The sequence below is a fragment of the Azolla caroliniana genome, unplaced genomic scaffold (assembly GCF_043228905.1).
Source record: "Azolla caroliniana isolate FFs.n. ecotype wild unplaced genomic scaffold, voAzoCaro1.0.p SCAF_1, whole genome shotgun sequence".
In the NCBI taxonomy this organism is placed as follows: Eukaryota; Viridiplantae; Streptophyta; class Polypodiopsida; order Salviniales; family Salviniaceae; genus Azolla; species Azolla caroliniana.
The window spans coordinates 296,315-367,112 of record NW_028230436.1 but is presented as its reverse complement, the minus strand read 5'-3'; the positions used below and the strand labels follow the sequence as shown (position 1 = coordinate 367,112).

General features: G+C 39.2%; 5 protein-coding genes and 1 non-coding gene across 10 annotated transcripts; 5 read left to right on the top strand and 1 right to left on the bottom strand.

The window, feature by feature from the left end:
- The first annotated feature begins 21,309 nt into the window (after positions 1 to 21,309).
- On the top strand, positions 21,310 to 24,370 carry LOC147868077 (uncharacterized). The gene is made up of 5 exons (XM_087315017.1): positions 21,310 to 21,900; positions 22,511 to 22,617; positions 22,708 to 22,840; positions 22,945 to 23,139; positions 23,477 to 24,370. The coding sequence occupies exons 1-5, from the start codon at positions 21,619 to 21,621 to the stop codon at positions 23,804 to 23,806; spliced, it is 1,047 nt and encodes a 348-aa protein (XP_087171143.1). The 5' UTR covers positions 21,310 to 21,618; the 3' UTR covers positions 23,807 to 24,370.
- Positions 24,371 to 31,916: 7,546 nt separating this feature from the next.
- LOC147868075 (putative pentatricopeptide repeat-containing protein At5g09950) lies at positions 31,917 to 40,623 on the top strand. Its single transcript, XM_087314994.1, has 2 exons — positions 31,917 to 31,945; positions 37,349 to 40,623. The coding sequence occupies exon 2, from the start codon at positions 37,365 to 37,367 to the stop codon at positions 40,128 to 40,130; it is 2,766 nt and encodes a 921-aa protein (XP_087171120.1). The 5' UTR covers positions 31,917 to 31,945; positions 37,349 to 37,364; the 3' UTR covers positions 40,131 to 40,623.
- Positions 32,727 to 35,886, bottom strand: LOC147868076 (aluminum-activated malate transporter 12-like). Its single transcript, XM_087315005.1, has 7 exons — positions 35,796 to 35,886; positions 35,144 to 35,555; positions 34,651 to 34,791; positions 34,189 to 34,461; positions 33,805 to 33,953; positions 33,467 to 33,610; positions 32,727 to 33,373 (listed from the first exon to the last, which is right to left on the bottom strand). Exons 2-7 carry the CDS (start codon positions 35,385 to 35,387, stop codon positions 32,819 to 32,821), a joined length of 1,506 nt encoding a protein of 501 aa, XP_087171131.1. The 5' UTR covers positions 35,388 to 35,555; positions 35,796 to 35,886; the 3' UTR covers positions 32,727 to 32,818.
- Positions 40,624 to 41,615: 992 nt separating the features above from the next.
- On the top strand, positions 41,616 to 41,698 carry LOC147868074 (small nucleolar RNA U30). Its single transcript, XR_015532386.1, has one exon. It is a non-coding gene; the product is annotated as a small nucleolar RNA U30 (small nucleolar RNA).
- Positions 41,699 to 46,557: 4,859 nt separating this feature from the next.
- On the top strand, positions 46,558 to 51,674 carry LOC147868073 (TLR4 regulator/MIR-interacting MSAP protein). Of its 2 annotated transcripts, none has more exons than XR_015529322.1 (9): positions 46,558 to 46,761; positions 48,778 to 48,804; positions 49,307 to 49,386; positions 50,386 to 50,458; positions 50,677 to 50,760; positions 50,830 to 50,881; positions 50,970 to 50,994; positions 51,125 to 51,216; positions 51,394 to 51,427. XR_015529322.1 is itself a non-coding variant. In XM_087314982.1 (9 exons), the coding sequence occupies exons 1-9, from the start codon at positions 46,618 to 46,620 to the stop codon at positions 51,440 to 51,442; spliced, it is 597 nt and encodes a 198-aa protein (XP_087171108.1). In that variant the 5' UTR covers positions 46,558 to 46,617; the 3' UTR covers positions 51,443 to 51,674. The 2 variants fall into 2 exon arrangements, 1 of the variants encoding a protein (XP_087171108.1); XM_087314982.1 differs by having other exon boundaries at positions 50,677 to 50,731; positions 51,394 to 51,674.
- Positions 51,675 to 54,051: 2,377 nt separating this feature from the next.
- On the top strand, positions 54,052 to 70,468 carry RST1 (ARM repeat superfamily protein). 4 transcript variants are annotated; one of them, XM_087314954.1, is made up of 25 exons: positions 54,052 to 54,539; positions 55,223 to 55,495; positions 56,661 to 56,744; positions 56,851 to 57,118; positions 57,913 to 58,184; positions 59,148 to 59,304; positions 59,696 to 59,886; positions 61,239 to 61,339; positions 61,810 to 61,885; positions 61,991 to 62,122; positions 62,199 to 62,280; positions 63,155 to 63,227; positions 64,041 to 64,197; positions 64,688 to 64,818; positions 64,893 to 64,984; positions 65,147 to 65,250; positions 65,346 to 65,543; positions 66,289 to 66,366; positions 66,465 to 66,647; positions 67,235 to 68,104; positions 68,465 to 68,770; positions 68,880 to 69,521; positions 69,600 to 69,753; positions 69,840 to 69,958; positions 70,052 to 70,468. In XM_087314954.1, exons 1-25 carry the CDS (start codon positions 54,069 to 54,071, stop codon positions 70,346 to 70,348), a joined length of 5,511 nt encoding a protein of 1,836 aa, XP_087171080.1. In that variant the 5' UTR covers positions 54,052 to 54,068; the 3' UTR covers positions 70,349 to 70,468. The 4 variants fall into 4 exon arrangements, with proteins under 4 accessions (XP_087171080.1, XP_087171096.1, XP_087171087.1 ...); XM_087314970.1 differs by having other exon boundaries at positions 57,919 to 58,184; positions 70,052 to 70,467; XM_087314961.1 differs by having other exon boundaries at positions 57,919 to 58,184; positions 68,465 to 68,774; positions 68,884 to 69,521; positions 70,052 to 70,467.
- Positions 70,469 to 70,798: the final 330 nt, after the last annotated feature.

Genomic DNA, 70,798 nt, shown 5'->3' with positions numbered 1-70,798 from the left:
AGACGATGAGCGAGCCGAGAAGGCTAAGTGGAAGACGCGCGACGGCGTGCCATCACAGCGGGACTAGGCTGAACGGCAAAGGGAGTTGGCAAGGGTCGGCGTTGGGGCCAAGGTGGCGATGCTCGAGGAAGAGGGAAGATCGAGGCCCCAAGCTAAGACCGAGGAGACGGTCTTGCCCCACGAGATGGCGGAAGATCGATACGATGGTACCACGGGAGAAGGTGCGGAACAAAACGCCCTCTCGACTTGCGGAGAATTGCCGACTGAGGACAAGGTCAGGAGCGGAGAAGAGCGCTCCACGGGGATTCCGGAGACTCCAGTGATCGTGCCCGTGTGCCGACATGAGACCGGAGAGAAGGGAGGCGCCGGCGAGGAGTCCTGGCACGATGCCATCGAAGATGGATGGGAAACGGCTTGCGAGGAGGCCGAGGACGGAAGAGGCACAAGAAGATCGGCATTCCGATTCGGAAGAAGCATAATCCGGTCGTGGATTGTTCGACCAAGGCCGGATTCGGCATGAAGGTGCCGATACGGAAGAGGGTGCGGGACGAGCCACCCTCTTTTACATGGGGAGAAAGACCGATCGGGCGATGGTCGAGAATTCGAAGGAAGGTGATCAAAGGTTCGGAACGAGTCTGGCAAGGTCGGCATCGGAGCCGAAACTCTGGACATTGGAGAATCAAGCTCAGGCGGGGCTTGATTGATCACAGAGCGTATGCTATCCACCGACACCACTAAAAGGGGCGGTGGTCCGGATGAGTCACCGAAAGACGTTGCAAAAATCGGTTACCCCACGTCCTATCCGGATACTTCGGCAGTTCGGTCGACGTGGCAACGTGAGACCGAAAGAGATGGAGGATGGAGGCGAGAACGCGAAGAGGAGAGAAACGACAAGTTCAGGAGAAGTACAAGGGATGAAGAGAACAAAGACCGGTCCCATGAGATCTTCGCACCAATCCGGCGGTTGGCCCGAGTGCCGGCGTGAGTCCTATAGGAGAGGTCAATGGCGACAGGAAAACGGGACCCGGCAATCCGGAGAATGACGAACGGACCCGGACGAGAACCGGGCGGAGCGGACTCCCAGATAACCATTCCGGGAGGGAGGAAGAGAGCAGGCCTACGAAGAGGCCGGGAACAACCCTTCGTTTCATGCTCGGTGTTGTGGCCGCCGACAATTTGGAGCTGATTCAGCTAGATGTGAAAACGGCATTCCTCCACGGTGATCTAAAGGAGGAAATCTACATGGAGCAGCCGAAAGGCTTTGTGGCCACCGGTCAGGAACATCTAGTCTGCCGACTCAGGAAGAGTCTTTACAGCCTAAAACAGGCACCCCGACAGCGGTACAAGAAGTTTGACGATTTCATCCAGTCGGTCGGCTTCTCCAAGAGCGATGAGGACCACTGCCTCTTCACCAAAACTGCTCAAGACGGTTCTCCCGTCTTCCTCATCATCTACGTGGACGACATGCTACTCTCCAGTCGACATACCGGAGAGCTCACCGAACTCGTACGGAAACTGCGATTGAAGTTTGCCATGAAGGACCTCGGTCCAGCAAGACACATACTCGGAATGAAGATTAGTCGAAATCGCGCCAAAAGACAGCTTTTTCTGTCTCAAACCAACTACATCAGACGTGTCTTGGAGCGCTTCAACATGCAATCGGCCAAGTCTGCTTCGACCCCGCTCCCCATTCATCTTCGGCTTTCTCAACGAGACTGCCCGACATCCGGTCTGGAGGGGGAAGACATGAAGTTGGTACCGTATGCACTGGCAGTAGGCTCTCTAATGTACGCGATGGTCGCGACACGGCCTGATATTTCTCACGTCGTAGGAGTCATCAGCAGATTTATGCACAATCCCGGCCGATCTCACTGGAACACAGTTAAGCATGTGTTCAGATATTTAGTTGGCACAAAAGACCACGGCATCCTTTTCGGTCCGAACTCAACTTCAGGCGTAGTCGGTTACACCGACTCGAACTTCGCCGGCTGTGTGGACAGTCACAAGTCAACAACCGGATATTGCTTTAAATTCAGCAATGGAGCAATCTCGTGGAAGTCGAAACTCAAGGAGTGCACAGCCACCTCAACGACCGAAGCAAAATATGTAGCTGCCTCCGACGCAACGAAAGAAGCTTTATGGCTCGGTCGGTTGGCGCACACGTTTCGGCAAGTCAACTCCGACTCGGCTCCAGTTGTCTACAGCAACAGTCAGAGTGTTGTTGCTTTGTCGAAAAATCCGGTTCATCACAATGCCTCCAAGCATATCGAAGTTCGATATCACTTCTTTCGGGACTGCGTCATTTCCGGGAAAATTGGTTTAGAGAAGATATCCACAACCGATAATGTCGCAACTCTTCGGCAACAGATGGGCGTAACAACATATCGGTCCGGTTGAAGCCGGACATAGCGCAGGACGGTTTCGGACAACAGACATCGGTTCACTGACGATCGGTTTCAGCTTTTCCGACCCGACCAGTTCGGTCTTCTGTCTACGGATCATGCCGATTTGAACAAAACCGACCCGTTTGAGAACCTATGCCTATACCTGTATTTTTTAGACAACCTATGTATACGCCCATTACGGGGGAGTGTCGAATACAAATGTATAATGGACGTATTCACACTATCCTCTTAGAGAGCCCAAGTTCGGGCTATTTCTGTAAATAACATAAAGGGCAGTTGCCCTAAGTGAGTCACTATATAAAGTGACTTTGTAACCTTTTGTAAAGGTTGGTTGTTCATTGTTGTAACGGTTGCCCCTTTAAGAATATAGATATATTCTTTGTGCCTCTCTCTCTCTCTCTCTCTCTCTCTCTCTCTCTCTCTGTGTGTGTGTACATAATTTGTTCTTGCCTCTCTCATACGCAAGTATTTTCTTCCTCATAGATTCATACTGTGTGATCTCTTCCGCACTGACGGCCTTGTTCATCCCCTACAAGGATGACATGCAAAACTCATGCTCAACGTAGTTTCTAGCTTCTTAAAGACCTGAGTCCAAAAGTCACTAGTAAACTTGGAATCTCTGTCACTAATAATATCAATCAGTAATCCATAAAAGCAAAATAACTCATCAACAAATTGATAAGCCAATTCTTGAGCGGTTACCGTGGTTTTGGTAGGAATAAATCTAGGCAAATTTGTTAGTCGGTCAATGACAACCCAAATGACATCATGACCCCTCTATGTACGAGGTAAACTAACAATAAAATCCATCAGATACTTTCCCATTTGATGTTGGGAATATCTAAGGGATACAAAAGACCAACAACTTTAAATCATTCTAACTTATTAATCTAACATTGTAAGCATTGAGTTACGTATTTATGCACGTCAAAGCACATCGTAGGCCAGAAAAAAGTACTCGAGATGAACATGAGTTTGCGTTGTATTCCAGAATGACCAGAAGATGGTGCATCATGACATTGATGAATAATTTTCTATTTCACGTTTGGTAAATCTGGAACACAAACCTTTCCACTACAGTAGAGCAAACCATTTGTAATGTGAAAGGTCGCCTTCGAGGATAGGGTGCTAGTAACGACATCTAAACTAGATTTGGCTTTCGTCCAATATTTCGAGAAATAACTGTCATCAAGGTATTTCCCTCGAAAGTGATCTAAAAGATCAAATTTTATTTTCGTGAAACTAAGCATGTTAACTTCTTTAATGCATCTAAGAGCATCCGCAAAGGTGTTCATAGAACCCTTGCGATACCATATGGAAAAATCAAAATCTTCCATAAGGTCAACCCAAAGAACTGATCACATAAGAACTGGCTGGTCACATAAATACTTCAATGATTGATGGTCCATTGTAACACAAATTGATTTCCATAGAGACAGTGCCTCCATGTTTTTAGTGCATGTGTTACCATGAACAAATATTTCTTTTGAACCGAATATCGCGATTGAGTAATGTCAAGCTTCTTACTTTCAAAAGAAATAAGGGGACTGCCATGATAAAGTACGACACCAATAGCATAATCACTAGCATTGTTTTCGATTGCGAAAGTTTTGGAAGGGTCCAATAATAGAAGAGTTGGAGCTTGACACACATATTCTTTGAGTGTCTTAAATTATGTGTCAAGTAGTTCATTCCATGAAATTGGTTTGACAAACTTACGTGGATGACCTTTTAAAAGGTTAGTTCATGGCATATCATTTTGGAATAGTTACAAATTGATTTACGTTGTTGCGTTGTTACGCGCGTGCATGTGGAAGGGGCAGGACCACGGGGATCTTGGACTAGGGAGAAGAGGAGAAAGGTTAAGACAACGAATGGAAGATTAGCTCATAGCTCAAGAGGAGAAGAGAACGAATATGACATTATGATAGAAGAAGATGAAGAAGATGGAGTCAAGATACTCAACAAGAAGTTCGATTAAGAAAACATAAACGCTTTACAATGGTGGCCGCCATGGCCGCACCAAACGACTGTAAGAAAACCCTAAAGGAAAACCCAAGAAGAAAACCCTAACCGAACCCTAACGCTCGACCTATGTGGTATACCTCGCACACTCAAAATAGGCAACCCCCACAATGGTGCCTTCTCTCTCCTTTTATAGCACAAGGAGGGAACACCGTTTACAAAAGTGAGACTAAAATATCCCCTTTCATTCAAAGGGGATATTTGCCTTGATTTGGGGGAGGGTGAGATTGATGGCCCCTTAACTCCCACCTCCTCACAAACAACTAGGTACCTATGTACCGCATAGTGCCTCTCTCTCTCTCTCTCGCGTGGATGTGCGTACAACCACATCACCTTTATACCTTTATTACTATTACAAATACATTATGTACGTGTGCAACGTTGCACATCGCTCTTTGGCTCTCGTTGCTCGGGTTTCCGCTTGTGGACGAAAATCTTCACGATAACGTAAAAATCCAACAAATCCTAAGAATGAGCGAAGTTCACGAATATTACGGGGAATGGGCCAAAGTTTAACCTTTTCAATACGAGAAGGTTCAATTTCAACGACATTTTTCGTAATTAAACGACCTAGGTACACAATTATAGAATTTTGGAAAAAATACATTTTGAATGTTTTGCATAGAAAGAGTTGTCCCGCAACTTTTGCAAAACAAATCGTACATGTTGAACATGATCTTGCAAGGTACGACTATAAATGAGAATATCATCCAAGAAGACGACAACAAAATCATCGAGTTCATCTCAGAAAACATCATTCATCGCTTTGTTGGAATGTGGATGGAGCATTAGTCAACCCGAAATGCATTACTAAAAACTCATAATGGCCATAACATATACGTAAAACGGTTTTAGGAATATCATCTTCGGCAATGCGAATTTGATGATACCTGTTCATAAGTCAATTTTCGTAAAATATCGGGCCCCATGCAAACGATCAATCATATCATCGACACGAGGTAATGGATATGCATTTTTAATTGTCATCTTATCCAAACAACGATAGTTAATACACATTTGCCATGAACCTTCCTTCTTCTTAACTAAAAGAACCGGTGCACCCCATGTTGATTTACTATACCTAATGTGGCCCATACTCAAGTATTCCTTAACTTGTTTAGCGATCTCATCCTCTTCTAATCAACTAAGTCGATAAGGTGGAATGCTCAAAGGAGCAGCACCCGGAATTAGCTCAATCCGATGGTCCACATTATGTTGTCGTAGTGTAATTCGCACACTACGTGAAAAATTACATTTTTGGTCTCTCCGGATAGGACATGGAGTACCCGGTGAGAACCGGAAGAAGGAACCGGTAAGGACCGAAACCGATAAGGAGACCCAGCAAGAGCCGGATGAAGAAGGCCGGTGAGAGTCTCTCACCGGATGAAGAGACATATTTGTAAATAGAAGAAAGTATAAAAATATATATATTACATGCATAGGGCAAGATTCGGACCTTGCACCTCCATGTTAATAATGTTAAGCCTTATCATTATACTAGCATATTATGAATTTTAAAGTTATACTAAACTTTATCCCATGTAAAATTTCTAGACATGCATGGTACAAAAAGTTATTCATGCATAGACACTCGAGTTAAAAGAAAAGATGAGATAGAAAGCTAATCATGCACATGCAGTGTGCATGAAAACTAAAGATAGAAAAAGCATGATGCTTGCATGTGATAAACTTAGACTCTTCCAACACTATATAAGGAAGAGAGAAAGAGGTTGTTGATTATTTTTACAAGGGTTGATTAATATAATATAATCGTGGGATCCACGAGTTTGCTAACTATTTTCCTCTCTTAATTTGAGTACTCACTAATACGCTATACTCGTGGGATTCACAAGTTTTTCATATCTTTCTTTCTTACAATATATTTCATATTCTTAATTGCCTTAGAATTTTCTTTCCTCCTAATCCAAAACCCCAACGGTTCCCACCCGACTCACGCGACGATCCGGAGTCGCAAGGCACGACAACGTTGTAGTGGTAAAGCGGCAATTCATTAGGACACATGTCTTGAAAATTTTCTAAAATAGAGTCGAGTAATTGACGTTCATAATGTGGTAATTTTGTAGTACAAGATTAAAATAATAAAATTGAAGCTCAAGATCAATTACACACGTATAAATTGATGAACTGGAATACTCACTTAAAGATTTATAAGAGAAGGAAGTTTGGAACATTGAATAAAATGTTTACAATTATTAAGTTCCAATGTGATTGAGTGATTAACCCAATCAATAGACAAATAAGGGTTTTTATTAAAAAACCAAGGGTATCCTAAAATGACATCTACGGATTGTAGTTTCATAACATGAAAATCAAGCTTCTCTATATAGGTATCTATTTGAATTGGCAGTTGACAAACAATGCCATTGATGTATTGGACGCCTCCATTTGCCAAGTGAACTTGATAGATATGATCACTTGCTTTTATGTGGAGTTGCATTTGTTGCACCAATTGATCATAAAGAAAATTGTGAGAACTACCAGAATCAAACAAGAAATGTGCTTGTATTCCATTGATATACCCGAGTGCTTGGAGTAAATCATTAGGTCTAAGTAAATGTGAAGGAAAAGTGCATTCACATGAGCTTAAGTGGTTGGTATGAACTTCAACAACATCAACAGACTCAACTATGTGACTCGTAGATTTGTCTTGAGGAGGGGTGTGTTGGGAACTGAGACCGTCAATGCGGAAACATCAACAACACCTTGAGGTGCACGTCACCAAGTGCACAAAAAAAGGCAATATCAAAGAACAGAATGAGAGAGAGAGAGAGAGAGAGAGAGACAAAGAGGCACATAATATGTAACTATATTATTCAAGCTCCAAGTTACAAATGAATGGCGGCATTAACCAAGATGAACAACAACTTCTTGAACTAGGTTACAGAGCACGTTATATACTAACTAGACTAGGGCAACTGCCCTTTGACATATTTACAAAGATGTCCTAAACCTAGATTGTCCAAAGGGACAGTGTGAATACGGCCATTAGAGACTCGTATTCGACACTCCCTCGTAATGGGCGTATACACAAAAAATCCGTAAAAAGAAAATATAAGAATTACAGATTATCGAACATATCGGTTTTGTAGAATTACCAAAATCCGAGAACAGAAGGCTAAGTCGGCCGGGGTCGGAAAATATGAAGTCGAGCTTCGAACCGTCGATGTTGATTGTCTGAGAATGTCCGACTCAATCAGACTGATTTTTCCTGATGCCCATCTAGTGCCGAAGGGATCGAAATCGATCCACCGAAAGACACTTGGTCATCCCATCTACGACATTATCAAATGTAGGTATCTTTTCGAGGTCGATTTTCCTTGAAATGACACAATCCCAAACAAAGTGACCTATCGAACGTCGATATGCTTGGAGGCGTTGTGATGAACCAAATTTTTCGATAAAGCAACAATACCCTGACTGTCACTATAGACAACCGGAGCCTAGTCGGAGTCAACGTCGAAACATGCGAGCCAGGCGACCGAGCCATAAGGCCTCTTTCGCCGCCTCAGATGTGGCTATGTACTCAGCCTCGGTCGTTGGCAGTGCACTCCTGAAGTTTCGATTTCCACGAAATCGCTCCATTGCCGAATTTGAAACAGTATCTGGTTGTTGATTTTCGATTGTCCACATAACCGACAAAGTCTGAGTTGGTGTATCCAACTACACCTAAAGTGTCATTTGGGCCGAATAGGATGCCATAATCTTTTGTGCCCACTAGATTATCTGAACACATGCTTGATTGTGTTCCAGTGCAATCGAACGAGATTATGCATAAATCTGCTCATGACCCCAACAACGTGAGCAATGTCAAGCCGTGGTGTGACGTACATCAAGGAGTCGATTGTCGGTGTATACGGTACCGACTTCATGATTTGCCTCTGCAGACCGAATGTCGGGCACTCTCGCAAAGACAACCGAAGACTAATTGGGAGCGGGGTCGAAGCAGATTTGCCTAATTGCATGTTGAAGCGTTCCAAGACACGTCCAATATAATTGGATTGAGACAAAAACAGTCGTCGTCGATTTCGATTCCGACTTATCTTCATCTCGAGAATGTGTCTTGCCCAACCGATGTCCTTCATGACAAACTTCAACCGCAATTTATGAACATGTTTGGCGAGTTCTCCGACATGGCGACCACAAAGTAGCATGTCGTCCATGTAGATAATGAGGAAGATGGGAGACACATCTTGAGTTGTTTTGGTGAAGAGGTGGTGGTCCTCATCGCTCTTTGAGAAGCCGTCCGATTGGATGAAGTCGTCAAACTTCTTATACCATTGTCTCGGTGCTTGTTTCAAGCCGTATAGGCCCTTCATGAGTCGTTAAACTAGACGTTCCTGGCCGGATAGCACGAAGCCTTTCGGTTGTTCCATATAGCTCCAAGTCCTTAGTTGCCACTACTCCACGTAGGAATCGAATGGTGGTCCTTTTCACTACTGGTGAAAAGATTTCGTTGAAGTCGACGCCATATTCCTGTCAGAAACCCTTTGCTACTAGTATAGCCTTGAATTTTGGAGTGGTCAAATCAGACGTCTCTTCTAATCTGTAGACCCACTTGCACGGAAGTGCACACCAATTTTTCTATAGTTCGAACAAGTCCAAGTCTTGTTTGCCCGAATGGAATGTATTTCCGACTCCATCTCCAGATGCCATGTGGCTGAATCGGTTGACGTTGATGCTTCTTCGTATGACGTTGGTTCGCCGACGTCCGTGAAGAAGACTCCAGGAGAGTACCTCTCTGAGGGTTGCGTCAATCTCTCGTATCGTCGAGGTATGACTGGACTAGTCGCGTCGGGTGTCGGAGTCAAATGGTCCAAAACCAAATCATTCGGTTGTGCCGAGTCAATGCTAGAGAATTCGGCTACCCGTGAAGCCGACCTCATGTTATGGGTTGGGCCTTCATGAAGGGTTGGAACATTTGAAAAAGTAACCATTCGGACTTCAATTGGCCTTTCGGCCGTCTTTGTATAGCCGAATCATTAAACACAACATTCGAACTTCGGACGGTCTATCTGTGGTCGGGGTCCTAGAGTCAGTATTTGATCTCGTCGTCTAGTCCATAGCCAAGGAAAATACATTTCCTGGACCTCGGTTCTAATTTGTGGCGGTCGTCTTTCAGTATGAGGGCGTATGCCTCGCATCCGAAAATCCTCAACTTGTCGTAATTCAGCTTGCTGTCGGTCCATAATTCCAGAGGTGTTCGAAGTCCTCGAGGCCTACTCGGCGACATGTTGAATAAGTGTATTGCCGTAAGTAGGGCCTCTACCCAAAAGCCATCTGACAGTCCAGAGTGTTGGAGCATGGAGACTATCCGTTCTTGAATTGTCTTATTCATGCGCTCAACAATTCCGTTCTACTCCTAACTATAGGGTGTCATGTATTCGTTGTCGAATGTCATGCTGTCGGCAAAATTTGACGAATTCTTCAGACTTGAACTCTCCTCCATTGTCGGTCCAAAGGCATTTGAGCTTTCGACTGGACTAATTCTCTACCATTGCGAGCCATTCGGAAAGGACCGGAACACCCGATCGTTGGTTCTCATCGGGTAAGCCCACATCTTCCAAGTTGTGTCGTCAATGAAACTATGAAGCTCCACCAACGAACAAATGTGGCATCGGGCCATACACATCCGAATGGACTAAATCAAGTGGACTTGATTCTCTTGGCGATGTCATCGTGTGTGAGGTTGTGGCATGCTTGCCATACTAACAATGCTCGCAAAATTGGTGATCCGAGAACGAGAGTTTGGGGATATATCCAGCTGGATAAATGTGTGATGTCAGCCTTGCTGAGGTGTCCGAGTCGTCCATGCCATAATGATGACACAAGAATATCAACCAGGAACAAGTCACCCTACCCTCTCTTAGTGTGACATATAACAAGTACAGAGAATGTACTTTCGGTCCTCGAGCAGGAGGTTCCCCCTGTGGAGTGTCCACCCTCCTGATGAGAAGGTAGCACGGATGCCATCTTCGTCCAATTGTCTAACTGAGATCAAAGGACTTGAGAGTTCAGGTATATGTCAAACATTGTGTAGTACTAATGTAGAACTACATGGGAGATTGACCTCTACAGTGTCGATTTCGATAATAACGCAATCCTACGAAAGCCCGACTCGTACTGAGTCGGAGTGTCAGGCCGAATATTGCCGAAACTGGGATTTGTGAGGGGTCACATGGTAGGACGCACCCAAATGCAAGAGCCATGTGCTCGATTTGTCAGTCATAAGCAAAACTTCTTATTTGACTGGATTTTCAATGGATAGTATGTTCGATTCATTCGACAATACTTCGGCTAAGGAGTCGACGTAATTGACCTCCTCATGCCAGCCACTTTTCTAATCAGCTCGTTGAGCTTTATCATTCTTAGCTTTGAGTGTTCGGCTATCAGCTTTGATGTGCCCGAGTTTCTTGCAATAGTTGCAGATTTGATTTTCTCGGGACTTGCTCCAACTTCACTGATTATTCGGCTATCGGGAAGAACTTCCTCAACTATTCGGTCAGTCGGCCGAACCTTCTACTACATAAGCTTCATCTGCCGAATCTTTTGCAAACAATTTCCTCCAAGCTGCTTCAGTCAGTATTGCGCTCGTAACTTCGGAGTACTTCACAGCGGTAGAAGCATTTTGCACACGGTTGTGACGAAAGTTTCCCGCGAAGGGGGGAGACTACTCATGAGCAATATTACTTTTAGTTCATCTTCGATTGTCGTCCCCTGAGCCGAAATCTGGGAGCTTAAACTTTCGTACTCTTTCAGGTGTGCCTAGACTAAGTCGGATTCTTTCATCCGCAGGTTTTAGAGGCGCCGAATCAAATATATCTTTGTGGCGGCGACCTTCTTCTCATAAGTGTCTGACAATGTCTTCCATAGTTGAAAGGTTGTCGAACATGATTGCACTGTGAAGTACACTGACTTCGACAGGTGCATCCGAATGTTGGCTCGAACAATTCTATCAAGTTTCGTCCACTCATTAGACTTGATTTCTTCTAGAGGGTTTTCGTTCTCGACTTGATCTATCTAACCCGTGACTATTAGATAGTCTTTCATCTACTCCTTCAAGAAGTTGAAGTTCGGTCCGTCGAACTTCCTTAGACTCATCTCTGATGAGCCAGATGTTGATGTCATCAGTGTTGACTTGTTAGAATTTGTTCAGAGTTGACTGCAAACGGTGGTGGGATGCAGCCGACTGACTCACCTGATATTGTTCTAGTTAGATTCGAACACAAGTCGAATCGGATTCCGACTTATTGTTTCGTCCACTCATTCGACTTGATTTCTTCTAGAGGGTTTTCGTTCTCGACTTGATCTATCTGACCCGTGACTATTAGATAGTCTTTCATCTGCTCCTTCAAGAAGTTGAAGTTCGATCCGTCGAACTTCCTTAGACTCATCTCTGATGAGCCGGATGTTGATGTCATCAGTGTTGACTTGTTAGAATTTGTTCAGAGTTGACTGCAAACGGTGGTGGGATGCAGCCGACTGACTCACCCGATATTGTTCTAGTTAGATTCGAACACAAGTCGAATCGGATTCCGACTTATTGTTTCGTCCACTCATTCGAATTGATTTCTTCTAGAGGGTTTTCATTCTCGACTTGATCTATCTGACCCGTGACTATTAGATAGTCTTGCATCTGCTCCTTCCAGAAGATGAAGTTCGATCCGTCGAACTTCCTTAGACTCATCTCTGATGAGCCGAATGTTGATGTCATCAATGTTGACCTGTTAGAATTTGTTCGGAGTTGACTGCAAACGGTGGTTGGATGCAGCCGACTGACTCACCCGATATTGTTCTAGTCATATTCGAACACAAGTCGAATCAGATTCCGACTTATTGGCGAATTCTGTCTGAAGTGATTACAGTCAATTGACTTAGCCGAATTGGACATGAACGTGCCAATTAGCCAATTGGATTTCGAATGTCAATTTCAAGAAAATACAAATCACATATTATATGCTAATTATCCAGGCCAATCCTGTTTCGAATGACTACGATGATGAGAGGGACGGAGCCGACTGTCCTCCCGAATGTTGTCTAGTCGAATGAGGCACGAATGGGGGTTGTGATTATGACATGCAAATAGATTGTGTCTAACCTGGTAAAGCATGATCTCGAAGGCCAATTTGATGGAGATTCCAGTCCTAGTGGCTCCAATCACAGAGGCAAGTTACTTTAAGAGTGATCTAGCGAAGCAAAGTGCCAATCTTCAGTTTTCTTTCTCTTCTCCATATGAGATCTTGAACTCAGGTTCTTCAAGGGAGACGAAGCAAGAATATTGTTGAAGACTGATGACGGCTGGCAGCGAGTTGAAGAACCTGGCTCTGATACTAGATGTTGGGAACTGAGACCGTCAATGTGGAAAAATCAACAACACCTTGAGATGAAGATCACCAAGTGCACAAGAAAAGGAAAGGTCAAAGAACAGAATGAGAGAGAGAGAGAGATTAAAACGAAGACATATTTCGAATGGGACATGTTTTTTCTGTATGGTGGTTGAAGAAGATGCCAGACATAGGTTCATCTTCCGTTTCGTGTTAAGGTGTTTCTTTGGCGTGTGATTGTTGGTGGGTTGCCTTTGGCGATGTCCTTAAAACGAAGACATATTTCGAATGGGACATGTTTTTTCTGTACGGTGGTTGAAGAAGATGCCATACATAGGTTCATTACATGTTCAGTTGCTAAAGCCATTTGGGTGATTATGTCACAAATTTCGGTATCGATAATAAGAAATATTTTGTCACCTTATAAATAGGTTTTTATGGATGAGGATAAAGTTATGCCCACATCATCGTATAAGGTTGTTTTTTATTACCTTAGATATTGGGCGATGTGGTTTAATTGGACCATGAGAAATGAGTTCTTGTTTGATGGACTTCATGGGATAATACAACAACTTCGTAGGATGAAAGGGAAATTGATTTGGCAATTTTCACAGCTATGTTGTATGGGGGCGTTGTCCCTAGAGGAGATAGACTTATGTCATCAAGTTTTACAACACTTGAGAGGGTTTCCCTTGCACTATCACTATTTATGAAGTGGTGAAGATAGCAAGGGTTGTAATATCATCTTGTTTTAATAACAAACATTGATTTGCGAAAAGAGAGAGAGAGAGAGAGAGAGTCAAAGAGGCACACAATATGTAATTGTATTATTCAAGCTCAAAGTTACAAATGAATGGTGGCATTAACCAAGATGAACAACAACTTTTTGAACTATGTTACAAAGCCCGTTATATACTAACTGGACTAGGGCAACTGCCCTTTGACATATTTACAAAGATGTCCCAAACCTAGACTGTCCAAAGGGACATTGTGAATACGGCCATTAGAGACCCGTATTCAACAAGGTGTTTGTTGACTTCCTCTCAAGACAATGACAAGTATCCTTTATGTGGCCCCGCTTCTTGCCATACGCACAAAAGAGGGTTTGTTTCTTTGGCCCGCGGTCAAGAGTGTCACTAGATTGCTTACATTTCCCAATGAACTTGATATTCAAAGTTTTGGCGAACTCAGTTTTATTGTGGTCTTTCTTGGAAGTCCTATGGTACCGAAGTACAATGTTGAGTGCTTCCTCAAAAGTTGTGGGGTCCTCGTCATGGACAATCCAATGGTAATCCCCATTGGGAATACCATTCAAAAAACAAGCAACAAACCATTTCTTACCTGTTAAGAGCTTGGTTAACAACACAACCAGTCAGGAATAAGAGCGCATCAACAAGGACGTAGTATGTGTTGAAGGATCTACGAAGAGGAAAAGAAGCAAAGAGGCGCCCAAGTGTGAAAGTCCCATACCCTAAACGTGAATGCTATATAAACCACATAGTAGTGGCTTTGTAAGGGTTCTCCCATTTTGTAAAGATCTCCTTATTGATTAAGAGCTAGAGTTTCCTCTCCTCCTTCTTGTAACCATTGAGCTTAAGAGAGATTAGTGAAGTGTTTAGTTAGAGAACACTAATCTCTCTTCCTTGTTGGTGCTAGACCTCTTAGCTAAGAGGCTTAATAAACATATTCATTACTCTTGTCGTCTATATTCATTACCCTATTGTCTGTGAGAGTGAGCTTGAGAGAGTGAGAGAGATATTGTGCTTAATCATCCATTAATCGTTAAGGGAGTGTGAGGCTCGGAGGTGTCCGACAACCATCTCCGCCCGATTCGCCATCAAAAGGGTATACACCGGTTCGAACTCCGCAAACGACATCGAGGAGCTAGCTCCATCGATACATAGATTCCCCACATTACCCGTAAGTCCTGATTTTTGGATCTGGGTTCGAGCATGATGCACATAACCTCGAGAGAGGTAAATGGCTTACTCGACAACGTGATCAAGTGTTGCACTTGTTTGGTTTAAGAAGGTGGCTACAATAATTCTTTCTTGAAAACGTTGACGAAACCTTCCGAAGTTGTGGGTAAGTTCTTTGCAATCCTTAGGCCATGCCACCAAGCAACAGTTCAACCACCTAACTGACGACTGACATAACCAATTTTTACAACATCTGGCTCAATGGGATGGTGCTCAAAGTGAGACTCCCAACGACCAAGCCAAATGTTAATGGCCTCCTCGGTTCTTTCTTTCTTATCTCCCTTGAATGACGATTGTGACTATAAAAGAAGGTTCGCCTTCTTTCTTGGACTCAATAGTCAATTATTGGAATTTCTTTTCCAAAGCCATATTGGCTTACCACATTTCAGCCAATTGATTTAAGGTAGTAGTGCGCAATTGCTCAATAGTGATCGCAGCTTGTGTGCGAGATGCGGATTGGAGTTGAGAGGTATCGGTCAGAGATATCGCTCCAATAATGTTCAAAACTTGTTCCATTATGCATGTTGTTTGTATCCAATATAAATAAGGAGGTTCAGAAAATATGCAAGCCACATGAATGCTTGAAAGTTGGATTGGAAGAACGTTGTCCAAGAAAACATCTCACGCCTTTACCCCTCTAGACATATGAGATGTGATTCGAGATCCGATAACTATGGTAACACTATGGTGTTTTAAAAACCATGGGGGAAAACATAGCTAAGATGTCTCTCTCGAATGTGTGTCTTGAATAATCATGGCGGCTCCCTAAGGCTCAACCATGGTTCTAGCATCAACGTAATTTCCTAGGTAGCCTTATATTAAAATGTCAACCCAACATGTACTAATATGGCCGAGAAAGTGTATTACGTGCAAAAACAAGTGCACTCGCAAGTAGTATTCTAGTCTTGCGAGTAACAAGCAAATGTTATGAAAAAAAGATAAAAATGGGTCACTATCTATAAGAATCAAAAAGGACGAAAACAAAACAAAAAAATTTAAAACATGCGTTGCCTACTAAAAAAAATGCCACAAATAAGTGGATGGTGTGAGGTATACACATATTATCCATCCCAATATGGTGATTGTATTTGCACAATTGTGACATAAGCCACAAATTGATACAAGTGGTGGTTGTGTTGTGCGCAAAACTATCTATGAGTGAAACATCGATAGGGGAAGTCATGTGGTTTTAATCGAGTTCTAAGGCTTAATAACATGAGGTAAACCTATCTATAAGAATCAAGAAGTGACGAAAACAAGAAAAAAAAAAATTTTAACATGTGTTGCCTACTAAAAAAAGGCCACAAATAAGTGGATGGTGTGAGGTATACACATATTATCCATACCAATAAGGTGATTGTAATTTGCACAATTGTGACATAAGCCACAAATTGATACAAGTGGTAGTTGTGTTGTGCGCAAAACTATCTATGAGTAAAACATCAATAGGGGAACTCATGTGGTTTTAATCGAGTTCTAAGGCTCAATAACATGAGGTAAACCTAGACACTTTGGATTTTTTTTTAAAAAGCGGCATGATGCCCACTCAATACGAAAAAATAGTCTACACAAAATCGTGACCCAATAGGGAAACGCGCGTAAATAGTGTAGATGAACATAAAAATTAATGGTAAAAAAAAAGAGTTAAGTGAGGATTGATAGATGACAATTCCAAGAAAATCATAAGAAAGTGGAAAGACAATTGTGTAATTAGAAAATATGAAGGATAATAAGCAAATAGATGTATGTATATCATTAAGCATGCCCTAAGGTAAGAAACCCTAGGGTAGTCGACATGCGCCTCGTCAAGGCAACCACATCCCATATAATCGGCCAAGAGATGGCTCAATAGAGAGTAGAGTAGCATCGATAGTCATTATACACCTCGTCAATACCACAAGTTCCCATAGAATAGCCAATCACATTAGTCCCTTTTTAACATTCGTGAATGTACCCTTCACTTATGTAAAAATTAGTGACCTACCCTCACCTACATTATGTGTACATAACAAGCAACTACTCACTTGTTGGTTTAAAATAATTAATTGACAACTCGAAATGTTCTCTAAAACATTTGTTTTCTGCACAATCAAATTTTGCTTTGAAACACACAAAAATTTCATAAAGTTACATTATGATTCAAATCCTAGGCACAATGAGCTTTTTATTTCAGTCCAATGAAAATGTTTGTTGTGCATAACTTATGTCATATATAGACATGCTTAGTTTCCCTAAAAATGAATAGCCCCTTCTAAATATCATGTATGATAATAAAATAAAGGGAAAAGTACCAGGATACCCCTAGAAGTTCGTCTATTTACCAGAATGCCCTTGGAAGTTCCAAATTTACCAAACTACCCCTACGTCCAAAACATTACACTTTATAGAGTAATTATACACTCAAATCTACAAGCCCTATTTACCAAAGATGGAAGAAATGGACCTGAACTAGCACTATTTACCAAAGATTATTTATTTATTTTTTTTCCAAAAAATTTTACCAAAGATTTGAATGTATAATTACTTTATAAAGTGTAATTTTTTGGACATAGGGGTAGTTTGGTAAATTTGGAACTTCCATGGGCATTTTGGTAAATAGACGAACTTCCAGGGGTATCCTGGTACTTTTCCCTAAAATAAAACACATACATTGCATACTTTTTTTGTGGTCGTTGTGATCATTATTACGGTCTTTCTACATGTTATCTATGTTAGTGCATGAAACGCAAAGTTAGTTCATAATCATGTTACGCATTACACTAGACAATCACGATGTTTTACTAATACCATACTCAAAAATGCATTTTATGTTTAATCTCGTTGAACAACTATTTCCTTGATGTGCACAAGCAATGCTTATTTCATTGTCACGTTCACAAATACAAGAAAATGCATCACATTGTTCGTGCCTTGTGCATAATGTCTATTTACCTGAATTGGTTGAATGATGTATATTTTAGGTTGAGAAGGATCGTTGGTAAGGTAATGCCATGGAATTAACACGTGCATACTTGCACACAAAAATGTTCTCCAGTAACGTACATCATAAACAAGATAAAATTGTTGATTGTCAAAGTCGTTGGCAATGCTTCTAAGATTGTGAAAGGCATGACTTTAAATATTGCAACTCAATATACATGACACCCTTTTTGCCAAGGTGGGTGTGGCCAACTCCCTTCAAGTCATGTTCTACTTGCTTTCATATTAACTTTTTTCATTATGGTGAAGTTCTCTTTTGAGTTTTGCTTCTCATATTGTGACTGATATTTATTTTCCCTAAATAAATAAATAAACGTGGATCTAATGTGTGCTTCCTTCATATGACCTCCGATCGTCTTCTTTTTGCCTCTCTATTCTCCATCAATATGTATGCCCTTGAAGCAATATGTATGTACATGTGTAATTCCATGTGTCTTGTGCTTCATACATGTTGTAGATTCTTCCTTTTGAAAATAATGCGTACATAATGTTTTATGAATCAAATCGCTTTCCCATGTGTCTCCTTTTCATGGGTATTTTGCTAGTCCCTCCCCCTCTTACGCACAAAGGCTTCAAGCTTTTGATTGTAATGTCTCAATAGAAGAACATTATCATCGCAAGAGATAACTCTTCTAGTTCTAACAACCCCAAAAATACTGTCAATCAAGGCTCTTTATTTTGGAACGTTATGCATTTTTATATGTCATGCTAGAAGAATGGTATGTGACAATGCCCTCATTCAATCATTCTTATTTGGCTAATGATTGTTGAAAACATTATTATTGTTTGACCAGTAATTAGGAATAAAAATGGATGAAACACATTGCAAACCTAGTTATTGTCTCGTTAAATAAGCAACATGTATACAATTTTATTGCTATATTAATTATCCTAAACAAGTGGGCATATTCTTCTAAATGCCAACTGTCGAGAATTTTTCGAACTCACATGGTTTCATGTCATTTTTTCGAAGACAAATGAGTGGCCCTCACATGCCCATAAAATCAATAAGGTGACAAATATTGTATCATTCGTATGCACTCATTACAAACTAACTAGTTTTAATTAATATGGTGGCACAAGTATTGGCACCAAGCCACAAAGCCACCTAATATTATACAACATATTGCACGTTCATTCATTGACAAATTTCATCATCATAAGTATATGGTGACACTTAATCTGGCACCATGCAACCATCCCACCTAACACTATACAATAAGTTGGGATATTCTCATTCATTGATAAAATATATTGTCTTATTAGTCTTATGGCACGACACCATTATCGATAATAGGCCGTTAATCCACGTAATATTATTGCTCGTTGGATTATAATGAGGTATCACAAATACGCAATTGATATTGATTGATTGGTCACATTTTTCAAATATATTGCAAAAGTAGAAAAACAAATATGTAGTGAAAAAAGTAAGAGAAAGAGTTAACTTACATTTGTCGTTTGTAGACGTAGTGAGAAGGGGCCTCTAGAAATAAAGTTTGTGGAGGCGGCAAGAAAAATGTCCATGTGTACCTTGATTGGATAGGTTAAAGCTAATCTCTAATGTTTTTTGATCCACTAAAGCTTCCAAACAAATACAAATGATGTCCTCACCAGACCCATCCTTTTAGGCCTTCTGTAAATGTGGCTTCAATGGAATTAGAACAAAATCATGTGTTTAATAGATGAAATACGTGAAATATTGGTGTTGATAGACGTTCTTCCACGAAGAAGAGATTTCTTGAATTTCCAAAACAATGATGTTCACATCTATATATGTATGTATACATTGACCACTAAGTGTTTGATTCTTTCGGAATATATAAGCCCATGTAGCATCGCATATTCTATCATTTGAATGAGAACACTACGCAACAAATAAGAATTTACATTAAGCTCTTTGCTGCATATTTGTTCACTTGTAATAAAAAAACGACAACTATATGCACACGCAACCCTGAACTCATTCTACACACTTAATCATTTTACACTCTTCACGATTTCATTCATGCTCCATCTCTCTATGCCCAAATGCAATTGTAGTGGCCAATGTTGTGACCTTGCTATAACTTACATTGCAAAGAATGGAGGGTCATCCTAAGTTTGTTGATTAATAGGTGGAGCAATAGCAAAACATTATCAACTCACGAGGACGTTAATAAAATACTCAAATTACGACAACAAGATATTGATTGTCTAACGACAACTCATTATATGATGTTAGGTGAAAGAATGTAGCCTATCAACATGGGAGGCATTAACAATGATGATGATGACAACATTTAGATTATGTTTCAAGAACAAAGTTTGATTGGGGGCAACCTAATGGTGTGTTGACATGCCTGAAGAACAAATGGTCGGGCAAACAACACCTTTGTGACAAGGAGAGATTAGCAAAGGAATACGTTAACAATTTCACAAATTACATCATGAAAATGGGATGCAAGTCAAGTGATATTTGGTGAGGTAATTCCAATGATATTTTAGTGGGACAAAGAGTAGGTGGCGAAAGATGATTGTTTCATGGAGCCATGAATGACGACGACATGGACATGGACAAGGATAACAATCTCATATCACATTGCTCAAGAATAGGAATTTGATGGAAGGGGGGGATCTTGGTGTGATGATACCAATGATTGTAACAAAGGCAAAAAAGAAGGTGGCAAAGCACCATCGTTCGTTGCATGGGGGACAGGGATATTGACAACAACATGGGGAGAGGGTAACAAGCAACCTCTCATCTCAAGGTGTTTGAGTTTTACAAGAATGATAGACGGGGAGGGGAGGTGTTGTGGAGGCCGATGATTTGATAGAAACGTATGTATGTATGGGACAACAACGACCACGACCACGGGGCATGGAACCGCCGGCCAGCCGAAGAAGGAAGGATGTGAGGGAGGGTTAGGTGAAAAGGGACAGACACAGAGAGAGAGAGAGACTCGAGAGAGAGAGAGGGATTGGTAGGTGAGTGAGTTTCTAGAGCAGTAAATACTTACTACATTCAATACATACATACATACATACACACATACACAGTGATACATATGTATGTATATGTATGTACATATCTCAAAGTGGAAGGAAGGAAGCTGAATTGAGATATTCTACACCATTCTTCTTCTTCTTCTTCTTCTTCTTAGCAAGGCCAGAGAAGAGAAGAGAAGAGAAGAGAAGAGAAGAGAAGAGAAGAGAAGAGAAGAGGAGAGGAGAGGGGGGGGGGTCTTTGGAACCAGTTCCAGTTCCTGAGACGGCGACGGCGACCGCGACCGCAACTTAAAAATCCTTCATCGTCCATACACGCAGAGCTACTAAACCCTAGACGCAGAAATTAGAGATCTAAATAGCTCAGGGTTTCCTTCTTCTTCTTCTTCTGTGAAAGAGATCTACACAAATTTAGGGTTTCATTCCCCATCTTCGTTCTCCTTCCTTCCCTCTTCTACGAGAAGACAGAGATCCAGAGCCACTAGGGCTCCTCCGATCCTTTTGTTCTTTCTCCTTTCTTCCTAATCTTCTTCTGTGAAAGAGACTTGAAGAGACATTAGGGTTTCCGTCTCTTCTTCCTTCTTCCTTCTTCTTCTTCTTCTATGCTTTTCCAAATAAAAAATCTGTGACATAATCTCGCTCCTTCCACAACAAACCTTCTTTGTCCCTGCCGTAAACGAACGCCTCTCCCACCTTCACAACCACAACTCTAACGCTGGACATAGGTACTGAAAGCTAACCCTAACCCTAACCCTAATCTGCTCGTCTTCTTTTTCTCCATCAAAACCTACCCAAACCTATGCTATATTTCTCTGTCTACAAGCAAGCCAACTTGTGACGTTTCCCTTTTCTTCTTTCCTATTTTTACTTCCACCATTTTTGTCCTCATCAATCATCGGATCCATGTCGAAAGGTGACGCCATTGTAGCTAGATCCTGCTCGACGGAGGAGGATATGGTGAATTCTTCCTTCGCCGATTCACTTTTAGATCAGCAGAAGCCTTCTGCAGCTGGCCAGGGGAGTTCCAAGGTTGTTCGCAGCCATCGCGTTGCTCCTCGCACTCCTTCTTGTTCCTTCCCTGCAGGACTTGTTTCCCAAGAGCCTTCTTCGCCTGAAGCGGAATACATTCTTTCCTCGGATCTACAACCTCTACAAGGAGACGTAGACATCTGTGAACTGATTGAGGTATTCATCATTCTATGTATGTCTCTCTCCTCCACTTTCTAGAGCCCTATGATCTCTCTCTCTCTCTCTCTCTCACTATTCTCCTCTTCTCACGTGGCCACCGGATGTCTTTTTTCGGACAGTGCTTTGTACCGCTGTATATTCTATCTGAAGATCTCTACCACGTTCTCAGATATGGATTTACAGAACTTATTTTCCTTATCCGCGTGTCATGATACTCCGTCTTATACCTCTCGCTGCATCTTGTTCTCATGTTTCTCATGCATACCTGCATTTCTACCCTTCTATGGATTATTTCTTCTCATATGTATAGCCATTGTTTCTCTCTCACTGTTCGTTCCCTCTGATTTTTAATCGGCATTTATTTATCTCTTTCTTTCATTCTGTGCAACTATCATTCCTTATATCTGCATGCCAAACGCTCCGTGGAACTGTACCTCTATTCTACGGAATGCTGTGTTCTTACTCCTGAGACCTCCTCTGTGTGTGGATCTGCCATTACTCATATACGTGGAACTTGGTTTTTCTCTCTTTCTGTGAATCTCTTATTCTTTCTTTGTGTCTTTTTGTCCCTCCTTCTTATACACATTACAATGCTTCTCCTGTGCAGACATTACCACAGCGTTTGGACTCAAAAGATTGGGTTTCTGTTACCGAGGCACTGAATTGCACCAGACAAATAGCGATTTTCCACACAGCTTCAATGGCTCATATCCTGTATTTTCCAAACCATTCTAAATTGTCGTGTCTACTTTGAATATACACATTAGACTGACGTAAACACTGGTTCTCTTTGTGTTGATGCAGAGGTTTGGTCGTTCCACTGGTTGTTAAAGCCATGAAGAATCCCAGGAGCGCTCTCTGCAAAACTGCTATCATGACAGCCGCAGATTTCTTCAAATCTTTCAAAGATCAAATGCTTAATTTCATAGATGATCTGGTATGTTATTAACTTGCAGAAGAATAAAATGGAGGAAAGATGCACTGATTTCTCTCTGTGCGAGAGGTCATATTTTTGACATGAAGTTTCTTCCATTTCTGTAGCTGGTACAACTCCTGCTCAAGGCTTCTCAAGACAAGAGGTTTGTTTGTGAGGAGGCAGAAAAGGCGTTGGTCGCAATGACGACATGGATCTCTCCAAAAGAGCTTCTTCTGAAGCTACAAGTTAATTTGGAGCACCGAAACCCTCGAGTAAGAGCCAAAGCATCTTCTTGTGTGTGCCGAAGTGTCTCCAAGCTGGTAAGGTTCCATCTCCTCTTTCATTCTTAAAAGCTATGGTTGCATACATTGATGTTGATCACGAGGAGAATATTTGACAGTTCAGTTAGGGAAAATAGGATGGATAAGTTATATTTCTAAAACTGTCTATGACCAGAAGCTAATGTGTACATCAAGTATAATTGAACACTTAGATGTGCGAGTAAATTTGACATGAAATCTTGTGCCATTATTCGTTATGACAGTAAGTTGCATGTTCTGGTAGATTCACCCATTATTTCATGGAATTTCATATGTAGTATGATGCTCACAATGAGATGAAACCTCAAGACCTTGACCAAAATGTGGAAATTGGCAGGGAGTTAAAGGTATCAAAGATTTTGGTCTTGAAACTCTTATTAAGATGGGGGCATCGCAGCTGAATGATCAGTTACCTGAAGCTCGAGAAGCAGCCCGACAGCTAGTTATGGTTATCCGAGAAGCTCACGATCAACACCAATGCTTGCAAGATCTAACAGTAATTGAGCAACCAAAACAACCATCTCACGAACTTGAAGAGCCTAAAGAGATTGAAGAAGCTAACGAGAGTAATCAACCTGAGCAATGGGAGCAATTTTGTCAACGGCAACTCCCTCCTGGTACCGCTCTTGCTGTATTGCGAGCTACCTGTGTCATTGCTGCCAATTGAACAATGAATGGTGAAACTTTGATCAATCAATTGTAAGACTTTGGTGAATCAATGGTAGAACTTGTTTTGTTCTGGTTCTGTAAAGTAGTAATAGTACCACAGCCTTGTGTTGGACTAGGACCTAACTTCTTCAAGGCATATCCTGGCTGTGTATACGAGCTTTGAGAATTAGTAAGCAAGGTTTTTCTTCATGCTTTCCATTCCCATGATGACATTGCAGGAGAATTAATTGTCTGGATTCGGAAAGTGTAGCTATCCCATAGCTGCGTGTAGTAGCTATTTTGTCCAGCCTCTACTATCATCATTAATAGTTGTTGCATTGTAGTATCAATCATACCCTACTTTTCGTGAAGAACAAAAAAACAAGACATTTAGTGACTATTAGGCTTCCATTGAAATCCTATAACTGGTTTATAACATCTTTTAGTACATTGGATGATGTTTTTCGTTTTTGCTTGTATGCTTTTTTCAAGTAAATCACGAATGAATGATGGAAGGAATGGTTCGTAATTCTGGATCTGGTTTGTAACGTTTTTAGTACATTGGATGGTGTTTTTCGTTTTACTTCTAAGCGTTTTTCAAGTTTATCACCAATGATGGAATATATCACTGCGGTGAAGCATGTTTAGGAGATTATGAAAAGGCTATCATTGTCGATTATTTTATATATGACAGTAGGTAAACTACAGAAAACCATAGTATTGATGTCTGTCAAATAAAATGTAGGATGTTAATCTATTTTATAGAAATATTTTGATGTAGGAGACCTAGCCTATGCTGTTTTAAGTATGAGCATCTTATTTCAATTTTAAACTAAGCACGATTCATTTGATTAGTGAAGCACTTGGATGTATCATGGATATACTGGTCACATGTTGAACAATGTTTATGCATGCATTCAGAAATTTGGGAAGTAAAGAAATGTAGTAAATGCCACATTGGTCCAAGAATGATCATGTCTAGAATGAATTTGCTTGCAACTATGACAATTGTATATCATTATACCAATTCTTCCAAACCGAATCTTGCTGTGCACGTATAGATCATTGAGGGTTGAGTTTTTGGGGAGGTTAGAAAGGGCCGATTGCCTTTCCATGAGTTGTCCAAATTGAAAGCGTACATGCACTATCAAGGTCAAACTGAATGTGTAATATAACAAAACAAGAATATTGATAATCATAAATAAATTTGTAGAAGATCAAACTAGCATATTGTGGTTTCTAAAACAAAATGACCCACTCCATACTCAAAATTGTTTTTGAAAATGTAATTAATTATAACCAAGCAACTCAATGAATTCAAATGTTTGTTTTGAAATATATGCATCGATTGAGGTTCGACATCAAAATAAAGCCCAAAACAAGTAAGCCTTGGTTGAAAACCATTTTTTATGTAATGGAGAGAACATTAGAGGATCCAAAACAATGGAAATACATGGGGCCCAACAAAAAGGCATGAGATTTACCTTCAACTATTTAAATACTTTATTATGTCATGAAGGTTTCCAATGGTAGACTCTAGATGGAGGGGAATGTCTCCCTAACTTTCTCGGTTCAGACGTAATGTCAAATTGCATGTCACAACTTTTCTCTTTTGCTTGAAAGGTTGGTTGTCTACAAGTACACCGATTTATGTGTATATGCAATAAGTGCCAGTTGAGACGTATATGCAAATGCCAACAATTTCAACCAATGTAATAATTAAATTTTCAATGACTTTTACCTCGATTTACTTGCTTATGTTCTTGGGGACATGGTCAACCTAAGGTTCATAGCAAAAAAGGGGAATCTATCAATGTGAATATCTAGTTAATGTTGGAGCATTTTTCGAGCTTCTATTTAGAGGAGAATCGTTGGCTTTTCAAGAAACATTGGAAGTTGCTCTATTGTTGGTTTTATCCCAACTTAATTATGAACAAAGGTTGACTCTCTCATTTTCTCTCACCATCATATGATCTTTGGATGCCATGGGCCATCTTGAGTTGTAATTCATATTTTAACAATCTTAGTCATGAGATCTACATCATACCAAATCTAGAGGAAGGAGGTACCATAAAGGAAATGGCATCGCATTGTCCTCCATTGCCACAATTAGTGATGGGTGGGTGGGTTCACGAATGTGGATATCGATGATGTTTGAACAAGCCATCAGTTTTGTATGTATCGTTGTTAGATCAAGTGGAGAGTTGACGTTGGGCATGGTCGAACAAGTTGGAATGTGCGAGACATAACATATTCTTTGAAAGGGTATATTATAGACATCACTATTGAAACCTCCTAGACTTTGTCAATCACAAAGGATGTGTGTGGATTGTTAACTATAGTGGAATTGTTGCATGATATTCACATCCTCTTGTTGCTACTCATTGGACTAGAGAAACTATATTGTGCATTGACCACCTAAAAAGGTTGACTTACTAGCACTCAAACAAAAGATGTGTAAGAATACACCAAGTACCCCAAGGTGGACAAATCAACCCACAATATTGACCATGCACACACACAACAGTTAGTTTTGGATGGATTATGCAAGAGGGCTTATTAACCCAATCAAAACAGTTAGTAGTTGTATTCAACCCTTGGAAGGAAAGGACAGAGGAGGCATATATTGTGGAGATATGGTCACCTTTGATCACGTTTATATACTTAGTCCTAATGGTTACAATCCTTAGTAGTTAATTAGACTTGGAAGAAGAGAATACACAACGTCCTTAACAATATGATGGTGCTCTTGAGTATAAGTCTCCGCCAGGTAGTGAACATGATGTAATGTTGTAAACCATGTTTACCTTCGATTATTCATTTTACACTAGTAATGTGATGAAGTCTTCAACACACTAGGTGTGCTCGGCTATTATTCGCACACAAATCAAACCCATCACTCCAAAATCAATCCTGTCTTGTATGCAAAATTGACACTTCAAGTTCTTCACTTTGTATCCAAAGTGTTGGAAGCAATGTCGTCTGTGCGGAAGATCAAGAAGCACTCGATTCCTGTTTATTCCCTGTGAATGACAGAATGTAGGTCGTTGCACAGAGAGAGAGAGAGAGAGAGAGAGAGAGAGGCACAAAAGAGTCTTTCTATTGCATAAACTAGAATACAACAACCAACCTCACAAAGAGGTTACAAGGTCACTATATATAGTGACCAACTTAGGGCAACTACCCTTTATGCTAATTACATAAATGGCCAAAACGGGATAGTGTGAATACGTCCATTATACACATGTATTCGACACTCCCCCGTAATGGGCGTATACATGGGTTATCTAAGATTACAGGTATAGACTTAGGTTCTCGGACATATCAGCTTTGTTCGAGTCGGCAGGGTCCGAAGGCAGAAGACCGAACTGGTCGGGTCGGAACAGTTGAAGCCGATCATTAAGGAACTGATGTCGGTTGTCGGGAACCATCCTGCTCTGTGTCCGGCTCTAACCGGACTGGTTTGTCGTTACGCCCATCTGATGCCGAAGAGACCGAAAACGGTCTGCCGAAAGACACTTGGTCATTCCATCTGCGACATTGTCGGTTGTGGATATTTTCTCTAGACCGATTTTCCCTGAGATGACGCAGTCCCGAACGAAGTGATATCGAACGTCGATATGCTTGGAGGCGTTGTGGTGAACCGGATTTTTCGACAAGGCAACAGCACCTTGACTGTCGCTGTAGACAACTGGAGCCGAGTCATGGTCGACTTGTCGAAACGTGTGCGCCAGCCGACCAAGCCATAAGGCTTCTTTTGCTGCGTCGGACGCAGCTACATATTCTGCTTCGGTCGTTGAGGTCGCTGTGCATTCCTGAAGTTTCGACTTCCACGAGATTGCTCCATTGCCGAATTTGAAGCAGTATCCGGTTGTTGATTTCCGACTGTCTATACAGACGGCGAAGTCCGAGTCGGTGTAACCGACTACGCCTGAGGTTCGGTTCGAACCGAAAAGAATGCCGTGATCTTTTGTGCCAGCCAGATATCTGAACACATGCTTGACTGCGTTCCAATGCGATCGGCCAGGATTGTGCATAAATCTGCTGACGACTCCTACGGCGTGAGAAATATCAGGCCGTGTCGCGACCATCAGGTACATAAGGGAGCCGACTGCCGGTGCATACGGTACCGACTTCATATCTTCCCCCTCCGGACCGGATGTCGGGCAGTCTCGCTGAGAGAGCCGAAGATTCATGGGGAGCGGGGTTGAAGCAGATTTGGCTGATTGCATGTTGAAGCGTTCCAAGACACGTCCGATGTAGTCGGTCTGAGACAAAAAAAGATGTCGTTGATCGCGATGCCGACTAATCTTCATGCCGAGTATGTGTCGTGCCGGACCGAGGTCCTTCATGGCAAACTTCAACCGCAGTTGCCGAACGAGATCGGCAAGTTCGCCCGAGTGGCGTCCAGAAATTAGCATGTCGTCCACGTAAATGATGAGGAAGATGGGTGATCCATCTTGAGCTGTGTTGGTAAAGAGACAATGGTCCTCATCGCTTTTTGAGAAGCCGATCGATTGGATGAAGTCGTCGAACTTCTTGTACCATTGTCGCGGTGCCTGTTTGAGGCCGTATAGACTCTTCCTGAGTCGGCAGACTAGATGTTCTTGGCCAGGTGCCACGAAGCCTTTTGGCTGCTCCATATAAATTTCCTCCTCGAGATCACCATGGAGGAAGGCTGTTTTGACATCTAGCTGAATCAGCTCCAGGTTGTCGGCTGCCACGACGCCGAGCAGAAAACGAAGGGTTGTCATTTTCACCACTGGTGAAAAAATCTCGTCGAAGTCGACGCCATATTCTTGTCGGAAGCCCTTCGCAACCAATCTGGCCTTGTACTTTGGGGTGGTCGAATCAGACGTCTCTTTTAGTCGATAGACCCACTTGCAAGGAAGAGCACGTCGGTTCCTCGGTAATTCGACCAAATCCCAAGTCTTGTTTGCCCGAATGGAGTGCATTTCCGACTCCATCGCCAGATGCCAGGTGGCCGAATCGACAGATGTCGATGCTTCTTCGTAAGACGTCGGTTCGCCGGCGTCGGTGAAGAAAATTCCAAGAGAATACCTCTCCGGAGGTTGCGACAGTCTCTCGGATCGTCGAGGTATGATTGGACTGGTCGCATCAGGTATCGAGGTCGGATGGTCCGAAACCGAAACATTCGGCTGTGCCGAGTCAGAGTTGTCCGAGTCGGTAGTATAAGGTTCAGCTACCCGTGAAGCTGACCGTGTGTTGAGAGCGGGGCCTTCTTGAAGGGTCGGCACATCGGAGAATGTTACCCTTCGGACTTCGATCGGTTTTTCGACTGATGGATTCATAGCCGACTCGTTGAACACAACGTCCGAACTTCGAACGATTTGTCTGCGTTCGGGGTCCCAGAGTCGGTATCCCATTTCGCCGTCTGATCCATATCCAAGGAAAATGCATTTCCTGGACGGAGGTGCAAGTTTTCGGCGATCATCTTTCGGAATGAGGGCGTACGCCTCGCATCCGAAGATCCTCAGCTTGTCGTAATTCGGCTTGCTGCCGATCCATAGTTCCTGAGGAATTTGAAGTCCTAGAGGTCTACTTGGCGACATATTGATTATGTGTACTGCCGTGAGTAGAGCCTCTGCCCAGAAGCCATCCGACAGTTCGGAGTGTTGGAGCATGGAAACTATCCGTTCTTGGATTGTCCGATTCATTCGCTCTGCAATCCCGTTTTGCTCCGGACTGTGTGGTGCCATAAATTCACGTCGGATGCCGCGTTGTCGGCAGAATTTGACGAATTCTTCTGATTTGAACTCTCCCCCATTGTCGGTCCGAAGGCATTTCAACTTTCGGTCGGTTTGATTTTCCACCATAGCGAGCCAATCGGTGAAGATCGAGAAGACCCGATCTTTGGTGCGAATTGGATAAGCCCACACTTTTCGAGTCGAATCGTCAATAAAAGTGACGAAGTAAGATGCACCGCCTAGAGACTGATGCGGCATTGGGCCACAGACGTCCGAATGGACTAAGTCGAGAGGTCTCGTTTCTCTTGGTGCTGATGTCGGGTGTGATGCGGCTGCTTGTTTGCCATACTGGCAGTGCTCGCAAAATTGATGGTCCGAGAAGGAGAGTTTGGGGATGTATCCGGCTCTAGATAGGTGCGTGATGCCGGCCTTGCTGAGGTGTCCCAGTCTTCGGTGCCATAATGATGACACAGGAATATCCACCAAAAACAGGTTACCCTCTCTGAGCGTAACATGTAACGGATACAGTGAGTGTATCTTGGGTCCTCTAGCAAGCAGGAGGTTCCCCCTGTGGAGTGTCCACCCTCCCGAAGAAAAGCCGGCACGAATGCCGTCTTCATCTAGTTGTCCGACTGAGATCAATGGCCTTGAGAGCTCGGGTACATGTCGGACATTGTGGAGTACAAGTGTAGAGCCACCTGCAAGGTTGAGCTCTACTGTGCCGATTCCGATGATGTCACAGTGTTGTGAGTTGCCGACCCGAACTGAGTCGGAGTGACGGATCGTATATTGCCGAAATTGGGACCGATGAGGAGTCACATGAAATGACGCACCCGAATCCAAGAGCCATGTGCTCGATTCTTCAGTCGTGAGCAGAACTTCTGAGCCGACTGGATTTTCGATTGATAGTATATTCGGGTCGTCCGGTAGTACATCAGCCGAGAAGCTGACGTAATTGATCTCCTCATGCCGGCCACTCTTCTTGTTGTTCTTGTTCTTGAGTGCGCGGCAGTCGGCTTTGATGTGTCCGGGTTTCTTGCAATAGTTGCAGATTCGGTTATCCCGTGACTGGCTCCGTCTTCGCTGATTGTTCGGCGGCCGTGAGGAATCTCGTCCTCGTATGTTCGATCGGTCTGTCGAACCTTGTACTACATAAGCGTCGTCTGTTGAGTCTTTGGCAAAAGACTTTCTCCGAGCTGCTTCAGTCAGGATTGCGCTCGTGACTTCGGAGTATTTAACAGCCGTGGTTGACGCGTTGCACACGGTTGTGACGAAAGTTTCCCATGATGAGGGAAGGCTGCTCATGAGTATCATTGCTCTGAGTTCATCCTCGATTGCCGTCCCCTGTGACGAGATTTGGGAGCTTATGCTTTCGTACTCATTGAGGTGTGCTTGAACCGAATCGGATTCTTTCATCCGCAAGTTGTAGAGGCGCCGGATCAGAAACATCTTCGTTGCGGCGACCTTCTTTTCGTAAGTGTCCGACAGTGTTTTCCACAGTTCGAATGCTGTCGTACACGATTGCACCGTAAAGTATACCGATTCCGATAGGTGCATCCGAATCGTGGCGCGGACGATTCTGTCCAGCTTTTGCCACTCAGTTGGTTTGTATCCTTCTGGAGGTTCTTCATTTTCGATGGGATCGATTTGCCCCTTGACTATGAGATAGTCCTGCATTTGCTCCTTCCAGAAGTTGAAGTTCGATCCATCGAACTTGCGTAGACTCATTTCTGACGAGCCGGATGTTGATGCCATCAAATTCGGTTTCGGTTGACGAAGCTCGGTTCGGAGTTGACTACGAATCTTGTTGGAGTGCAGCCGGTTGGCTCACCCGATATCGTTCTAGTCGGATTTGAACCCGAGTCGGTTCGGCTTCGGAACTTGCTCGAATTGACTCCGGTAACTTGAGGGACAGAACCGACTGGTCTTCCCGAATGTTGCCGAGTCGGAGTGAGCCCGGTTCGCTTCGGATATATGTGCCGAATACCGATTATTGAAACCGATTATCTGGACCGATTCGGCTTCGGGTGACTGCAGCGACGAGAGAGACGGATCCGAGTGATCCTCCCGAATGTCGATCAGCCAGATGAAGCACGAATTTGGGTTGTTGTCAAAGTTGCACAAGGGGATTTCACCTCGAGCGGTTACGATCACAAGGGACAGAGTACAACCTGCTGGCTTACTCCAAGCAAGGGGATCTAACGCGATGAGGTGCAAACCTCGTTTTCGTTCTTCTTCTCTCTTTCTTCGAATGACGCAGGAAACCGAATGCAGAGACGACGACCGACAGCGGATTGAAGGACCGACTACTGTGCAGGCTCTGATACCAGATGTTGGAAGCAATGTCGTCTGTGCGGAAGATCAAGAAGCACTCGATTCCTGTTTATTCCCTGTGAATGACAGAATGTAGGTCGTTGCACAGAGAGAGAGAGAGAGAGAGAGAGAGAGAGGCACAAAAGAGTCTTTCTATTGCATAAACTAGAATACAACAACCAACCTCACAAAGAGGTTACAAGGTCACTATATATAGTGACCAACTTAGGGCAACTACCCTTTATGCTAATTACATAAATGGCCAAAACGGGATAGTGTGAATACGTCCATTATACACATGTATTCGACACAAAGATCGTGTTAGGGAATCATATCAAAAGCTTCCTTGAAATTCAAACATTAACAATACAATCCTAGATTTTCATTTCCATCTCTCGAGTCTCCGCCAAGAATTCAAAGAATGACATGACCACCAATATTGGCATTATATTCCAAAAATATTGTTCCAATATACACATCCTAACAGCTTTGTAGTTTGATAGATGACCATCAAAATGTGAGTCTCGCCCTTGTCTAATCTAAATAATGATAATTAGATCATTAAAACTTCAACAAGCACACGATCAAGTGTTGCAAACGAGCAAATTCTTCATGACAATATCAAATTCAAACACAAAGCATTGATTTCAATACTAATAGAAGAGATATCTCCTTCTATGGACACATAGAAGCACTAGTTGTTTAATGCTCAAAGTATAGCATTGCATATTTATGTATGCATTCAAATACATGAGTAGATTTGCTCATCAATAGAGAACAATGACTTGAGCATTAGCTCAACCAAACTTGCAATGGACCATGAAAAAGCAAGGGTACATTTGGTGAATAGTTGAAGAATTAATTAAATTTGACATACTAAGATCTACATAAAATTGCACTACAAAATCTTATGAGTAATTCTCAAAGAAGCTCAAACAGTTATATGATACAATTGTCAATAAATACAAATATGGTTGAATTCAAGAGTTGCAAACGTGGAATCAACTCTCTTAGAATGGGTGAATATGAGATGAAGCATGTTGCATCATAAGCTTGTCCGTTTTATACCGTTTCAAACTTGGTTGCTTTACTTTGGAATCCTCTGGATTCTTGAAACAGCCTTTTTCTTCAAGCTCCCCGACTGCCTTTAAAAGAGGATCAAAGCATGAAATGATCTCAATGAGCAATGTTACTACCGTTGCAATTGAGAGAGATTCAGTTAATTGTTTACACTTGTGAGAGCAAACATGCTCCTCTATTGCCGATGATGGATAAGGTGAATCTGGATTATAAGGTGAATCATATGGTGGTAGCATTGACGGATTCACTTCTGCTTTTGTACATGAATCGCTAACATCATATGATTGCAAGCATTTATAATAGTAATCGAGCGAGATATGCAATTGGTTTACAGCACTGTTCAGAGTTTTGGATATAGCTTCTTTGGAACGGTGAGTTTTTCGGCAAAATTTGATGCTATCAGCCATCTCTCTAAGTGCCTTTGAGGCTTCGGAGCTAATCCTCATGCACGGGTGTGCGACTATTTGACGTAATGCTTCGGGTGCCTGTATTTTAGATGTTAAGCTAAATTTGATTCAAACATTCTCAACACATACAATGTAGTAGTTAAAAATTCAGACACACAACAAATTTCTTACTTGTGTCTCCGATAGGATGCACCCATGCAAAGCACAAACACTATAGGAGCAATGCCGGAGGATTGCGCCGATCTGTAAGCATAGATTCCATGGGTACCAAAAACCAAACCGTCCATGCCACGGTTCCCAACGAGCAAAGTTAGCCTACACTTTAAAGCAAAACCATCAATAGATTCGATAAGAGAGAAACAAAGACCATGAAACAATGGCCAGGGAATCCCACCAAGATGTATGGGTTCAAAAACTGATCAATGTTCAACAATCATTGCAATCCAGTTAGACCGGGTATCTTTTTAATGTCCGAGAGAGAGAGAGAGAGAGAGAGAATGCTTACTTACGAGTGTCTCTTCCATTTGCTTGGAAATCATAACAGCCTTATACCCTTTATAGATTGGATCGTTGAAAGGTTCACCTTTCAGGATCTTCGAGGTCCTCCTCGCAGCTGCCATATCACTTTCTGTGCCGAAGAAATATTGCTTCGTACATTCTATGTGAAAATTTACTTTGGCGCTTTAACGCGAATGAACAAAATGTGTCTATTCATAGAAACATAACTTCTTTCTATTGACAATTACATGCCAATGACAAGCAAGAAAACCGATAATCTCATTATGCACAATGTTTTGTCTCAGAGAGTGAATACATTCCTCCTTGTAAAAAAGATTTTGTAACCTATAACAAGCATTATGGAATTAGCTCATTAACGCATTTAAACTGCTGACCTTCTATGGCTACAGCTAGATCCTCAAAGTTGTTGACAATTAGGTTGTGGAGATCCTCGCCAGCCCAAATAGGATATATTAATACATTAACTACGACACATGCTAGACATCCGATCAAAACGGTAAGTATTCGATCTAAAACGAGATCTACTGTGCTCGGAGAGCGATAACCCGCCACCACCACGAGGCTGAATGTCAGTGAGAACATCACCATACCATAGTCATACTTTGCTTTGATCCACGGAATAGACCGAAGATAGGTAGTTAGGAATCCTGAAGAAAAGTTTAGTATAGAATTTTATGTCCTCTTCATAATTGTTCTCAAGTTGATCATAGAACACCACCCATTACAACTATATTCAAGATTATCATGTCATACCACCCAAACCATCATTACACTTACTTTTTATAAACACAGTAGCCATATAAACTATGCTATAGTTATATATTTGTAGAGATTACCGATGATGAAGACGGCAGAACCCACAATATAAGGCTCTATTGCTGTTGAGACCTTGTTTGCAAAATTGTCGAACACGAGACCCACAAATGCAGCGAAAATTGTGCCTAGACCTCGATTCAAACCTTTCATTAATGTTGCACCTAGAGTTTTATCATCCCAATGATAAATGTTAGAACACTTCTCAGATGTATGGAAGACGGAAAACATAAGAGACAAAGGATCAATTAGTATCCAGGGTAGATTGTTGGGTATATACTAGAATTACTCCTAAGTCCTTGAAAAATACTAGAATACTTGCCTACAAAGGCGTATCCTTGTAATCTTTGAGAAACAAGGGATATTACCAGCTGGGAATCGACTAAAATATCCCTAGGTTTCCAAAATTTTCCAAGTACACATTTGTGCTACAAAATGATATTCTAGTAAACATCTGACAATGTTCACAGCGGGGTAATTTTTTATGTTTTCCCAAATATATAAGCAAATACCTACCTACGGTACACTCAAACACCACCACCACTGTAAGAATTGCCCATATCACATTCTTCCCCAAAGCATTATAAACATCCTTGGAGAGTAAAACACAAGAAACCAGGCCTAAGACAAGGCCTCCTTTGATAGAGTGAAAGACCTTCCGCCAATCGATCCCCACCCACCAGTGAGAAATTCCTCGAGTCCATTGTTGGAAACACATGTTACCATAGTTGCATGATTTCTCTCCAAATGAACTGATCATGTTGAAAATCAAGAGATGGGGAGCGATGACCTCGGCATCTTTGATTTGTTTCTTCCTAAGTCACATATCCTTTATAATTTCAACACGGTTGTAACTAGACCTCACACAGTAAGGTGCCTAGTTGAACCATTCTGATTTTGATCACCTTGTCAAACCAGCGAATCAATCCTGTAAGACGATCATAAAAAGCATGTGTGTTAAACCAACCAACAATCAAGTTCTTCATATATACTCCGACGGATTGAGGATTAGGGTGAAGTAATAATAATAATAATATGATGAGGAGGAGGAGAGTGTGTAATACCGATGAACTACTTGTAGTAGTGGATATAGAAAATTTTGCTGCCGCAGAGGAGGCGAGGCTACATGATGTGTTTAGGAAGCAAGGAAGGTAATAGAACTGTTCACCACTACCACCACCACCGATGATGATGATGATCCCTAGCCATGGTGAAGCCAATATTCACGTGATGGACACAATATAAGAGACCAAATAAACAACGCAGAGGCAGGAGAAATACCGAATCCTAAATGAATGAATCTCTACGGAAGGAGGATGTGTTTTTAGAGAAGATTCCCTCGGCTTGGGAATCTAACGGTCATTAGCAGTTGGGTTGCCGGAAATAAAAAGAAAAAGAAAAAACAAGGTTTTCCCATAATTGGCATAATCATCCTATATACCTTGTTTTACATCATAATTTTTTTTGTTTCTTGTTTTTTTTCTGGGGGGGGGGGAGGGGAGGGGGGGTGCTCCAACTTAATTGAGAATCATTAATTTGAAAGCTCTTTAAGTATAGATGTTTGGTGAAGTTCTTGACCTTCCACAATGATGGAAGCTTTTCACAATCGGTGTGTTTTCCCTTGTGCATATCATCACAAAATGGAAAGAAAAGCCACCTAACTACTCAATAATTTAGAATTGGAATTTGATTTTGGCTGATAGATACATGGAAACCGCATTTATTATTATTAAGTAGTACATCACTAAGGAAAGAAATGGTATGGGTTCATGAATCCTTTCATTTTTCGATTGATTCCTAAGTCCATTCGTGAGACAAAATCTATGGACATTGTTATATATATATATATTCAATTGTTTTGATCAAATTTGTATGGAATGTAGTGTAGCTATTTGGCCATGTCTCCAAAGATTGAATAGAAAATAATGTGGGTGTCTAGAACATGTGCTACAATCTCTACAAGCTTGAAATCCAAAGATTGTACAATGTTCATATGAATTAGATCTTGGAAGTTGCTCCATTTCTTTCATAGGTGTTGCACAACTACACCCTGAGTGTGTGCCATCACAATGATTCGGACCGGATAACTACATGTGAAAAGTTGCATTGGTCAGTCGGTCCTAGTATGCAAGCTTGTAGGTTGTCGAACATGTGTCACAATCTCCATCGAATATCAATATCAACATGTCATGTAACAATGAAGCCCTCCTTCATTCGTTCTTTCCTTTCCGTAAGTGTAAACGCGGGTGGGTGGAGGGAGTGTTGACATGAATGTGAATAAGGAGGAGTGTAGTTGTTGAGTTTGGGAATGATGAGATGAGCTGCATAGATTTCCAAGGAGATTATTGGCTACGAAGTTCTAATATGTATATGCATACAGTATATGAGTCAAAGCATGTCTATATGTACATACATACATACATACATACATACATACATACATACATACATGTATATTGCATCGTATGTATGAATGCATGGACATGGACATATGTACAGATATGTACATACATATATCATTCATTATACATATGTACATATGTATGTACATATGTAGTAGATCTAGCTGAGCCTGTATGTATGTAATGCTTAATAATAATATGTATATGTATGTGTATGTAATTTGTAAAGCATTACGAAAGGAAGGAGGAGCCTGGAGGTGTAGCGTGCTGTGCTGTGCTGTGCTGTGCTGCAGTTACCACTACCAGTAGCGGTAGCGAGGCCATGATGGCAACCCATGGCTTCCCTGCTGCAGACCTGCAAGTCTCTGAGAGAAGGACGGCTTGCTCATCACCACCATATCCTCTCTTCATTATTATTCTGTTCATCGCCATCTCCTGCGGCAGAAACACACACAGTCTTCCTCCTAAACCTTCTCATCAAAATGTATGGAAGCCATGGTTCCGCACCGGATGCTTTCTCTGTCTTCTCTTCCATGCCCTCTCGCGACTCTTTCTCATGGACCTTCATGATGAGAGCTTCTTTTTGCCAAGGTCGCCATGGAAGCTCGGGACACATAATAAATGACAGACGAAGAAACATAAAAATCTCGACTCATCAGAATCTGGATGAAGAAGCAGAAGAAGAACGAGCTTTCTTCCTGTTCGATCAGATGAAGTGTGAAGGTTTTCTCCCTGATTCCACATCCGTCGCTACCTTTTTTCGAGGTTGCTCTCACACTAGCCGTGATGGTCCTATTGATAAAGCCAAGCAGACTCACGCGTCGTTAATCATAAGCTTCCACGCAGACCTTGAGTCAGATCTGTTCATCTGCAACAGTCTTATCAATCTTTATGCTAAGAATGAAGATTTGGACCTTTCTAGGTCTGTGTTTGATCGAATTATTCACAAAGATTTAGTATCTTGGACCACCATAGCTTCTGGTTATGCACAGCGGAAGCAGCACAAAGAAGCTTTGTTTCTCTTGCATAGAATGAAAGAAGAAAGCCTGCTATGGGACCAATTCAGCTTTACCACTATGTTGTCTTCATGCTCAGAAACGGAAAATTCTTTATCATATCGTAATCTTGTCATGGGAAAGTATATTCATACCATGGTTCCCTCTTGTAGTGGCTATGAAGAAGATGTTGCAGTAGGAAATGCTCTTCTCAGAATGTATATGAAATGTGGACATGAAGAAGACGTGGAAAAAATGTTTCAATCCATGGATTTCAAGAATGAGATCTCTTACACTACTATGATTAATGCATATATGATGTATAGAGACACCAAGTCATGCCTTAAATTGTTCCATTTCATGCAAAATAGTGGATTTAGAATTAACAAGATCACTTATGTAAGCATAATCTCGTCACTTTTTGGTAAAGAGGTCATTGAGAAAGCTGAGCAATTGCATGTTTACATAGTAAATGAGACATTAGAACTTGATGTGGTTCTAGAGACAGCTCTTATCACGATGTACGGACGATGTTGGAAATTTGAGAAATCAAGTAAGGTTTTTGATCGAATGATAGAGTCTAATGTTTGTACGTGGAATGCTATGATAGTGGCATGTGCCTATTTGGAAGGTAATCATGTGCATACGAACCATCTCTTAGCTCAAATGATGCAAGAAGGGTTCTTTCCTGATAGAGTTACTTATGTTACAGTGATCTCTATGGTCAGGATCAAATCGATTCTTGATGGGAAAAGAGTTCATGCTTCCATAATTGGCAATCCCTCGGAATGTGATATCTCGTTAGAGAATGCATTACTTAGCATGTATGGTAAGTGTGGGTTATTTGGGCAAGTATTGGAAATTTTGAGTAATATGTTGCACTGGGATAAGATAACATTCATTAATGCTCTTTCAGCATGCATCCAACCTAAAACTCTCATGATGGGAAGAATTATCCACGGATGTTTAGTCGATTGTGGTTGTATATGTGATAGTATTGGATTAGTCAATGCTATTATGAGTATGTACAGTAGGTGTGGTTGCTTCCTTGAAACATGTCGAGTATTTGAAATTGCACCAAAACATGACAATGTTTCATGGAGCATCTTAATCTCGTCAAATAATGAGTATGGATATGAGATGGAGGCTCTGTGTCACTTTGCTGAGATGCAGAAGCAAGGGTTTGTTGCCGACAAGGTGGTGTTGCTAACTTCTCTTTCAGCTTGTGCAAGACTGGGTAGAGAAATAGGTGGTAAATGCATACACACTCTTATCATGATAAATATTGAGCTTGAGGATGACATTGAGATGAGAAATGCTCTCATTGATATGTATAGCAAATGTGGTGCCTTGCCAGAGGCGAGAAAGATGTTCGAAATGACCCTAAAGAAAGATGTAGTTCTATGGACTTCTATCATTTCAGCATATGTCCAACATGGCCAAACAAACCATGCCTTACGTCTTTTCATCCAAATGAAACTCGAGGGACTGATGGCAAATTCCGAAACTCTTGTTAGCTTGCTGTCTGGATGGATATATGAAGAAATAAGAGGCGATTATCTTGCACTTTGTGTACACATTATCGGAAGTGGGTTTGAATCAGAAATCATAATGGGAACTGCTCTAGTAAGCTTGTTTGGGCGAGCTGGAGATCTTTGTAATGCAGTTAAGGCCTTCAATAGTATTTTGACCCAAACATCAGCCTCTTGCAATGCTATGATCACTGTGTTCGGCCAACATGGCCAAGGGCATTCAGCTCTTCAATTGATAGGAATAATGCACATTCAAGGATTAATGCTTGATTCTGTTACATTGGTGGGTCTTCTTTCAGCTTGTAGCCATGATGGCCTTATAAATGAGGCATGCTATCTTATGAAGCATATGAGGGTTTGTGAAGAGATTATGGCCAACCTTGATCACTACAATTGCATATTTGATTTGCTTAGAAGGACAGGGCGATTGGATGTGTTAAATCAGTTATTAGTGAACATACCATTTCAGCCCAGTTTTGTCTCTTGGATGACATTCTTGGGTCGAGGATGTGAGTATTGGGATGATATGTTTCACGGTACTCTGATAAGTCATACTGTGGAACTAAACAACTAGGGGAATGTTTACTATATCTGTTCAAGTAGATAAAAGGTTTAGAATCTTATCTTCATATTTTCTTTAAACATTTTGCAACTATACTCAATGCTTCAAATGATCTCAAAAGTGGATGTCTGAAACGACATATATTGAAATTGGATGGCTTGAAAATGAGCAAAATGAAGTAAATCTTGCACAGGAGAAAAGGCTTGACATGGTGCTATGTGATGTAGCACATGCTAATGCCCAAGGTTACTTTTATCACACAGGAAAATGTAATCGTCATGCTGATAAAAAGCCTATCCTAAACCCACTTGAGGTTGTACCCTAATGGGTACATCATTTGTTGCTAAGCCCTTGTACACATGAAAGAAAATAACATAATGGGGGGAGGGGGAAATCATATGTTTAGGAACATTGTGTCGAGCATCAATTTTTTAAAACAAAATGTCAAGCTTGCTTTGTTCAAACCCTAAACCCACACACATGCACACAGTATAAATGAACTATCGATCTGGTTTACTGTAATTCTCAAAATTTCACTCCAGCTCACCCAACTTCTGGAATGCTGCAAATTAATATTTTTTGAAAAGATTTAATAAATTCATATAGTTAATCAATGTTATTATCGAGAGGATGGTTGTAACAAAGGAGCATTATTAATTAACCTTCAATAATTTGAATCCTATCCTTGCAAAGTTAAGATGGTTAGTTGCTAAGCTACATTGATTGTAAAAAGTAATGTGACGTACTATGAACAGTTGTTCATTGTTTAAGTTTTCGTGATTTGCAACATCAAATAATAGGAAAATCAATTTGTTGCATTTTAGAACCATGTGCTATCACATAGCACCATGTCAAGCCTTATGAGCAATAGTTTATAATTTGTGCCGCCATTGGGATAAACAACAAATAGGACAAACATTAGATACTTACCAAAACAATTCCTTCATAAGTTATGAGAAACTACTAGATTACTCAATTCGTGGTAGTTGTAATGGTATACCAAAAGGAATTTTGTAACTTGTTTGTATTTTAAACTTATGGGTATTTTGGTAGACATCTAGAACATGTGGCTCTCTTTGAAGGCTTTGGAAAGTATTCTTCTAAATACCCAAAACCTTAGTTGATCTTTAAGAACATTGGGTTATAGTTGTAAATATCTATAATGTTTGATGATCTCCGACCACTCATGATATTCTGGCAAATCTTCAGAATGGTTGGTGGTCTTTTTTAGAACTCAAGGTTAAGTATTCTCGTAAACCTTGAATCTGAGGTATTCTCTGATATTTTCATAGCAGTTGGTCATCTAATTTTCACGGTATTTAAGAACCTAGGGGCATTCGTGTAAATATACAAAATTTATGATGATCTTTGAAATGTCAAAAGGGTATTCCCGTAATTATCTAAAATCTAGAGACATTTAGGGTTTATGGAGTGTCTATATTTTGTATAAATAATGATGTGCAGAGGCCGTCCTGTGCAGTGTCTTTGATAACATGGTGCGGTGATGACAAAAATAGTTTCAATCTCGTTAATCTGAGATGTTCATGAAGAAAAATAAAAACATCCATTCTTTTCTGAGCACCATCACGCCAAGATTATGTTTTCGTATGTGTGTGTTTATGTATCTGTCCAAGATTTCCTCTGGAAATCATGAGAATTCAAGGAGATCTGTGGACTGTATGCAACTCTGTATATCGTATTTTTTGGGGGTTTTCGGCTTGTTTTTGGTAAATGTTTTCCCACTGCCTTGTTTTTTGCATATATGCAGTTAGGTTTGTTGGAATTTTGTCTGTTGATAAAAACTTCCGACCATAAATTTTTTGGATCTCTTTCTCGGTTGTATGGTTATCTCATCTCTTGTGTAGAAACTCTGCGTTTCGTATTTTTTGGGGGTTTTCGGCCTATCTTTGGTAATGTTTCCCCACTGCCTTGTTTTTTCCATATCAGTTAGTTTTGTCGGATTTTTGTCTATTTCTTAAAACTTCCGAACTTAAAGTTTTTGGATCTCTTTCTCGGTTGTATGGTTATCTGACGAATTCTTGTTATTGGTCATAGAGGCTGTCATAGCTTGACTTCAAGGTTTTGTTTGAAGCAGGACATATAATTTCTGATTTATTAATTGTCTATGACGAAATACAGTAATTAATTATCCATGGTGAAGTAACGTTAGAGACAGGGAAGGGAATTGACTTTATGACGATGTACTCTTGTGGGTGAAAGGAAATGTAGTCTCTTCAAACGTTTTTGGTTACAAATTATAATACACATTTGCTCGAAATCCCCAAATTTCATACGCCTGTGTTCAAATATCGAAATATACAACACCACTTTCATCAATCACTAACCGGTAAGCTTAAAATGGTATTTTTGGTGTATTTGAGAAGTCGATGAATAAATTATTTGACGTTGAAGACGAGAAAGTGGAGGTTTCGACAATCAGCTAGCTCCCTCTTCAATTGTTGAATCCATGGTCACAATGGCTGCATTGACAACTCCTGTTGGCGTAATGTAGTGCCCCTATTGGGTAATGCGGCCAGAACGATGAATAGCAGCAGCAAGATGATCCGGTTCCATAGAAAGCCCCTCCTAAATTTCAGGAACAAACAGAAATCAATGAATGCGGATTAATATGCGTATCTTTCAGGCGGATTTCTTACATATACATTATACAACAACAGCATTTCAAGTGTATAGATAAAATACGTATATATTCTAGGGATATTTCTAACATAAACATAACACTGCAAAAAACATTTCAATTCTGAATTCGTATTTAAAAATTTTAATGAATAATGACGGTAGTTTGGAGCCCAAGTCACATAAACAATTATAAACAATTGTTTACATATCAAGAGTATTTTCACTCCTACATTCATTAATTCAACTGTAAATTTCCACTTGGCAATGCAAGTGTTTGGTCAAATATTATGTGAATAAACAATGTTGCCATATTTCTGATTGACGCATTCTATCAAAGATACGTTTTGATGGTGTAATATTACATGCTTGAAGTACGAGATTAGTGTATGCAAGCTACTAAATGACAATCTTCTTTGAAGGAAAATGAATACAAAAAGCAGACTTTGGTGGAAGTGATCCACTGACTCATCATAAAGTCTCTAGAATTATAGAAGGGGGTGAATGGCCGCTCTTTTATTTGAACTTTGAAGGAAAAGAATTACAAAAAACAGTCTTTGTTGAAACTGGTCCGCTGAGGCATCATAAAGAGTTTGCGTGACCGCTCTTCATTGTGGTAGTCTCCCAAACTAAAAAATAAAAACAACGGAATAAGAAAAGAATCAATGTACTACCAAAAGGTACATTAATCTAGCAGTGATCATAATTTTAAGGGTTGTGATGGATTCAGTCACCAATGAGCTCCAAAAGGTTGGCAGTTTGTGAACTCAAATTACGGCCTAAATGGTGCTGGTGCGGAAAAGCACATCTAGATTTTGGGATTTTCTGACTCATAAGAAAACCTTCTCTAAGGACATGCTTGTGCTTGTCAGTCATGTGGTAAACCAGTATGATTTAACTCTTGTACTTCTCCATTCTGTATTGAACGAGCACGGATCAGCCGTTGAGGTCCAATCAGGGGCTATCTATCTAAACGAATGCCATTTGTTTCTAGCTTGTTTTGTTGTGCTGTTTGAAATTTGGCATAACGTGCAAGCTGAGTCTTGCTCTTGTAGCTTGAAGGACATTTTGCTCCGTGATGGCATGCATATTGGTGGTTTCCAAGAATGTTAATGGTGTATTGGTTCCTATGTGTAATATATATATATTGGCATAGATTAAGTTCTCTCTGGTTACAGGACATATCGTGTACTATCTACAATCTTTTGAAACAAACCTATATATGGAGGTAGAGGAAGAGCCACATGCAGAGGTGCTGGTGCTGGTGCTTCAGCTGGGGCGGGCGCAGGTGCTGGTGCAGGTGCCACTTCAGGAGGAGGGGCTTCAGTTGGTGGTGGTGGTGGTGGTGGTGGAGCCTCTCCTTTGGGCGGAGGTGGTGGTGGGGGGGGCGGCGGCGGCGGTGGCCCTTCGATATCCCCATCCAAACAATTTGCACAACTATTATCTATCCATCCCTTGGTGTCTCCAGCACCTCCACAGATTTTGCGGATTATGCTAGCAACTGTAACTAGTATAATGATGGCGGCGAGCACGATGATGATCTCCTCGAGGGACCGGCTCACCCACGAGGAGGAGGAGGAAGAGCTTATATCTCCTTCTTCTTCCTGTTGTTGGGTAGGATAATAATAGATAGATGAGCTAAGAGGAGGAGGAGGAGGATTTAGTGACATACTTTTTTGGCTCACTCACATTCTTCGACTTAGAAGGGATGGTGCTGGAGTCATTCACATGTAAACGCATCAACAATGTGATGATGCATTGCCTCCCCAATGTTGCAATGTATGAAGAAAGAGAATGAGTTATGAATTATTATTATAATTTATTATTGTTGTCAAATGTTGATGTATGTATATAGTTTGTTATTATTGTCAAATGTTGATGTATGTATGTATATAGGTCCTGGGAGGATTAATAATGCATTTGGGCGATTGCTGCAAAAAACAGGATTATGTGTTGGGCAGCATATTATGCCCCCTCCTCATATTCTCATCTTATCGTATTGTGGCCTGCCTTTCTTCATGTGTAACTTCTAAACAATCCACCCCTGCCTCCTTCCATTCAAGTTTTCGCTTGCACTATATTCCATATCCACTTTTTGTGTTGTGGACTAGAAATCTCCTTTATATTCCATGATTTTTACCTTTTCATGCAAAGCAAAATGCTCAATAATAAAACCATTTTACAATCATCGCACCTCCGTATTCAACGATGTGACCTTTTTTGTTTTGTTATCTAAACATCCACCAAGTTGACCTGAATTATGATTTTATGGCTGAAGTTTGGTAACGAAGTGCATATGTTGTTTAAAGCACAAGTTCTTTATCTCGTGAATCCTTATGACTAGCCATCCAAATTTGGAATTTCATGCTAAATTATAGTGGACACATATTCAAATAATCATTGTGGTGAAAGGAAGAAGCACCTTTCTAGGGAGAATGTTCCACATGGTCAGTCGCTTTAATGCCTTTTGCATGCAAACAAAGTGAGAACAATTTTTTGTTTGGAGGCCATCAATCACAACATATGGATACAAAGTATTTACAATTCCATGTTTTATCAACCTATAATTATTTGTCATCTCTACGAATATGTGTGTGTGATGTTCTCCCATTTAGCACACTACGATTGATTGCATGCAATTACAACGTCTATCCATATGTATTATAAAATAGTATCATAGTAATTCAAGTGCTCATGTTTGAGATCTTCATGCAAAGGCTAACAACATGTAAACCCATAAGTTATGATGAAACTTGAGAAAAGGACATACATTCTCACGTCCACCTTACCCTAACCATAGAAGGGCACAACATGTTCTAGCATTCTTTTAGCCCTGTGTTTGTTGCGCACTGTGCCCCTACCGATAACACTCTAAGCTTTGCTCTTCCCACGATGATGTGATGGCCAAGAGATCCTTGACCTTAGGTATGGTTGCATGCCTTCACTTAATGCAATGAGCATTGAATCGACATGTGCTCAATCCTCAACCCACTTTCAATGTTATCTCCATGCATGAATGAATGTCGTAAGATGCACCTTCAAACTTTTTTCTCTTTATTTTCAAAATTGCTAGATGTTTCCCTTGTTGATTCCTTGTGACTTCTTCATCTGGTATTGAGTAATCATATGCAGAATGATGACCACTATGCTTTTTGCCCATTTTCCCATCGTTGCTACCTTCTCAACATCGCTCCTTTGTTATATTGGCCATAACACATTGAATCATGTGCAAGCTTTCAAATGTCATATGAACATAGAGTTTTACAAGAGAAGGGTAGGTTCTTGGACAATTGACCGAGAATGTGAATGTGATGTGAAGGTGAAGCCAAAAAAATTATTTGTTATGCGAGAGTTTTGAAAGAAAGAGATTGTCATGTGTGTGTTCTCTATCCAATTAGTTTACCCTAGAGGCAAGTTGTTACACTACAACCACTATGGATCCAAAACCCAATTTTCTCACCTCTATATTACTTCAATATAAATCTCTTAATAGAATTCACTAGATGCCGCAATGGAATGTAGGGATTGAACCTATGACCTCCTGCTACATTGGGCAACAACCTTACCAACTGAGCTACATCCATCTAGGCTTATTTACACTCTCTCTCTCTCTCTAAATGTGTGAAAAACACCCTTACAATGGGCGTCACAATGGAGTATGGTCACCCACTAACTACACTACACTACACTACACTACACTACATGGGTAGCGGAACATGTTGAGTTGCCAAGACAAACACTTCACTCACAAAAGAATTTCCCTTGCTCCAATTGCCACATTAGTACCTTCGGAAGAGGGGTATGTTCTGGAGTTTCCAAAATTGCTACTGAAATTCCAGCGGGCTCTTCTCAGAACAAACGTATGCAGAAATCGAAGGCGCTCGGGCACGTGAGAGAATCCATGGCGATGTCCTCTCTCGTTCTTCTTCTTCTTGTTTTCGTTTTCGGAACTGTTCCGGGAGTTCATGCATTCTCAGAGAAATGTCCTGCTTGCAGAGCTGTTGCGGTAGTATTCTTTTTGCCCCTCTCTATTTCCCTTTTCCCTTTTCTTTTTTCGGCCTTTTATCAGCGTTTTCTAATGCCGCTGGATCGAAACCTTGTCTGAATCTTCCTTTATCTCTGCGTTCTCTTTCTCTATCACGATTCGAACCTTTCTTATGTTTTCTGATCTAAAACATGGTGTCCCTAGATCTTCCCTCTCCCACTATATCTTTTCTTTCCTTATTACTATTCTAATCTAAATAAATATGGTCTGCTATGTATTCCTTTCCGCTCATTTTTTTTCTGCCATGATGATCTAATATTTTTTTATGTCTTCCGATCTAAATGTTCTATGGAAAACTTTCAGTTTTTGGTTGTATTTTGTTTATCTCTATGGATGAACAAATACGGGATGTCTCCTGATGTAAACATTTTCTGCATTCTCTATCTTGGCCTAAGTGTACTGGTTGCCTTATGACAAATAATGAATTTCTTATGATATTGCTAGATCAAACCATACATCACATTAATTTAGCCAAGAAACAAATGATTTTCATACTGTTGAGAGCAACAGCAACTTATCTGGCTTTCCCTATCTTGTTCTATCAAGGGTGCAAGTGTCATTGTCATCTGATGGAATTCTTTTCATCTTATCAAAGATTCTTTTCAGAACATATACTGCATTAATTGGCCAAGAAAGAAATGGATTTGCATCTGTAATACATCGAATTGCATTCTGTGTGTAACAATGAGGAAGTGAGAATACTATCCATTCTGCGTTATGAAGGATCAAGATGAGAATATCAAAGAATAAGTGATAGAAATAGTAATGTGTGACTTTGTTTACTGTAAGAAAGTGCAATGTGACGAAACTCTGGGCTGGTTCGGAAACATTATTCTTGGTTGACTGTTTGTGCAAGCCTAATCACTGACTTCATTTGCAACTTTATGATAATGCAAAACATTTAGTGAGTAATCACATAAGTTCTGATTATGTATTTTCATCGTTCTCTTCTGAATTAGATTTATTTGATGATAAAAGCATAGCTTTTATTTTGCATTGCCGTGAAATTTAGATGTTTCATGGCAATCGTTAGCATCAGTGGCAACTTGTATCCCTACCAATTTTTTATTACGTTGCTTTGTGGTTATTTTCATATTTTGGATTAATTTCAATTAAATTAGGTTCCACTTGGGTGTTTTGAAACATTGCCTTAAGTTGGGTATCAGTTGGAAATTTTCATAAATCCTCATGTTACTATTAACACCAACTTGAATGCAAATTTGATTAATATCTGTCATCTTAATAGTGAAACAGTGCTTCACGGTCTCAGCCTTTACCTGCCTTGCTAGTTAGCGTGCCTAGTAACTTGACAATGAAATAAAGATTTCTATGCTTCTCTGCAAGAAGCATGGTTAAAAGTAAAAAGATTTCTATGCTTCTCTGCGTCAGTTTGAGGTAGAATATTAGAAGTTTATGCAAAAAAATTTCTCTAAATAAGATTTTAAGGGTGAATCAAAGCATATGCAACTGAATGGCATCCGACAGTTTAATAACAATTCAGTACGATGTACTTCCATGTTATTTGTAGTGCGGTGATTTGTTGCTGGATGAGAGTATGCATGGTTGCAACACCTATAGTAATCAAGATTATGTTATTAATTAATGTCCATTATGATAGACCTAAGGGGCTTGAGAAAATATTTGTTGCCACCATCTTCCTGTTGTTTCCCATTGCTTATTAAATTGTAATAAATACAAACAAAATTGTTTTATTGTTATATATGGTCAGCATATCAAGGGAGTTTTAAACACCAATTGATGGACAACTGGCGCTTGAATTTTCAAGGCATAAAGTTTGTCATGACTCATATTCTAGCTCTAGTTGATGGCTATGATTTTTTTTTATGCTTCATAGAAATTTGGTAACTGTACAACTACATATTTCATTGACTACGTCTGGTTTTTTTAATACTTCATAGCAAATTGTTTACTGCAAGATTTTTGTACCTGATTCATTTTACTATGTCTGTGTTGCAGGCTGAATTGGAGATTGGCTTGTTGAATGTAAGTACTGTCTTGTTGTATGAGATTTTCCATTAAACCAAATGTGCAGGACTACAATATTACATGTCATTATTAATAGCTACGAGCTATATGGGCATCCTTCCTTTAAGTTCGACATTCTTCTTATTGTGTCATAAGGTTATGCTTCTGTGGTGTACATTCTAGCTGGGAGGCATCCTTTGAGTATATTTGTGTTTCTCCACACTTTTGTAAGCGTGGAATCTTTTGCTTATGAAGAATGTTGCAAACTAGGTAGATTCTTGAAGTTCAGAACTTTCAACCCTGTTCACCGAAAGATCTTCAGTCTTTTCTTTGTAGGAAGCCAGGCAGTGATGATTGTAGACATTTGAGCTCAACGTTTTCATTAATTTCTCATAATACAATCATGAGTTCATGCAAATTACTTGATGCATGTCACATTCATCTTTAGATGTTTATTAGGCAATTTCCATGATGAGTTTTTTTTAATTCTTTTGATATCATTAATTGTTTTACATCATAGGAGAGGCCTAGGAATCACTTGGATATGAGGCATCGTCTGAATTCACAAGGTCATCGAGAAGGAAAACTTATTGATTACAAGTAAAGATCTCTTTTTCTTTATGTTGAGTATAACACATGTGCACTGTGCTTTATTTGCACACTCATTTTTCAAGTAATGTGCTTCGTAATTACTTGCATGTGATTCTTTTAATGTTATATGACCTGAAATCCCTTTAATATTTAAAATTATTTGCATCTGAGAATTCTTAATGCTAATAAAGCGTTTTTATTTATTTTAAAGCATTATCATTAAAGAGTTGCTTTTTATGAATGCCAAACATGCAAGGTGCTGAAAATCTTTGCATAAGTTTTGCAATGTTTATTTTTCCAAGTCCTATGATTTCAAATGTACCTCGGGCTAGTGTTTCTTGCAAGTTCCAATTTGTGTAAAGTACTTATGGAACTAATATATGTTGCTGATTATTGTTTAACATCTTATTTATGTGCATTTACTGCATACTACTCAGAAGTAAAAAGCTCCAGTAGAAGTGCAGTATGATGATGATCTTAATTCATCAGAGACATTAGGAAAATGTCATCAACACTTCACATGGTTATTGACTTATAGTGGACTAATGTAAATTCTTCAAAATTTAGATCTATTGCAACTCAGAATGTTTTCTTCCATTTCATGTATAATATAAATAGGAAATTGGTAAATTCACAGTTTTTTCTGTATTTTCACAGTTTTTTTGGGGGGAAAGGATATTTCTGAACTCAAAAAAAACACTGTGAAAATACAGAAAAAACTGTGAATTTACCAATTTCCTATAAATAGTGTCCACAATGCCATATTGATAATATACCTGGTTGAGTTCAGATTCCATAGTTCACTATGATGGCTGCCTTAGTCGGCTGAAACATTTGAAGTTGCTTAAATGCCATTTTTGTTTTCAAGTTCCGCGATAGTTGTATTGTGGACAGGAGTTGCTGAATAGTTCTTCTTTGAGCCATTTAACTGCTGAATAGTTCTTCTTTGAGCCATTTAATTTAAATCACATTCCAAACAGCATTTAACTTTTTTTATTTGCATCCCAGAGTAAGCGAGCTGAGGGTTGTGGAACTCTTGGATGGTCTGTGCAGTAGAATGAGAGATTACACTTTAGGGAAGGTGGGATGTAAGTTGTAACAATGTACAAGTCTCTCAAAAATTAGTATATTGCTATTAGCTACTATTTTGGAGCTTGATTTGTGTGTATTTGTATATGATAGTAATTATTAATTGAGGAAAGTAGATAGATACCTCATGCATTTACTAATTGTATGTTGATGGTTTTCCCTTACTATTTTCACTTTTAATCACAGCTTGGTTCTTTTTTCATTTTCTAGACTGAAGATGGGAAAGATGAATGGACAAAACAAGTTATCTCAGATTCAATTCGTGGTTTGCCTTTCGTGAACTCATTTCTGAAGGTCCTGATATATGATATCATTTTTATACTTTTCCTAATGTGCTGGCAATTCATTTTACTTTATTTGCAGATAGACGTGAAGCTGATGCTTATTCAAAGCAGATCACAACTTACTGTGGCAGGTTTATGCTTTCAGAATGAACTACAATTTTAATTGAGTAGTTATATAATAACATCAGGATGTCAACAATCTTTCTTTCTTTTTTTCAGGCTTCTTGAAAGGACAGAAGAAGAGGTATGTTAATATTATCCTTTAGGCGTTTCGAGCAAGATTGTCACTAATTATTGTATTGTGCATCATCATCTAATCTACAAGGTATTATAGCCCTGAAAATATTCACATGGATCACAAAATTTGACTACAGCTAGAAGAACGAATCAAGAATGGCTCTATGAAGTATGGAGAAGTGGAGCAAACATTATGTTCGGAACTTGCTCAAGAATGTAGCTCATCCAGGTACATGGGCTAGATAGATATCAGGCCCACATTTAAATAAGATATTTATGACAGCAATGTATAATGCTTGAATGTTCTTTTCTTTCAATTTGTTGTTTTGTAAATCAATTTTAATGCTTAGTGGGAAATTATATGTTAAATCTTTGTTTTTTACATTGTTTTTAATGTCTTTACCAGCAACAGAAGTGCAGACGTGGAAGAAACTGATGAGGATGGGGAGCTATAATAGTGGGGATAGTATCCAATGGATAAATGTTTTCATTTGGACACAAGCACAGTTAACTATGTGGATTCATTAGAGAAATTTCTAAATGTGGACACACAAGCCCAGCTGAGGATGGATGTTCTACATTTCTTGGAGGGGTGTGTAATTGGACAAGTGACACCAAACAAAGAGTTCAGAATTTTTGTACTATTTGAGACATCAAACTAATTATATAAGTCTTTTTTGTTAAAAATGACTAATTATATACAGCTCCCCTGATTATCTAGTATCTTTTAATGTGTGTCGATCGTAGGGTATAATGAATTCAAACAAACAAGACATCAAATAATATTTTACAATTTCGTCCTAACTAATGGGTAAGTAGCTTCATTTTGGAAAAAAAAAATGTTACATTTCTTTCTTGAAGACATCAAGCCATGCATTTTTATCAGGAGCATGAATGAAAAGGGTTTGAAGTTTTAACTTGTATAATATTGTAAGTCTACTGTTGATGGCAAAGTTATATAATTGAAATGTTTTCGCAGTTAACATCGCATGCCCTTTGGTAATGTGGGTTACTGTAAATGTTCAATGTATTATGTGGCATATGATCTTTGTCTATAATTGTTAGCAGTTTTATGCCTAGGTTGAAACTGAACCCCATAACGGACAACATAATTTATTAAGTTTCCATTTTTAATAAGCTTAAGTGAACTCAAACCAATTGTGGAAAGTAAATACTTTCACTCTATACTTAAACAAATGCTATGATATTCCAACTTCCAAGGATATAGAATCATAGGTTAGATTTCATTCCCATTCCAAGTTACATTATTGGTAATATTCAAATTGCTTGTAGGATTGTGTAGTGAGGATATGAAGTTGAAGCATGGTTTAATTAGAAGTGAATGCCATTGCATAGTGCATGTAGATTGGGCATAGCTTATAGGGATCCTACAAGCATCTCATATACAATTTGACACAAGGAGGTTAGCTTGCAAAATTGAATCCTCCTAATAAAGCCCAATCATTAAATGTCAAAGACAATCAATTGAGTTGATGAACAACCATATGTGTGTGTGTGTTGTGAAAAGAAGGAATCTAACACATAAACTAATTGTGAATAAAACTTAAGACTGATGTTAGAATCAAAGTTCGTGTACTAAACTAGTTAATATGTCGGACTTTGTGAGAGTTGGGATTGACACTCTCTTTCCCAACTCATCATTTGGAGGGTATATAACTCCACCCCAACCTCAAGACAAAGATAGTTTAGGTTAATATTGTTGTCACTAGTTAAGTTGTAAGAGCCACCTTATTTCTTAACATTGTGTTGCTTGCATCTAAATGTGCCATTACCATCCACATTATTACGTTGTCCTAGATAATGTGGTTTATCTAGTATGGTTGTTATTGTCAATCAATATTGGTTATGTGGATAATGTGTCCAATTTGAGCTTGGTTTGGAAAGACTCAAGTTGAATCGAACTGTTTCGGGTCAAAGCGATCATGCCTTAAACAAGTTGTCCAAACTAATCGTAACCTAGTTTAGGGATTAGTTCAATTCAAGTTTATAAACTCCCAAAACCAGTTAAGCCTTAATTGGTTTGGTTTGGACAAGGCCAAACTGTTGACCATTCCTACAATGCATATGACCAAAACCTTGTAAAAGTGTAACGAACTCCTACAAATTAGCACGTTTCAACTTGAAATGTCTTGTTCGAATAAATGGAACATTCCACTCACAAAGAATACAAAAATGATTGAAATGTTTGCAAGGGCCATGGTGCCAAACTACTCTCTCCCCATTCAAGTTGTGATTGTTGGCCAATTTGTGCAAAATCACATACGTCCTCCTACATTAGACATTTATGATGAATTCATCCTTGACAATAATTAGTTGGAGACTAGAATAAGGCTTGAACAATATGATTTGTATATGTTAATGGAGATTCTTCTAGTAATCATACCTCATCCTTCGGTTATGGCAACAAGACTCCACAAAAAGCGTGTGGCCTCAAAGTGGACTCCATTACCTATGTAGACATCAAACATTACACATTTGCAGAACGACATCCTCATTTGAGTGACATAATAGTCTTGTGATGGGATGGTCATTGATGTTGGCTAGTGTAGGGCCATCCATCCCATGCGTTTCCTAGTTCTAGAAAAAGTATTGTGAGAGCCATTCATTCAATGTCTTTTGGATCATTTGTGATGTATTTCCTCCTCCTCCTCCTCGTCGCCTTCATCCTTCCGCCAACGGATAACAACACGTGGTCGCCATCCTCCGACAACACAAGGATGAGGTCGGCTTGTTCGTGTTCACGTTCATTTTCATGTTGGTGTGTGCGTTTTGAGAGAGGAGACGACACACCGAGGAGGTTTTACAAAATCGGATTGGAGGTTTAACGAAATTGGAGAAAAGCCGCGACTTTGTTTTGATGAACATTCATTCCTTGTTTAAACTTTAAAGTTTAGATAGAAGCAAAAGCGAGAGACCCTTACCTTGCCTATTATGACACAGCTGCCTGCCTAATTCGGTATGACCCTCCCTCTCTTCTTTCTAGAAGTAGAAGCCTAAAAAGGAAAAAAAGAACAGCGAGCGAGCAGTAGTAGACTGTAGAAAGGAGCTGCAGAAGCAGCTATGGCGGCCTCCTTTGTGTCGTCGCTTCTAGACAAGCTGAAGTCCCCTCATCGCAGCGTACAGAGGCACGCAGTTCGAGCGATCTTCGAATCTCTGCGTTCTTATTCTTCGCAGGGTGCCTTTGGCCATCATCATCATCATCATCTTCTTCTTCTTCATTCCCCTGCAGGCAAGCAAGCTCTCTCCGACTGTCTTCTCCTCTCTACTCGCTCCGCTCCTGCTCTCGATGAAGCCATCGCCCAGCTCTGTTACCTAGCAGTAGGACAGAAATCAGCATCTTCTGCTGATAATGAAGACGATGGAGAACCTCTCTTGGCTCTGTTTCATCTTCAGGCGCTTCTTGAATGTTCACCTCCTGAAGCTGTTCCATCCATTGTTCGTTGCATTGCCTTCGTTTGTAGATTTCTTCTTGCCAAGAGATGGTCTGTATTGCAAGGCCTTCTCTCCCACGAACTTCATCCCCTCATCAAGGTAAGCTTCTCTAAAAACACGAACTTCAAAGATAGGTCGTGATAAGCTGTTTCCTGAAACACCCGTGTTTCCATCAGGAACTGATTGAGATTTTGTATCTGTTTTATGTGTTCTGTGTGTCGTCTCCTTGTAAGTTTTATCTTTTCGAACACAACTTGAGGTTTCTTGGCGATGTCGATAATTTTCGTTGTGTATGATAATTCTATAGTTCTGCCTCCAAATCCACTGTCTTCCACCTGATGTCAATACCGCATGATATAGTTTGTGTGTAATGTGTCTTCTGAGCTTTGTAAAGATGGTAAGCTTCTTGGGCACGAAAGGCTACAGTTTTTGTGAGTCGATTGTGTGATTCAATACTTCATACTTCTTCTGCCTTCACTGTGCTAAGAAAGTTTGTAACACTAAAATCTCATTTAATACTGCTTTTCATATGTATCTTCCTAAATTCACTAGATTTTTTAGCTTGGCACATGGTGATTCTGTACTTCTGTCATAAATACTTGCCTTCATACTTTTCGGATGGTCTTAACAGTAATGAAAAATCAAAGAGTAATTTCAATCTTGAAGATTTTTTGGAATTCTAAATATGGATTCATGGAATTGGAGAAAATTCAGTTTCTCTTTGAAAAGAAATGCATTTGTTGCTTTTCTATGATTAATATGGCATTTTCATATCTGTGCAGGCATTTGAATCACGGCAGGAATCTCATTTGGAAATCATTCAGCAAGTGGTTGTAATGCTGACGCAGAATGACCTGACAAAGAAGGATACAGAATGTCTGCATTTCTTAGAACCACTGCTGAATTATCTAGCAGTAAATTCAACTATGAGTAATGAAAGATATTTAGTCATAAGAGAGCTTTGCTTCAATATAGCTTCTCTTGTATCATCAGATTTTGCTACTGGAAGATTCTTAATGAGATTATTGTTGTGCTTCAACTCCCAGCAAACACAGGTATTGAATAAGAATGCATATCATGATTTGTTATTTATGTTGGCAACTCTTTGTTTTTTGTAAGCTGACGTACGTCTGAAAAACATACTGTATTTTAATCTGTCTAGGACTCACCACTTCGTTATGGGAAATCAATATCTGTAATATTTGTGGTATTTAGTAAGAAACTGAGTTGGATAAAAGGAAGTGAGTTTCTGGATTTTCAGTTTATGAAATCTGATTTTCCAGGATATATTGGAAACAGCAAATTGTGTGAATCTACAGATACTACTGCAAATTTCAAAAGGATGTCTTGGTCTCATCATCCTTCACGCATTATATATTTCTTTTTTCCCCCTTCAGTGTGCTTATAAGGCTGTCAAAGCTCTATTCTTCGAGAACGATCCATAATATCTCTTTATTTCAAATATGGAATGAAACCCATAATATCAAAATATGTGTGAATAAGATCTATTTATTTCAAATATGGCATGTAACCACTAATATCAGAACGTGTGTGAATAAGATGTCTATTTTAAGTATGCAATGAAACCTCTAACATCGAAAGGTGTGTGGAAACTTCACATTAAGGGAAGAGGAAACGAAAAGGGAAGAGCCCCAAGGAATCCAATATTTAGGTTATGGGATAGTTTGCTGATCTGTTTAAAAATTTAAACTAAGTTTACTCTAATTAGTTTCATAGAGATTTGGAACTTTGGTTCCCTGTAGTTCTAGATTTTTTAGATGTCACAGGCCTGTTAAATAAGTTTGAGAACGCGTGTTCTTACTATGATATTCAGCATAATTTGCTAACGGAATTGCAATTGTACTAAATGGACACTTTCAATGAGTCAAAACATTTAATTCTATGTCCGTTTAACACTGTCAAAAAAACATTAATGCTCTTTTATTACTTGTTTTATGTTCCTATTAGCTTTGATCAGGGAATTTGAGTTATCCATTTGTACATATGGTGTCATATGGATGTATATATCTGACTATCGCCAGACATAGGGTTGCCTATATTTTTTATTTAGCAGGCGGAGTTTTGGCTACATCATTTTACCATAACTTGGTGATGCAATAACATGGAATCATTTATCATGAACAACGACAAAATTGAATTGGGTATGAGGTAATTTGATAATATCCAGATTTTATTTAATCAGGGTAATCTGCTTCACAGGATGCTGAAAGGATGGCTACTGGCTTAAGAGAGATGGTGGATGCAGTAGAGAGTTGGGTGAGGCAAGCATGTTCGAAAGAAGAGGTATGTTTGTCTGATTCAAGTCGTTTCATAGTGCTATTATCCTTCATAGTCCTCAGCTTTTGTTTGTTTGATTGCTGAATGTATTTCACCATATTAAAATGCACAGATTGGTGATTGCAAGAGGGTTTTAGGAGATATTTTGTCATTACTCGTGGATAGTTGCCTTAACCTAAATAAATCAGGAATATCACCCTTGCCGATCCTGCAACTTTTGGGACGTATCGTAAGATTACAGAAACATTTAGATGACTCTTTTGCTTGGCGTCGGAATGTTCTCTCTCTTGCATATTTGCTAGCATTGACAGATGTGACAGAGGAGCAGCTTACCCTGATCTGTTTGGCCAGGGATGTGCTGAGGAAAACTAATAAAAAAGGTATTTGTTGTTATTTTACTATTTAAAAACATATTACCTATCCAAAAGAGTTCTTGATTCTTGGCTAAAACTCTCAGAACCGATTGTGATTACAATAAGTATAACAGGCTATTACAAGAAAGTAGCTATAATGAAGCTGGTCCTTTTGTCATTTTACAAAGCACTGTGGCTGTGTGTGAGATAATATAACAATGCAGAAAAATTTATAGTGTGCTCATTAAAATATCTATTGTGATAAATCATAGCCTTTTTTGTGATTTGTCTTTAATCCTAGTGTCTGCACCTAACTCAAGATTTTTTGTTGATTCTTGACCAAACTCAGAAACGATTGTGATACCAATCAGTATTACAGGTTATTATGTGGAATCCAATCTTTTTGTCATTTTAAAAATTGCTATGGCTGTGTGTAAGAAATAGTATACCAGTGCAAAAAAATTGAGTGTTTATTGAAATATCTAATATGATTATTGAGAGCTTTTTTTGTGTTTTTTCTTTAATCCTAGTGTCTGTAAGAAATAAAACACTGCAGAGGAAAATTATTTCTTGAACGTGTTTGTCCAATGGTAAAGATCACTGTTTTGAAAGATGAACTAATTTATTTTGGGGAACAGTTAATTATATCATGTTTTAACAAAAACGTGTAACATATCCAAACCAAAATTCTTAATATATTTTCTTCATATTTGTCGAAGCTAAATATCTTGCATATTGTAAAGAGCAGAAATGCAAAAATTAGCACGTCGTCTTTGATGCTAATTGATGAGTTCCTTAAACTATTTTTTGATTGTGTGAAGCATCAGGGTTGGATTTGCTGATTGCCAACATAGATACCTTTCCTTTTGCCCTTTTGTGGATCTATCCAACTGTAAACATAATGGCATCTTCTTATTCCCCACTCAAAGAAGCAGCAACCAACTTATTACATGATCTGGAGGATTTGCTTGTCTTATATTGGACACAAAATGAGAGTAGTACTTCGCCGCAGACACAAGATTGTTATTCACTTCATTCTCATGGTCAGCTGGCTGATAATATTCACAGGATTCTCTTGCATATATGGTTTAATGTAAGGAGCTGATATGAAGAACAGTACTTTATTCTTAAATATTAGGGAAGCTTTCATAGATTTTAAGGCTCTTATGTAATTAGTCTGCAAGCTCAAGAAGAATTTGTAATCTTTGGGTTCCAATATCCGGTAGCTCTCATTTTGAAAGTTTTCTAGGTAGGTGTCATTTAGATTTTCTGATATCTACCAATTGGCACCTTCTTTATATGAATGCAAGGTTGGAACTAATCCTCTGTTGTACGTTTAGATTGAAATATTAATGTAGTGGTCATTAGGTGTCAATCTGGATTATATGCAGTGTCTCATGATACTAGACTCTCAGCAACAAATGCATATATAATCTCAAAGAAAACATTGTGAACGGGCAGGAGGTACTGAAGTGCTTTAGAAATTTTGAATTAGGAAGAATAGTTTTGAATGTAGTGGCAACTTAGTGGCAATCTGGATTGTCTCCAGTGTCTCGTGATGCCAGATACTCAGCAACAAATGTGTATGTAATCTCAAAGAGAACATTGTGAATGTGCTGGAGGATCTGAAGTGCTGTGGAAATGCAAATTTAGAAGAATATTCTGATCATGTTATATGTCTGCGACATACGTGAGATATTTTATTTGCATTAGAATTGCTAACAAAGCTTAAATGTAAATATGTAATAATTGTAGCAATCTTTTATGTTATTGCGACTCACTTGTCCTGTGATCTGTTAGATTTACTCAGAAAATGTATCCGTACCCAACAGAATCACTTATTTACTGAACTAACTGTCTGAAAGAAAACCGACTGATAAACTCTGTAATCTGATAAATATGCACCTAGAAGCTGTCAGAAGACATTTGGAAGATATTAATTAAAGTAGGAAATAGCAAGAAATCTTATCAGGATTTGCTCGTTCAATTCAGGTTAGGTGAATTTAAAAAAGCATTCTAAGTCTATTTACTAATAATGTGTTTCACTATTTTGCAGGATAAGCCTTGGGAAACATGGATTTCTTTAAAGGATGATTTAGGTTGGATTGATGTTAATAACAGGCAAAGCAAGTCTTGGCTGCATTCTCTTTCACGTTTCTTTGGGGAAATCTTTCAGAATTACTCGAATGCCCAAAAGTCCAAACGGAAATCTGGTCTACACATACTAACTACTTTAATAAATCCTTTTCCTATTTTGTTTCAGCTCATTTTGAAATCAAGATACATATTCTTTTTTCCTAGTTTACCATATGTTCTATATAACATCTAGTAAACACTTCAGAATAATGATTTCCATATCTGTTGTAGCATTTCACAAATATGCAAGTAAGATATTCTAGTAATAACATTCGCAGAAGGTTTTTAGCAAATGCATAAAGTCGTATGGTATTTACTTATGTTAGTTATAGGAGCACACAAATATGTGCACCTATAGTTTCTCCTTCCAAATAAGTATTCTGGAAGTTCTTGAGACACAAATTGACCAGTCTCAAATGTTGCGAGCGTAAAAGAATATCAATATCACTGCATGCTTTGTTCTTGCAGGTGTAATCTCATGGATATGCATGATGATGTCAGTTGTTCTAATACATCCTGTATTGACTATTGTGGCAAGTGAAGTTTTTGCTGAAATAGTAAAAACTGATCGCACAGAGGGTGTATCTTTATTGCCAGTTCTTCTTTTTTATTTGAGGGCATGGAAACGAAATCAGAGGAAACTCAATGCTTCCAACTTGGTATTCTCAATTTTTTAACTACTGTGACAAAATTGTTTGCTTTATGTACAAGGTTCTAGTTTTTAATACCGAATTTTGGACAAACATAATATTGCTATTAGTATCATGTATCGTAGAGAGTTTCTTTTACAATATCGTTAGTTGTGATAAATCTTTCCTGCTAGATTTTATGTTACTGTTGGTGTTTGGGCATCATTAAGGTGGACCTCATTTTGAATTTGATAGATAATGTATTCTGGAATGAATTGATAAAAAAAAATGCACTTCTAATTTCAAAATTAAGAGAACTGGAATAATAATAGTTAGAGTTTCTTTTAGCCCACATAGGCCATGGAATGAGCATGTGGGAGATGCAGTAGGTCAGAAGAACATGTAAAGAAGAGAAGGAAAGGGTAGAATTAAAGAACATGTTAATTTTTCTAAAGGGGTCAGCGTGGGCTATGAGACCCATAAATGTTATATTGATGAACGTGGTATCTCATCAAAGCTCCATGAGATGAACTATAAACCACAACGTAATCTAGAAAGTACATGCAAAAGCTATCCTACTGGTAAGGGAAAGAAGAGATACAGATTCAGAAAAGAGTCAGATTTCCGTAGCAGCAGCAGAAGAAAATATTGGAATCTAAGGAAAAATTGTAAATTTGGAGCCTATTTCCTTTTGACATGTCAAAATGGACGTCCCCCACCCTTGGACACATCTCCAGCCTTTGTGATATTTGACTCATATATCTGCACATGACCCTTCCCTATGCATTCCACTTTCTATATTTCACTTATTTTCATATCAGTTTACTGCTACTGAACCATTGCATGTTAATATCTACTGAAAACAAGTATACATGTACATATATCCTTAGAGGATCAATTTGAAAGAAGCCACATGCTAAGAATTGGCAAAACATTTGAAATGATGGTATTCTGCTGTTCATATATATTTCAAATCCATGTTTTGTGCTTGCAACTCACCTGACTTGCATTTTTTGAGGAGAAATAAGAACTGTTCAAAATCTTGCCCATCAACATATTGGTTTTATAAAATAAATATCTACATGGGTAGGTTTTTCTGGCAATAGTCATGATCTTTAAAAGTTCAAGAGATATTATGTGTAACTTTCTCACATTAGATGTTGAGGTAGATAAGTAGCATATATTTTAATTTTGAGTGCAAGTTTTCTGTTTTATCCTCTCTTATTTTACATGTAGACCTTGTGGACTTCATATAATGATGATCTATGTTTGATGCTTGCCCATTTTAATGTTTTTATTGGTGACACGGGGTTTTGTTTTCGATATGGAGCTCGTAAATCCATTGCTGACTGTGCTTATTTGGCTATGTGTTGAAATCCCAGTTTGGTCTCCTAAAGGTGCTTCCAATCCTTGCTGTGGATCCAATGTCGGCATCGATTGTTGTTGGTACATTGCAATCATTGTTGTCCTCAGAATGTAGTGGGTATGTTATGATTCAACCAATTCTAGGAAGCTTGGCTTTCTTTATAGTCTTTAAATTGTTGTAGATTCTTGTCCATTGGGGCTTGTATCTCCTCTGTAAGCTATTTTCTCAAATCTAAAAATTCACATTTGTTTGGTTTTTTGTCTCATATGTAATGACTTTTTATGTGATTTGGGTGCTTTTGATTATGTAATGATGGCATCTTTGTGTCCTCTGGGCTATGGTACATGCCGTGGACCGTCTGTGTCTTTTGGTCTGCGGGGCTTAGCCAGGACCACGAATAGTGATTAGTTTCAAGAAGATTCCATTTGATTTACTTACTTGGTTTTGCTTTAGCATCTGTACAGACTAATGTTGCCATAGAGTTTGAACTAAGATTGTACAATGTTAAATAAGGTAACTTAGAATCGATATTTTTTATTTCTGGTTGTTTCCTCAGTTGTCAAGTCCCTGTAATCTTATTGCTGCAGAGTTCTTCAATCTACAGCAATTCGTCTGCTTTGTAAGACTTGGGAAATGTCTGATAAAGTGTTTCCTCAAATACAGGTTCTCTTTTTATTTATATAGTTTTATAGAGGGGTTTGCGTGTCCCTACCTTGCACCACATGAAACTGTCTTAAGCCAATGCACTCTTTGTTTGCTTAATGCCAGACTGCACTTGGTCATTCTTATTTCTCAGAAGATACTACAGACAGTCAGATACATCTCAGTAGAGCAGCTTCAATATGTGATATTTGCAAAAAGGATGGTGATTCTGGTGTGGAGTTAATTCTTTCTGTGCAGGTCTGTACAATAATAAACAGAAGTCCATTCTTGAACTCCTAAAGGGCTCACTAATTTCCTCCAATTATTGGTTCAGGCTTGTATAGAAAGTGAACAAATACCGATTAAGGCGCTTGGCCTTCAAAGCTTGTCGTGGCTTTGCCATCATGATGTTATCGGTAACATATTCAGAGTTATTTGAATTTTATGAGTCAAGTGGTTGAATTTGATTGTATAGGTGACTGCAGGATTTAGGTGATATTTATAACTTGTTTCTGAATTTCTTACAGCATAAATGATTGTCCAGTGCGGGTATGTTTTTTGTTGATGTAATTCCACAAAAATGCCTTGACACAACCAGGTTGATCAATGAGACTAAAAGTCACATACATGTGAATCTTATAGAAGTTCTAGTTTTATAAGCACATTATTTTAACGCAATATTTTATATGACATTTTGAATTAAACTAGTGTTTGAACTCTACAGGCTTTTCAATACATTGGTACTTGTGTGTTTTCCTAATTGAAAAACTAGGAAAACTAGGAAAACATGCATACTTCTCTCTCTCTCTATATATATATATATCTATATATCTATATATAATATATAAAGTTGACTTAATTCGTACGTTGCTCTAAATATTTTGTGATAAATATCACTGTTGTATAAATACAAATTTTCCAAGGGGGAGGTAGCAGGAGTAGGGGTCAGGTATACAATAAATGTTCCACAAACACCCATTACTGGATTCTCTATCAAGTTGACTGAATCCAAAAATGTCTTGATGAGAAACTAATAACATTTAAACATATCTATTTGACGGATTTGTATTTTGAAAATGAAATTGTGTATATTTTGTGAAATCCTCACGTTTTTTTCCTTTTTCTGTGTCTTTGAAAGAAAGGAAAACAATAGCTGGAAATAATGGAAGTTGTAAAGCTGCATAACATATGCTGTTTGTATTACAGAATCTGTGTGGGTTATCTCAGCTAAATTAAATTAAGAATTTTATTCAGTGAGATATTATTTGTTAAATTTTTATTTGGTCGCAGACTTTTATACAGCATGGGATTTCTTATCTGACTTGTTCCCTGAGCTTCCTTCTGATCCCCTCTTGGCAGAAAGGTGATGAACAAACTTATCGAGCTTGTAGTTTTTTCCATACACAGATTTCTGTATGCAGTTCTTTGGTTGCTGTTATAGAAGTATAAAACATGACATACTGCATTGTGATGTGAGAACCAAGTTTCTATCTTGTGTGCTAATGCTCAAACATAGCATAAATCATTGTTTTCTAAAAAGTGGAAAGTTCATTGGAAATATCACTGAGGTATCCTAACTGAATAAAATTCAAAAAATGGTGGATCAGCATTGTTATATCTTTCTCAAGAATATTGATATCAATAAAATTGCTTGTAGTAGGAAAGTATCCTACCAAAAAGGATATGATCCAATAATCCAAGTTCTTAGTGAACTTCCAACATGGTACTCTACCAGGGTTTCAATAACCAAGGAGATCACTCCACAGCAGCCAAATGATCTGTAGGGTGAAACCTCTTTGGCAAACTTGTTAACGTGAATATTACCCAATGAAGTCTTGCCAAGCGATATGTTTAAGGAAGAACCTATTGAAAACTTTCAAAAGCCTGGAACTCGTTGAATATGATTGCAGAACATATATATTTACTCGTAAAATACGAGCTGGCTATCTAGCATAATCATTGTGCCAATCTGTTGCTGTAGTTGTTTAGATCTTAGTGTTTTCATTAATACATGAACCAAATTCCACTCTGCAGTGATGATAATGATTAACATATAGATTTGCTTAATGCATTATGAAGCAATCGTTCCAGTTTTGTTCCCAGCTGTACATCGTGTTTGTGCAAGATGTTTTTATGGTCAGATTGAGAAATTGACAGCAGGTTATTGTGCGTGAAGTATTTTGTGGTTCTTCCAGAATGGAGCTCTTGATGCTGCTGCTTATTCAGAAATATCTCAAACCATTCTTCAACTTCTATGGAAAGCCACACAAATACAAGATGTTGGTGGCACAGCAGTCCGAGCAAGTGCCTTGAAATCACTATGTCAGTATGAGGTATGTGGTGTTTCTGAATTTATTGTTGGAACGTTATTAATACATGTTGGATTTATGAATCAAGATCTTTTTAACAGTAAGTTGTGGAAAATATAATGTCGAAGTTAGTAAGTCATCTAACTAGCCTTTTATTCTCTGTTTCTGGAAAAGGTAGTTCATTTTGTTTGTACACTCAAATTTGATAGCAAAAGTTGAGAAACAAGTAAATGTAGCAAAGAATGTAAGATATGCAGTGAAGAACAATTTGATAGCAAAAGTTGAGAAACAAGTATATGTAGCAAAGAATGTAAGATATGCAGTGAAGAACATGATATGTTAAAAGGCTGTTACGTTTTACATCTGCGACATTTTTAGTAACAAAAAGGTGTACGTGTTGTACAATGGTATATTGCTTTAAATGGAAAATGGCTGGATACTCTTGTTTAACTTGATTGGCTTTTATTGGAACAATACCAATTTATAGAACAATGTCTTACATGGATTGATATAGGTGGATCTCTTGGATGCAAGCCTAGGAGATCACAGAGCTAGTTATGTGAAGATTCTTCTTTCTGAGAAAGAACCTGAAGTTATAAGAGCTAGCCAGAGTCTAATTATAAAGTTTTTGCATCATGAGAATAAGTAAGGGGCAATCGTATTTAAAGTTAATGTTTGTTTGTAATATAGATATATTTTAATCTCTTCCTGCCATTCAGGTTTAGATATAGAGACCAAAACAAGAGGAAACATGTGGATAATAAGACTGAAAAAATAATATATGCTATTCCACGGGTTTTGTTTACCGCAGGTAATTTGATTATTTTGCTGGGAAAATTTAGTTCTTGATCTCATTTGCTGGGAAATTTATTTACTTTCCTCCATTACTGGAACACCTACTTTATGGTGAACTTACATTTGTATTGCACTTTGTGCTTTTGTTCTCTGCATTTTTTCCTGGGTGACAAAACAGATGATCATCAAGGTTTGCTCATACAGTCTCCTCCTGCGTATCTGCTTTTAAAGTTTGATCAGTCACTGAGACCATTAGATTTCCAGTCTAAGATGAAGCTGCAGGTAGGATTACTGCATAACTTATTTGATTGCTACAATCGCATAGTTCATGCATTCTGATTAAGTTTATGTGGTTCTTAATAAAATGACGATTTCAGGCTTGGGAGAATGAATTCGAAAGAGAGTTTTGTGAGATTGCTGATCAATTAAACTGCCAATCAAACCTAATATATGCATTCCTGTATCTTGATTTATGGATTCCTTTCATAAAATACCACATCAACAGGAGAAGAGGCTTGAATACAATGTCTGATATAGCATCCAATGTTCGGGAAACACCATTCCATCTTATGAAGGTAATGGCTTTGGTTGACTATGCATATTTGAGTAAATATGCTCATTGATTCTAGAGGTTCAGTGGCCATGAATTGGTTTTAGACAGGTGCCATAAAGCTCTATCTATACTTTTAGAGTTATGATCTAGTGTGTTCATTTTTCAATGCTTTCTTCTACTGGGGGTAGCTTCAAGGTTCAGAATGTTACGCACTCGCATTAAGTTCAACATCAGATCGTCTTAATCAATATAGGCTCTATAGGTTGGTGGCCATCCTTTTCTGGAGGAGTCCATTGGTGACAATTAGTGACAATTAGTGTAAAACTAGAAACAATAGTGTGAACCTTTAGTGCACTAAATGTGAAAATATTAATTAACTTGGAAATAAACTATTACATAGATTAATTGAGAGCTTGAGTCATACATGATGCCATTGTAACCACTTCGGTATAGAATATCAAAATCCCATGAGGGACATATGGAAAACAAACCTCAATTTTAGTTTTTGTTTTATTTACACATTTGTAAACATGTTTTGGTCTAATGGGTTGTTTTGGCCTTTTGTAGATGTTAATGTAAACTTCTTTCTTTTCATTATCTAGTTCATGAAGCATGGCAGTGAAATTTATTTTAAATTTCCAATCTGAACGACTTAGCACACTAAAGATGAGATACATTTAACCTGTGCATATCACATGTTGGTAATAGATTTCAGATTTATATCTTGGAATCTTATATTTGAACTGATTTTCATGTTTCTACACAAGATTCTCTGTAGAATATCAGAGCAGGCCATCCCTCGTGTTGCGGAAAATGCTGTCCTTGCCCTTGGCATACTATACCAGGTAAATGAATAATAAATACCATCAAAATCTTCAGAGTAGGATTTAAATTTTTCCACAGCATAAGACATACTAATCCACTGTTCCATCGCTATTAACAGATATCACATACAATACCTGACAGCCTAGTTGTTCCCGTTGTGTCGTATTTAAAAGGTCACCTCATGCAGCAAAGTCATGAATATCTGCAATGGACATCAGCAATTTCTTTAGGAATTATTACTCGAAATTGTAGCGGGTCTGAGTGGAGACTAAAGATGGAGATATCTAACTGTCTTCTACAAGTACAATCTAAATTACTGTTTAGTATTTATGTGGGTTCTATTTTTTAAATTTTAAAGTTGAATCAGGGGATAGACGTCATCTGAAGAGCTTTGACCTCCCTGGATAGGAAAATTCTGGTTTGCGTTACAGAGAATTATGAAGTATTGATTAAAATCAGGTTGTTTTGAGTTTTTCATGGAAGACACAGACAACTGCTGGAGGTTTTTTTTAAGTTGGAATCTACCCATTGTGCCTTTTTCCCTTTGGTATTTGATCGTGCCTTGATGAAGTACTCTGTCCCCTCCATCTTTGGTTAGACTATTTATTTATTGGGAAACTCTGTTAACTTATGTTAGAGCACCAGAAACTCCCTCTAGCAAAAACCTATCCCTGATGTTTTAGCACTATCTTGGTTCCTTTTTCTCGAACTGAAACAGACATGCACATGCCGTCTTTCTGTCTGGACTCATAGTCATCAGCCCTCATTGTCTTTCGCATAATTCTTGATGCTTGAGCCAGTCTTCAAGTGTTTTTTTATCGTCGACTATTATTTCATCTGGACTTTTTCATGTTTTCAGTTGTAATGAGATCATGTTTGTGGATGCAGTGCCTTTCAAGTAGTGACCGAGATCTAGTAAGAGGTGCGTGTGGCATTGGGATTGGATTTGTTGACCAAAACATAATGAGCCGGGACCTACATGAATCTGGCACACTGGATTCAGATGGACCTGTCAAGGAAAAAGAGTTCATGATACATTATCAAATTGTGAAGAACATCTTGAATTTGTTTTCAGTCTGGTTCCCAAATTTGTTTCTGAAGTGGGAAAAACTAGTTTTACCTGTTGGTGTGGAATGTTCGGGCTATGAAGAAGGTCTTTATTTTCCAGAAATTAAAAGCTTTTCCTCTGAAGATAATGAATGCATATGGACAGTGAGTGGACTATGTATTGCCCTTGCATGCACAACCATATCTTGGGAGAGAATTGGAGATTTAAACTCTGTCAGCCATATCGTTGAAGTTATGATTGATGGGATTCATGCCATAATAAGGGAAGATGATCAAGAATGTTCTCGTTTATTTGCTGTAGGAGCTTTCCTCTCATTACCGACATTTGTTGAGCCATGTCTCCGATTAGAAATTTCAACAGAAAAGGTGGAGGGAGGGTTTGCGGATGTAAAGCACTTTATGAAAGTTTGCTTACAAAATAATAATATTCCAGATGAGCTGAAAATGGCAGCATGTATTGGATCAGGGAATTTCATTGCAACGCTACTGCAGGATGGAACCTTCAAGCTATGCTTAGAAGACATTAATTTAGTTATTGCAGCTATGAAACGGATATCAGTAGAGGACTGTGGGTTGGCAACCTTGGGGGCATTCATAGGTTTATCAAATATTCTTCATGGCGGTGGTGGACATGTGTCTCCCATGCGACATCATAGAATGGACATATTAAAACATCTATCAGAGGCAATGGTTGGTTTGTTGAACTTCTATTCCTTTTTGTGCTATCATTATGGTACTGTACTATGCTCACATTGATATTTTTATAGAGGAAAAAATAGAGACATCCATTAGAACCTGGAACAGCAGTATTCTTCATATATATATATATATATAACAAGAAACATTACAGTACCTGGAATCCTCTAAACAACTAACATCATGATAGCAATATTCTTCAGATACATATCAAAGCGCAATAAATGAAGTAATATCTAAAAACTTGAATCAATTAGAGTTGTTAATATATTGTCTACAGACTGCAAATCTAATAAGGTGTAAATTTCCAGGAGTAAATAAATATAATTTCTCGATTTAACATTTCTTGTCCAGGATGATGCAGAATCGACAGTGTGCATTCCCCTTCTGTATTCCAACAGTTGCAAAGTGATTGTCCAGGAGTTACTTCAGCATCTTCTTAATGTTTTTCTCCAAGAAGTAAAACCCTCACTCAAATCAGGTGCTGGTTGGGCCTTGGCACTTATCAGAAAGATATCCATGGAAAAGAAGGATCTAGAGCATGATGATATTTCTAATACCAATCATATGAACCCATACCCGTTAACGCTTGGGAGTCTTCCGAAGGATAGCACTCTACGCATATTATCTTCTTTACTTCTAGATATCCGAAATACCCATGTCAGTTATATGTTCGTTTTACCCTATGTGACATATTCAATATCAACTGATTAGTAATCCCACATCTATTCTTTAAATCATTCATAGTTTATCTTATGATTTCAAACAGGTAGACACTGCATACCCTTATGCAACTGCAATCTCTATCTTACGCTGTCTGAAAGAGGCACCCCAGTTACCAAACCTAGATTGGGGTACTGTGATGCGTCAGATGTTACAGCACATGAAAGCTTTAGGATCAGTTGACAAAGATCATACTCACATAATGCAAGATGAGCTTTGCAAAGAATGCATCCTCTTTGCTCTTGCACATGCTTGCAAGCTCTCAAACTTACAGATTTTCCTTGATGAAATTTGTGATCTTTCACGGCTCATATCCGTACAGAAGAGTGTGAGTAGTGTGCTCATGTTGCACATTGCTGATTTGAGCGCCATATTTTCTAGGCATCGCCTTGAAAAGTTTTTCAATGATAGTGCATCATTTATATGTAGACACAGGAATATTGATCCAGGTTTAAATGAAGATTCAGAAATTAATTTCTGGAAGGGCTTCAAAGGCCTTCTAACTCGAATATATAAGGAAGGCAGTGAAATCAATCCAGATAGCCTTTTCGTAGCCTCTGAGAAATGCATCGAACTGCTTGATTCTCCTCTAAATACCAGGAATACAAATCTAGCTTCTATGAAATGGACAGAAGCATTAGAATGCATGTCTCTTGCATCAACAGGATGGATAGTTAAAGTAGCACAGGTTAGTGACTCGTGGTTAGTGTATCTTTCTAAAGGGTGCAAAGACTTATATAGTCATAATGTTTGATTCCGTTTACAGTTTGATTGGAAAGAAAGGCCAGTGACAAAAACGGATGAGATTTCTGCTGTTAAAGCTGTTTATATTCTTTCCCAGTTGGTGGCCCGATGTAGATTGACACCTCCAACTCTTTGGAAACCTCTGAGGTGGCTTTGCCAGCAAGAAAGTTCATCTGGTAAGCTGCGTTTTCTGCTATTGTGAACAAAATGTGTTGTTTTGAAGTATGAATAAAGAAATATTTTCATTTTGATTACACAACAGATACTTTTAGGCAGCTTTTGTGGGTCACATTATCCTTGGATAAAATGCCTCAGAAAGAGAGAGAAGGGTTTCTGATTGAGGCTATCGAAACAGCCTGCTCATTCACAGACCCTGAATTGGTTAGTTCTGTTTGGTTTGATAAAAAATCCCCTATAATTTGAAGAGTTGTTACTCCAGTTTCTAAATGGCTATCTTCTTGTGAACCTTTGCAGGGTTTGTTGTTCATAGCGCTGCTTGCAAGTAGTTGGTGCTCATTTGCTCCTGTGATCATCCTAGATTCACAGAAGATACTGGAACTCATGCCATTCACACTGCCCTTACTCTTGTCTGAAGAGAGCTGGAGATTTTCTGCTAAACCTATACTGTGGAAACTGGTGGTATTGCTGGATAAATTTCACAGTGGTTCAAGAAAACCAGGGTCTGGGTTGTATTATATAAAAAGGGCGTGCATAGCCATGAGTAAAGATCTGCCTTTGGTGGATCGTCTGAAACTCTGTGATTGTTTTTGAACTCGAGGGCTGCAATATTTCAGGGTTATGAAACCCATTAGCAAAACGAACTCAATATAAGATAACAAAAGCTTTTGTTACAACTAGCGATAAAGGAGTGAGATTTAGATACATTTATTTTATGACTGCACGTTGAATTCATTAACATTTGAATAGGCCACATTCAATAGGAGGATTAAACATGATGCACAACTTTCCCTCTCCCTCGGAGGGATGACTCCTACAATCTGCTCCTATGAAATGATCCCAATATATATATTCTATGGAATGAAATTTTCATAAGTTGATTGTTTAGAATGCCATATCTCTAGCGCTTGGTTTATGTAATCCCTTTTGGTCCCAAGCAACATGAATTGCTTTGTAGTATACAATAACAATCAGTCCTCTGGTTTGGTTCTCTTTACTTCATTCTGATGGATACATCTCACAGTAGGATTGTTTTCTATGTTC

What these genes read in the sequence shown, in the direction of transcription:
- LOC147868077 (XM_087315017.1), top strand. Translation starts at nt 21,619, where the DNA reads ATGTCGAAAGGTGACGCCATTGTAGCTAGATCCTGCTCGACGGAGGAG. An exon ending in ACATCTGTGAACTGATTGAG is followed by an intron (nt 21,901 to 22,510) that starts GTATTCATCATT and finishes TCTCCTGTGCAG; the next exon opens with ACATTACCACAGCGTTTGGA. An exon ending in GCCGAAGTGTCTCCAAGCTG is followed by an intron (nt 23,140 to 23,476) that starts GTAAGGTTCCAT and finishes GGAAATTGGCAG; the next exon opens with GGAGTTAAAGGTATCAAAGA.
- LOC147868076 (XM_087315005.1), bottom strand. Translation starts at nt 35,387, where the DNA reads ATGATCAGTTCATTTGGAGAGAAATCATGCAACTATGGTAACATGTGT. An exon ending in GGTGTTTGAGTGTACCGTAG is followed by an intron (nt 34,792 to 35,143) that starts GTAGGTATTTGC and finishes ATAAAACTCTAG; the next exon opens with GTGCAACATTAATGAAAGGT. An exon ending in GCATCCTATCGGAGACACAA is followed by an intron (nt 33,374 to 33,466) that starts GTAAGAAATTTG and finishes TCTAAAATACAG; the next exon opens with GCACCCGAAGCATTACGTCA.
- LOC147868075 (XM_087314994.1), top strand. Translation starts at nt 37,365, where the DNA reads ATGGCTTCCCTGCTGCAGACCTGCAAGTCTCTGAGAGAAGGACGGCTT.
- LOC147868073 (XM_087314982.1), top strand. Translation starts at nt 46,618, where the DNA reads ATGCAGAAATCGAAGGCGCTCGGGCACGTGAGAGAATCCATGGCGATG. An exon ending in CTGCTTGCAGAGCTGTTGCG is followed by an intron (nt 46,762 to 48,777) that starts GTAGTATTCTTT and finishes TCTGTGTTGCAG; the next exon opens with GCTGAATTGGAGATTGGCTT. An exon ending in GGAAAACTTATTGATTACAA is followed by an intron (nt 49,387 to 50,385) that starts GTAAAGATCTCT and finishes TTTGCATCCCAG; the next exon opens with AGTAAGCGAGCTGAGGGTTG.
- RST1 (XM_087314954.1), top strand. Translation starts at nt 54,069, where the DNA reads ATGGCGGCCTCCTTTGTGTCGTCGCTTCTAGACAAGCTGAAGTCCCCT. An exon ending in AACTCAATGCTTCCAACTTG is followed by an intron (nt 59,887 to 61,238) that starts GTATTCTCAATT and finishes TTGAAATCCCAG; the next exon opens with TTTGGTCTCCTAAAGGTGCT. An exon ending in CCCTTGGCATACTATACCAG is followed by an intron (nt 66,367 to 66,464) that starts GTAAATGAATAA and finishes CGCTATTAACAG; the next exon opens with ATATCACATACAATACCTGA.